This window comes from Opisthocomus hoazin, chromosome 10 (genome assembly GCF_030867145.1).
Source record: "Opisthocomus hoazin isolate bOpiHoa1 chromosome 10, bOpiHoa1.hap1, whole genome shotgun sequence".
NCBI lineage: Eukaryota > Metazoa > Chordata > Aves > Opisthocomiformes > Opisthocomidae > Opisthocomus > Opisthocomus hoazin.
In genome coordinates, this window is record NC_134423.1 from 8,710,584 (window position 1) to 8,782,672 (window position 72,089).

Sequence of the window (72,089 nt, forward strand, 5' to 3'; positions counted from 1 at the left end):
GACATCTCAATTACAAATTTTTATTTTACATTTTTAGCCTAATTTGGTCTCTTTGTGATAAACAAGATGTTTTACATATGCCTAGTAGGAATAATTGATAGTTCATGCTTCTGTGTGTTAAACTTGTTAAAATATTTGCATTTAAAAGCAAAGTTGGACTTCTAGCTCCAGGCTACGTATGTCTTTCCTAAGGAGTCTCAACTAGAAGAAGCATTTTAATTATAATTGTCTTCCAAATCTCAAATTAAGAGAGACAGAACACTGTTAACCCTTCACTTAGATCACTTATCCATGTGAAAACAAATTGTGATTTAAGAAAAAGTTGAATAAATACAGACGTAGCAGATAGGCCAGAGTCACTTGACTCCTCCTGTATTCAATCAGTAAGACTAGACAGACGAGCAAGGGTTACTTATGCTGTCAAGGGCTGGAAGATCAGGCTTCAGGTAATTACAGCATTAGAACACATATACTTTATGAGGAGATCAACTTTACAGTTAAAAGCTTTATACCTTGATCCAGAGAAGCAAATTACTTGGAACTTTGCAGATATAAGACTATGAAAGAAGAGGTCCTGTGCTCAAAACACTTGCTGAACTCCCCATACAAGCATTTTTAATCTTAAAAAAAGATGTATGGAATGCTTCCTGTGTTGGACTTATGGAACTTTACAACATACACACTACAGAAATATGGAATACGGAGACGCACACTGAGTGTTTTTTAAACAAGGCAGCTGTAAGAAAGAATATAACATTTGAAGGCTAAGATTTTCAGAAGGGACTTGTTGCTTTTCCATGTCTCTCTTTGGTGATGTGCAAGTGGAAACATCAAGAGTATTCCTTCTCCAGAGGCTGAGAAGACAGAAGCAATCAGAGTTTTCCTGCTCGAAGGCTCTCCTAAAATACTTTGAGTTCAGTACCACAAAACCATAGTGTAAAATTACTAGTTGCATGTAGGACAGAAGATGACTCTCTCTTTGGGTACAACAGAGGCTGTGAACTGTTGAGAAAGCTGTACAGTGCTGAGCATGACTTGCTATCCCCAGCCTGGTGGCAGCCAGCTCCATTACTCACAGCTGCATTCCATTACAGCAACATTTGCTAAACAGAATCACAGAATCACAGAATGGTAGGGGTTGGAATGGACCTCTGTGGGTCATCTAGTCCAACCCTCCTGCCGAAGCAGGGTCACCTACAGTAGGTTGGAGAGGACCTTGTCCAGGCGGGTCTTGAATATCTCCAGAGAAGGAGACTCCACAACCTCCCTGGGCAGGGTGTTCCAGGGCTCCGTCACCCTCAGAGGGAAGAAGTTCTTCCTCACGTTCAGACAGAACTTCCTGTGCTTCAGTTTGTGCCCGTTGCCCCTTGTCCTGTCACTGGGCACTACTGAAAAGAGCTTGGCCCCATCCTCCTGACACCCACCCTGAAGATATTTGTAAGCATATATTAGGTCCCCTCTCAGCCTTCTCTTCTCCAGACTGAACAAGCCCAGCTCCCTCAGCCTCTCCTCGTAGGGGAGATGCTCCAGTCCCCTCACCATCCTTGTAGCCCTCCGCTGGACTCTCTCCAATAGCTCTTCATATTTCTTGAACTGGGGAGCCCAGAACTGGACACAGTACTCCAGATGAGGCCTCACTAGGGCAGTGTAGAGGGGAAGGAGAACCTCCCTTGTCCTGCTGGCCACACTCTTCTTGATGCACCCCAGAATGCCATTGGCCTTCTTGGCAGCCAGGGCACACTGCTGGCTCATGGTTAACCTCTCGTCCACCAGGACACCCAGCTCCCTCTCCACAGAGCTGCTCTCCAGCAGGTCTGCCCCAAGCCTGTACTGGTGCATGGAGTTGTTCCTCCCCAGGTGCAGGACCCTGCATTTGCCTTTGTTGAACCTCATCAGCTTCCTCTCTGCCCAACTTTCCAGCCTGTCCAGGTCACGCTGAATGGCAGCACAGCCTTCTGGTGTATCTACCACACCTCCCAGTTTGGTGTCATCAGCAAACTTGCTGAGGGTACATTCTAACTCTTCATCCAGGTCATTGATGAAGAAGTTAAACAAGGCTGTGGGCCCAGTACTGACCCTTGAGGGACACCACTAGTTACCAGCCTCCAACTAGACTCAGCACCACTGACGACAACCCTTTGAGTTCTGCCATTCAGCCAAGTTCTCAGTCCAAACCCGGCAGAACTTTGCAGCTGCAGCAGAGCTGACTCTCCCTGTTCCTTCCCACACTTAGGCATTCTCGCAACAAATTTTATGCCAAATCCCAGCTATTTTCATCTCTCCTGTTTCTTGTCTCTTGCTCTAATAACAAGTAAAAAAGGGAGGAAGGCAGGGAAACTGGCTGGGCTATCCCCTCCTCTGAAGGGAACCACCTTGAGAGACAGAACAGAGGTAAGCAGTTGTCACATCTCTTGCAGTTCTGGAGTAGTAGATGCTTTGGTTTCCGGACTGACCATATTCATCTTCATCACTGGCTACATATGAGCTTTTATGTCAATACAGGCAGAGCCTACAACCAGCCTCAGAGTTAGAAAAAGTGCAGCTAAAGCCCAGGAAAGACAGAGACTTTGCGTTTGTGCACTGATGTCATTCTGACCTGTCATTTCTTCTGTGAATGCAGAGGGATTTGCTTTACTAGTTCATACTTTCGTTTCCACCAGAACATTACTGTTTTTACTGTCAGATGGCCAATGAAGCCTGTGGTATTAAAATTAACATAAAGGAAGAGCAGAGTCCAACACAGTTAGTAAATACATCACCTAGATAAAGAAATGAGAATGAAGTAACAGCTCGACAGTAGAAGGGTGTCAATTCCTTACTTTTGTAGCCACAGAAAGACCTCTAAGATTATTTTGGGATAGACTGGGGAAAAAAACAGAGTAGGTTAAATAGTTCGTCATGTTATTCTTTGGTCAAGCAAAAGGATATCAATATATATATATCGGGTACTATATCCAGCTGAGGGACTTGCCTGCAGCATCCTCAGTCTAAAAAAGAAGCTTTAACTAACTGTGAAATACTTAACTGTCCTTGGCAAATATGGGCACCAACATGTTTTGCTGGAATAAGAGACTTTTTATTAATAGATTCCTGCTCCACATACTACACTGAAGATGACAGAACTAAGTGCTTACAGTGAAACAGTAGGGAGGCTTATTAAATCAATACACATCTGTTAGATAATGGGCTCTAAGTCAAGAATGTTATTCTGAAAACCTCTCAGCAAAATGTTGCTTGTTTGGCAGTGTTTTCCTGCAGCTATTCCCTCGTTGAAGGATTCCCTCCAGAGCTGACCATCTATTTTGTAGTGTTCAGTTCCTAACAAGCATATCCAAACATCCCTGCCAAATGGAAAAGATTCTCCAAAAATCTCAGACAACATTCTCCAGTATGCCAGCAAGTGACAGCAAGATGCTGTGAAGTTTAAATCTCTTCATCCCGTAACAGAAGGTTAAGGCTTTAAGAACACTAAGTAAGCTAGTGGGAGCCAAAAAATCCCCCATTATTAGTTGCAATGTGCTAGTAACAATTTGTAACGAGATCTTGAAATATCTGCAAAATTATACACAGATATATATCACTATATAAATAAAAAATATATTAATGTATTAAATACATAATATATTTTATGACACACGTAAAAGACTGTTGGGACACGTAGCCCTTTCTTGTGTAAGAGTGTGATCTTCACGGCTCGGTCAGCAGACACGGTGCTACTCAGCGTTCTACCTCTCCCTTACAAAGTCATTCTAAGTCGATCACTTCTGAGTGTGAGTGCACTGCTATCTTTTGTCTGTCTGTCTTATTATTGTTACAAACTGCATGAGGCAAAAGTTGCCCCTTGCAGTCTCTATGAAATGTTCCACACTGTCATTCAGAGCCCCTGGGCACCACTGTAATAAACATGAATAAAATAAGATTTACCCAGTTAGATACCTTTATCACCTTAAAGTAAATACTCAGCTAAATTCTTAACTAGTGTGTCTATATTCACCCAGAATGTAACAGTAAAGAAACAGAAAAATGAACATATATTTAATAGATGTAATTATAATGAATAGGAGCCTGTGCAAATACATTAAGATGCTCTGAATAAGGGTAGGGAATGCAGAGAGATCAGTTTATGTTTATGAAACTTCACTCACGCATGCTATTTCCATGATTAAAGCACAAATTTGGCTACTTCTATAAAACTTGAATTCACGTTTTACAGACATGCAAATGTTTCTTCTGCAGTGGAAAATATAAACAAGAAATGTACTCAACAAGGCTGTCATCTGCTGACTTACCATGGTAATTCCCGACACAGTGGTTTCAGCGATAGCACTGAGCATGTGCAGAAAGAAATAAAGGATGGCTGATGTTTGCACACTAAACAGTATGAATCATAACATGAAACCAATATTAATCTATCCCTTATAAAATCTTAAGACCTTTTCATTTAATGAATAAGATGCTGCACAACAATATAATCTGTACTTTTCCAAATTAGCCACAAACCAGCTGTTTTCTCCCTAATTACATGATTTTTTTTCTATATTTCTAAATGTTACTGACCTAAAAAAGATTTCATCAAAGGCTGTTAGAATCCTAACCCCTCCAGCAACTATTAAATTGGTCCACTCTGTGTCCTGCGCTGACAAATCATTATACTCCAGAGCTTTACAATCCATGGTAGTATCTCAATTAGAGACAAAGATGAAGCAACAGTGTTCCAGATTCATCCATCCATCTAAATATGACTTTATTCTTAAATAAAATAGGAACTCTATATACAGCAATCCCTAGTCAGTCATTGCTAAGTTCACTGGTAACAGAACAGTGTTCTGCAGTAAGCCAATCAAGTGGTTTCAAATGAACAGTTTAAAGTTACATTAAGTGTACTGCCCAAGTTAAATGACATCGAAAACAGCATAATCTTCCTTCTTTCTTATGTTTTTTTCCAATTTGCATTAAGCAAACTGGATTTGTGCAGAGCTTTTAATTTAGTTTGCCTTGACAAGGACTCTGCTTAATCAGTGAAGACGGGCTCACAGAGGGAACATGTACTGAGATTCAGGGTATCCAGAAAGTAATAGTGAATTGACCGAAAAACGGATCTACTGGATTTTATTAATTTCTTCAGTTATATTAACTCATCATCCTAGCACAGAGACAAGAGTCCAGCTCAGCCTTTCTGTCTTCAAAGCTAAAACTATTCCCAAACATAAGGACCACAGGATTCATTACCTTTGGCACTAAAATACCTATATCATTTGCCAGCTGTTCAAGAAATTTCAAGTGAGCTTGGAAGTCAAATGAGATTTTTTTTCTTCTCATAGGCAAAGGTGAACAAGAATGACCCAAACAATAATAACTACTCTCCTTTCGGTGGATCTTTCAAACTCAAAATGTCAGCATGCTGAAAAGTAGGCTCTCTTGTCAGCAGAAGATACTCCGAAGGAACAGAGCATTGTTTATGCCATTTCTGTAATGCCACTTTTCTAAATGTATAAATCCAGTCTATTAGAGGCCGCAGCCACGAAATGGCAGGAATTACTTCAACCTCAATTAAGAAAAATAAGCAAGCCTATTTGTTCTCAGAACAGCACTTGAGTTGAATCTTTAGTTAAAAAAAAAAAAAAAGCTGTTTCTTGCAGTGGAACCTGTTCCATTTGACCAAGTGATCTCTGTGGAGTTACAATGATCATCTCCAACCTACGACAGATTTTCTAGTATGTGATGTCACTAGTACAGTAACTATTTTTTACCTCGTGCAACAATCTGCAGCATGTTAAATACAGCCATATTTCACTACTAAACCATTTGGCACCTACTAGAAGATTCAGGAAACTATTTGGTGGTCTTTTTTCACTCCTTTTTATTATAGCATGAGAACTTAAGAGTACAAGAACTTCTCCTTTAGGCAACAAAGAGATTCTAATTTGTCTATGTATTTGGGATACTGTAAGCCAATCGATGGAAAGCTATCTTGCAATAACAGCTTTTACACATTGCTTTGACATCATCATCCCCCACTTGACTAGTCTAAAATAATCATGCCTTTAAAGACAAAGTGGTTCCCTGGATGGGTTCCATAGGCAACTAGATCCCATAACTCCCAGAATACTTTAAACTTTTTGAGACGCTCAATATATTTTGCCAGACTTAGATTCTGTTTTAGTGAATTGTGAGATAATGCTGAGGATGTCTTCAAGATTTTACATCTTCCTGAGATCAAATACTTACAATCAAGTCTTTAATTCATCTATTTCTTCTTGGCTTACTAATACATCCATAAAAGCATATCTATTGCAAATTAAATTTGAAGCAGTCAATAGACTGTCACCCCACAGTGAGAATTCACTGCTTATGTTTTACCAGTATCTTCAATTTGACAGTCAAGTTTTTGTTGCAAAGAACTTCATGGATGCAATGCACACTGTAACTTCACTATCAGACAAAGTGCTGAATTAATTACTAACTAATCTGATCTAATTACTGATCTAGTTACTGACAAGCTGCTGATATAGGAAGGTTAGTTAACTGTAGGTTTAGTTATTTCCACTGGTTGGTATCCTTTTGAAATACACCAGACACTGATGGAAAACGTTATCTTTTGATCAGATTCCAGTATCAGAATGCAACTAGTTGCCCACATAATTCATCCACTGGATCACTTCATGCATTTCAAGTCATGATTACTTTTCTTCACCACACACGGACCGCTCTATTGGCTTGTCACACCTAAAAAGGAGCGAATAAAATGTATTTGCCACGGTTGGCAAGGAAGGAAATTTTTTAACTTCGGCAAAGGAGTACTCTAGCTGCTAGGAAAACATTAAACATTAATGACTTTCAAAGTAAAGTACAAGCCAGATAGATACATTAATGCTGACAATTCATCCAGTTTGGGACAGTGTAGCTTGAATGGTTTACCTCCACGTTTATGATTATCTTAAGATGAGGTTGCTGCCTATGATCTTTACTTGTTCTTTTGAAAGGAAAACTATAGCTTTGATACTGGAATTTTTATTTTATTCTGAATAAGTTTTTCTGAGTCAATGTGGTGTCCTATGTATTGCTGAGTCAAATTTCATACCAAATTTTAAGTTATCTTCCTAATAGCTGTGTACAATGAAATGGTACGTTGTATTCCAGTGCTATGTAACAGGAAGTCTTAGAAGACATCTGTTCTTCTTTCGGATATGTTTTTTTGATTGTAAGACAGTTAAGTTATTTTTTTCCACCTGGAGTTCTGAACTAGTTCTTCTAATAGTAACACAGCATTTTGCTGCTATCAGTATGGGAGCAGCGAATATTTACATTGTAGGTGTAAAGTTTTATCATAAACACACTTCTCTGGCATAACAACTCTCATCAACTTCAAAGGCCTTTGGAACAATCACCGACTCTGATGACAAAATTCATTTGAATTACATCACTATCTGTAAGGGAACAGCATGATACCCTCTGTGAAATGAATATTCCTACCGTATCAATCTTTTTCAAATTTACTATCTTAGTATGACCCATGACTTAACTCACCTTTTGTACCGCTTTCTGTTTGATTATAATTTTATCTATTAATCATGTTAATCCAATAGAATCTGCTTTAATCAAATGCAAGTCAATTACCCACTTCGTCAAATTATATTTTTAATGAAAGACATTTTTTAAGATTGAATACCAATTAGGATGTGTTTAGTGAAGGGTGGCTAGCTTTAGAGCATGGGAACACTTGGCTCTCCAGTGAGAAGGTAGTTTTCATATCCACTACCAGGTCAAGTAGTTTGAAGAACACTTCTGAATAGACACTGAACTCCGAACAGACAGTTGCTGCCTACGCACACAGGCACTGTCCCACCTAAAAAAAATCTGCACACCTGCTGTCTGATCACAGAGAGGGATTAGGCTAGGTAGACTTTAAAGGACAGATTATGACTTGCCACATGAGAATTAAAATGAAGAGGAAGGCTACATTGGCCAATGGCTTCCTCAGAAAAGCTTCTCTGATCATAACAGCAAATTTTCTATCCCTTTCATTCCCCTGCAGCTACAACTTGGAAGAGCGACCTCTGTATTTCACGAGTTCACTTCCATCCCCATTTGCCCAACTTCCGTTAAATCCTAAACCAAACTTCAAGGTGTGGAACATTATGCAACAATTAGTCGTGTTTTCTTTTTTTTTACTATATGACCATATAGAGGAAGAATGCCACCTGATCAACACTGCCAATCCAACCTTCTAAATCCAGTGTGTGTAAAGATCTTCATCACCTCTATTTGCTTTCTGTTCCCACCTCTTCGATTCTGATTTGCTTGAGTGTCCTGCAGCCTCTCCCATTCCAGACTTTCTTCCCTGACAGCTCCACGGAATCTTTCTGAGAGCAACTGCTTAATCTGCAGGCAGGTCCACGTACCACGGCTTTCAGCAGTCCAGAATCTGGTCATTCACCCCAGTATCCCTTTCCTTGGTATTTACAGAATACAAAATAGTCTGTCTGCTAAATAAGACACCTGTATTTTAAGTTATATTTAATGTCCTAATGATATCATTATACAAAGGTTCTGCAGGGAAGAATGGACGATTGATGTTAAAAGACAGACACACATAAATGCAGCGTGTGCACACAAGCATTTCACTAGCAGTACCATCACAGATTCAGAGGTTCATTAAAACAAAGACCAAGTAAGACAATGTTCTTTAGATATTTACACTTTCATGCAAAGCCCATCTAGCATAAATGACCTGAATTTGTTCCTTCAGGAAGAAGCATGGTGCACTGCACTTAGCATGTATGTACTTCCTTCAGAGCTGCATAAGAGTCTGCACAAGGTGCACATTTATCAGTATATAACTGAGTTTCTAGCTGAGGAACTGGAAAGAATAAAGGTAAACAGACTTTCCTGAGGACAAAAACCAAACCAATGCCAGGAAGCCTGTCTAATTGGTGAGAAAATCCATCAACTTCAGTAGTCTGAATAGACTGATGCAGAGCTTGTGGCAATTACAGTCTCGGAGGAATTTTCCATTCACACTGACTGGATTAATATTTTCGAGGAGCACAAGTGATGAAAACATCTTGATTTTTTAACAACCCTACAGCCAGTTCCTTTTCCCATGTTCTAACATGGTAAACATGATTCCTTAATAAAAGTTGTCACCGCCCTCTCTTGATGACCTTCATCTCCTTTAGGCAATACTGACTCTGCAGTTCAGAAATAGGACTGTAACTCATCTAAGCGCACCTGGACAACTTGAAGCTATCTGGTTCAGGAGGTAGCTACACTGCATTGAAATGCATAAGGCTCTAGTTTCCACCCAGCACGCTGGACACGTGAAAAATCCCAGTTCTAAAATCTAACTTGTGGAGGTTTGCTTGCTTCCGATACACTAACTTGTCTGAAAAGCTGTATGCAAAGTCAGCAGTCCAACACGCAGGATACCAAAGGCACCATAAAGTTTCACAATGTACTATGCAAAAGAAGATCTGCCTTAGTATTTGCAGATGTTTGTAAAGCTACCTCAGGTACCTGTGCTCATATCTAGTTGAAAGGACAGTAGCATGAAAGTGTATCAAACTAGGCAACTTAAGGATAAAATATCCTGACTTAATTAAAGGTAAGGTATTTAGTTTCTACTATTGTTTTTACTTAGTAATCCATCACAGATTTTCTTCTGAAGGCTAACCAGTTTTCACCTTTTTTTGCCTTTTTTTTTCTTTTTTCATTGGTTTTATTTTCCAGAGGGAGGCATTTGATCAGCTTTACTAGACCTTGAATTAGCCAATGGCCATGATCAAACCTTTTAGGCTTGAAGAAAAATAACATGCTGATTGCAGGAGAACCAGGGTTTGAAGAAAGGAAAGACCATCTTCAGAGTTGTTCCTCCTATAAGCCTCAGTTTTCCTTCTTGGGATGTGTCAACCTGATCCTTGGTCCTGTCTTAAAATATTTTGGTTTTCAGTGCAAACATTTGATAGATGATACAATTATTCTGTTGCCTAAATGCAGGTTGTCACTTAACTAAGGTCATTCAACACAGGGAGCTCGTAAAGGATATTTTATAAGTCCTAAGACAGTAGTGCTTTCTAGGATTAATTTTAAATCTCTCAGCTTCAATATTTATGCTACACAGCTGATCAGAAGGAAGTCTTATTGGAAAGTGGTGCTGCTTATATCCCTTTAATTATACAGAGGACTTGGAAGGCAACAGCTTTTCAAACTTTGAATTTACATAGCAAAGCAGACACTAAGAATGTAAAAGACTTGGTCGAGTATTGTAGAATGCTGAATAAGATAAAGCACAAAATACATTTTGTCTGCAGATATACTACAAACAAAGAGGAATATTTCAAAGAAACTGACCTTTATAAATTAAATTTCATCTATTGCATTATTACTGACAAATACCTTACTAAAGAAGTAATCTTAAATTACATTATCTCCAATCTGAATTTAATTCAAAATGCTATACACATTTGTTGGGTATGGCTTTCCTGTACCAACTTTTCTATACAGTCATTTTTTTAATCATTATGTCAATTTAATTACTATGATTAGAATTAAAACAATGTGGATTTTAAAACTGTTTCAATGTTCTAAATTCTTTTGCATTTAAGAAAAAAACTAATAGTTTTAATTTATTTTTGATTTATTCTAAATAAATATTAAGCAAACGAGACACTTGGGGCTTTTGAGAGAAATTATGGCAGTCATCCAGAGCTCAAATTTACCGACTAAACTGATTGATGGCATGTAACATAGCAAACAATCTATTTTCTAGCTCCTAACAGCTACATAATGTCCTTGTTTCTTATAGCAACTGGATTGCCAATACAATATTGACAAAGCCTCACTAGCCTGGAGCCAAGCTGACCTCATATCACCATTTTTCTTTCTGGACACGTAACATTGCGCTGCACTGTTCTGAGTAGCAGCATGCCCAGACCTGCAGTTTTCAGAAAGGCAAAGCTCTCAGAGTGCCTTAGTAGACCAGACTTGCGCCAGCTGCATAAATAATTAAAAAGTCACCTAAAAATGAGACTGTTTTGTCTCGTTGTTTAGGTACTAGAAAGACTGTGAAAGCCAGGTATTTTCCTCCTATCTATACACACTTTTCTGGATTTGGACTAGATCTGCACAAGATGTTGGTTACCCAAGCACTCTCAGGCACCATTTGCCATCTGTTGGGCGCTGTGGGAGGAACCATAAAACTTCGCAAGCTTTGCAAAATTTCTGAACAAAAATATTTGCTTTCCGAAAGTTCCAAACAATCAAAAAAAATCTTTGTGGCCCATCACTGAATGCCAAATCCTGGCAGGATAAAATAAAGCTATCTTAAACAAACTGCAGAATCTAAACATCTTGAATGTCTTTTGTTGAGGTTACATGAACTCATCCTCTGAAAATGTGCAGACAAAAAGAAATGAAGTAAAAAATGCTGTATATACCATAACTCACTGAATCATGCTATGTTTTGGAGAAAGCTGTTCTGCAGAGAAAAGCCTCATAGAGCTTCCCTTCAAAGGAAGCTGAATCTGTAAATATTCTTCAGCTCAGTATCACAGCAATTTTTGATTATTTTTCAAGCATACACTACACTGCAGTTGTTTAGTCCTTTATCAGAACTACTGACTGTTCAGCCAGATTAACACGCTTTTTGAAGCAGCAACCACTGATTTAACTGAAGATCAGCATGCACTTATAGATTTACATCATAAAAGACATGGAATAGATTTATACAGAAAATAAAAGCTATTACAGTATATAATTGTCCTGGGTTCGGCCAGGACAGGGTTAATTTTCACCGGACTCCAGGAAGGGGCACAGCCGGTCGGGCTGACCCCACCTGGCCAAACAGAGCCCGGTATGCCATACCATGTGCCGTCATGCGGGGTTCCGGTGGGGGGGAGCGGGGCAGCGGGAACTTACTCGCGGCTCGGGAGCGCGCAGCGGCGCTGCGGTCTGGGAGAGAGCGGCTCTGTTCTGCAGGTTTGTTTTGTGTATCCCCCTTATCTGTATCGTTGTTGTTCCTGTTTGCTGTTCTGTTAAACTGCCCTTATCCCGACCCACCAGTTTCTGCCTGTTTCTTTCCATTCTCCTCCGCACCCCGGCGGGGGGAGGGGCGGCCGCGTGGCGCTTTTGTTGCCGGCTGCAGCCAAACCACAACAATAATGAACACAAAAATATTCTCCAGACTGAACTGTCCAATACAGTGACAAAGCAATACACTTGTTTTAATTAGCCACATTAGTGCTGGTAGAAATAGGCACAAATTTTTTGTAGGATTATCATGCACCAAATCCACACCGAATTCCAATTATCTTAATCAGTTGTTCATTTCTTACCAGTATTCCTCAACCCCCAGTCCCACCACCCCAGTTCTTAACAACTTTATTCTTCTTTTCAAAAGCCTTTTTATCCCCACCAGTTACAATGTGTGAAGAGCGTTGGCATCTGTCTGTGCTCCTGCACTTTATTAACAGGTTTGGGAAAAAGCAACTTTGTTAGCTGGTGCTATGAAACTTCTAGCTGTACGTTTTAATCCTTCCGCTCACCTATTACCCTGAATTTTTCACAGGATCCAGTTCTAACTGTGTTCTAATCTATACAGCTCTGGATTTTTCCCACCTCCCCTTTATTCTGGGGATGTGCAGCTGGTTGATATTAGAGGTGATTGGTAAACACGAAAAATGAGAAGTCTACTTACATCTTACCTATTAGTACTGCAGTACTTCAGGTCTCCCCAGATGATTCCTGCTCTCATTTACATGACCTAGTTAGTTTTTCCCTCAACGCTTTCAAACAGAAAGACAACTCTCAATTCAACTGAACAATCTCCACCTCACCCTAGGTTGATTACCCTGGGCTTGCATTAATATCCTAAAGCAGTTTGGCTTCACAAGTAACTGCCATGCAACAAAACCTCACCTACGCTTGCTCCCTTGAGCTGGTCGTTCCTGCCACTACAAATGACATCTGGATGAATTTCTCTGGCACAAAAGGGTATTTCCATCCCTCTTTAACCCTGGTTGAAACTAATTAAACTCCATGATTCTCTTGAGCCCTTGGCGATTTAGCAGAAGAGTTTTGCATTTCCATCCAGCCCTACTGGAGAAGCCAACGCCCGACTAATTTTGTGCATGTGAGTACATGAGCATCTGAGCAGTTCCATTTACATCAGGCAGACTACTTACATGCTTAGGATTAATTGCACATTTAAGGCAGATTTGCCAGTAATTACCATTAATTGCAACTGCCGTGATTTAGGTCCTTCTGTGAGAGTTAGCATAATTGCATATGCCATCTTCTTCATCACTTTTTTCCTTTTTATTTAAGCCAAAGGACCTCCTTGAATTCATAGTTTCCAAAACAGCTAACAAAAACCCTAACGTCTCAAGACACAGCTGTGCTACCACAGTCAAATCTTACGAATTCCAGAGATGTGCTTATGTACTGTTCAGACTGGCGATACTGGTGATGCTTTCTGGGCTCTGTCACCTTGTCATGAAATCAGCAGAATTTACCCATTTCTGAACTACATTAGAGACATACAGTAGCGCTTCGAAGCCTTCTACCTGGAGCAGCTAAAAAAGCAATGCAAGCTGATTTCACAGGTGTATCATTTCAGTCCACATGAAGCAGGTACGGTGTCCAGCAGCTGTTTTAGGGAATTAATAGCTTGGCTGTGGAGTCATGTTACTGTAGAGACCACCGTCTGGCTGCGCTGGCACGTAACAACCGCGACTGTTAGCCCCAGACTAGCAGTATTTTAAGGAAAAATTGTTATTACAGTTGACAGACTTTTGCTGCTACTTCTTTTTCTGATTCTCATGCATTTTCATCACAATGCAACATTAATTTTACAAAAGTTTCAGTCCAACCATAACAGAAAATGACAAATTAAAGCAATCCTGTATTCTTATAATGTATGTTCTATACTAAATTCAGTTTAGGACTGTTAGCAACATGACATTTTCCTTTAATTTCTGCAAAGGGCCATCTTTATCCAGCAAATGTGTGTGGTGGAGGCAGACTGAGGGGGAGGGATAAGAAGAAAATGCAGGGCTAATAGTGATATAAAGAGATTTCAACTTTAAGGAGTCAAGTCAATTTTCATCCTGATTGATCATAATCAAATATAATAATTGCCAGTTAAAATACCACTCCAAGAGGGCTCAGTGCTGTAAGCCAGAATCAGAAAAGCTCAGCTTCAGTCATCATCGCAGCCGATGTTAACAGGGCTACTTTCACAAACTCAGGCTTTGCATGAAATGATCCTAAATCATGAGCAAACAAATACGGAAATGGAGAATTACTTTGTTAGAACAATCTCGCATATTACAGCCTGCCACTTTTCTGATCATCCCATCACCAAGGCACCGTGCATTCTGAGATGTAACAACAAAAAATACTGACGGTTAGTTTTCGGTAAGCCCTTATTCAAAGGTGCTAGCATTTCTTGACTCTTCCCGTGAGCCTGATTTCCTGGCACAAGACAGCCACTTCTAATGTGACAAAATGTTACTGGCTGCACATCAGCTGCTATTCTGGCAGTTTGCATACTGGTATTCAAACTGATCAGAGAAGCAGCTCAAGGAAGGAAGGAGAAAGGAGAAAGTTGCACCTATTTCTTTCAGATTCTTTCCTCCTTTTTTTTGCCAGTAATGAAAAATGTATAGCTGGAAATTCAGAACATTTCAGATCTTCACTTCAGATATCCTGACATAGACTTTATGCAGATTTTGGCATAACCATCAACAAAATTATAGTTATTGATTGCTGCCATTAAAATTAAACTTTTGACCGCTAATCTGTTACACTGAAGCCATGCAAAATGGTTTGTGTTAGTAATGGTTCGTCGGGAAAATGAAAACTCTCTCCAGTGCCTTACCCAAACTAAACAAGTAGAAATTTTTTAGAACAGCAATGAAAATCATCAGTTCAGCACACGCAGTACCTGAATGGTGAAGATATGTTTTTATATTATGACATATTTACATCTATGCAATAAATACTGTCGTAACTAATGTCTGATATTTAGCAATTATCTAAAACATCTTCAGAATCAAAATTTCTAAAATAAATTCCAATCAATAGTTATTTTTTAATTTTCCTAATTTATATTCAACTTGCCATATTATCAAGTAGAATACCTTTAAAAAATAAATCTATTTTTATGTTTTGACAATGAAAAGGCATGTCTTGTTAATGATTATATGAAAATGTAAAAATAATTTGATATTCATTTAAAGCTACATATCCATAATTATATCTATACCTAAGTGTCTCTGTGTATAGCAAAAAGACATAAGAAAATTAGTAGTGTACAGTTTATCTATACACATAATAAAGGCAAAATAAATACAGGGTAGTCATTTTATATTATCCTTTTGATCTATAGGCTACCAGTGGAAGACATAATCTTTTATTTATATTACGTGAGGTAAAATTTTGAAACAGGATTTTCTGTGTCTATCTTCCTGCTCACTTCATAATTAAGCCTGTAGGGCTGCATGGTTTACTTTTTAATGCTGTACTTGTCAATTTCTGTTATCACTAATTTAAAGTTCACAGCTCCATATATCACAAAAATATGAGGGCAAAACAATTTATATAATAAAGCATTCTGAGTCGAAGAGGTCGCTAAGTTTTCCTGTGTGTGTTCTCCTGAAGATTTAATTTCAAGTAGTGCTGATTTACAAAGCCGGAAAGAGAATACAAAGCTCTAGTAACAAGCACTTTCCTCCACACCTCCATATTTTCCCCCCTCCATCTTTCTCCCTTTTTATGTAAATATATATGAATGAGATAAAATTTTTTACTTCTTTAGTATGTTAGCCTTTTAAATTTAGCTCCAAACTTGCTAACACAATCAGTCCCACCAAGACCAACTATGACACTCACTACGAAGAAAAAGCATCTCTTATTTTACACAAAACATTACAAGGTCAGATCAGCGTCTTTCATCTCTTCCCACCTTCACCAGACTGAACAATAGGCAGCAATAATCCTGTGATATCCACAACTAATTTATCCTACAAGAAGACAGGTAGCACTCTGAACCGCACTGCTGCCTGAATAGGTGCAGTAAATAAGCAGCTTAATGGTAGCCTTTCAGGCAGGAGGGCAACATATCACAGCATGGCATTTTTATAATCTTCTTGGCATGCCTACAGCCAAGAGCACATAGCTGAGCGTATGTTCCCTCTTCTGTCGGGCTTCGAATGCATGTAATTGTTAGATTGTGACACATTGTGCCTTTAAGCAAGTTTAACTGTTTTATATCCCCTCTGATCTACAGCTTTGTACATCTGTTAAGTTGCCTCTTAAACTTCAGTCAGCACATCTGTGGATCTGATCTTTCTGAAGCTCATTGCACGGCTTAGGTTTTGCAGTGCTTCTTTGTATCTGTCCAGTGTTTATTTGCAAGGAATACCTTTTGTATTAGTGTTCTTGCTGAGCTGGAGCAAAAGACTTGAGTTAGATCTATACGGGACATCTTCATCTAGCAAAGAATTGAATAAGGACTAGGAACTTATTCCAATAACTTGAATTATAAATTGGTGAAGCAAATACGTCACTCTTGTTTATGTCTTTGAGCAGAGAGAATGTCTTCTCCCCATCCAAATGACATTTTACTCTAGAGGCATAAAGGAGCCAATTACTGAACTTCTCCCACAAAGTCCCCTAGGAATACTGATGAAATAGCCCAAATTATGGATAGATGCACTAATTTACAGATGCACTGACTACCCTCTTAACCTCCCACCGATGCTGGCCACATTTCAGATACTTATTACACGTCAACTAGTCTCTCGGCATTTTGTCCACTGGCACGAAGCAGCCCTGTACCATCCAGCATTCCCCCAAATTATTGCACAGAGCCCGATTCAAGTAGCGCTGGGTAAAGGACTGAGCCAGCAAAGCAGAAACGCCTTTGACTCCTAGAAATACTTGTAGAAGTCCTCCACAAAGAAGTATGTATCAGCCATAATGGCAGCCTGAAGATCTTCGCAGAAAGGCAGAGAATTGTATTTTTCATCAATGTTCTGTTGTGTTACCCTATGCACTGAAAGCCTTCATAGAAATTGCAGGCATATAGGAAGAACATCTGAATGCTCCCTAGTATAGCAGGACTGAATAATGCAGAGACTTTTAAACATGGCATTTAAAGATCCCTGTAAGCATAAACTTAAAGTCAGAAGGGCTTCACTGCTTCTACCATGCAGCCAGCAAAATGCGTAGATGCTACAGTAAACCTTAGGCTACAGTAATCTCTGCACATACTTGTCATCTTGCTTTCTGCATTTTTTTTTCCTTGGGGAGCTTTTCCAAGTGTTGGAGGAAATACTGGAAATAACTGTAGAAGGTTATGAACCCTTAGATTTATTATATCTTCTAGTGAAAGGAATGAACTATTATTTTGTCAGTGAAAAGTTATAAACAGCCCCCATAAATTTCTAACGAAATAGAAGTCTATGTTCAGCCAATAATACCAGTGTATGTGTGAAAGTAGTCATCCTACTCCAGTGGTCAGTACAGCTCAGTCTACCTGGACAGTTATGTAAAGAGAGGTCAAAATCTTGCCTACACTGATATCAATGACAGAATTCCCCATTACCTTTTAAAGAAATTAAATAAGAGAAACTCAGGCATTAAATATCTGCTTTACTGCAGGATAGTTTCTTTTGAGATACTACCCAGATATGGGTAGAGTTTTTAGTTACTCTTTTGCTAAGATGTCAGTAGAGATCACATAAGTATTCACTTTAAAAAAAACCCTCCAGAAAATTACATTAAGCTACAGAAACTGCTTGTTGATTATTGTCACAGTTGGGATTTTATCCATTCTTATAAAAATACCTCCACTTCAAACCTAGAGGCCAAGAACTGAAACAGAAGCCTTCAGGTTTGGCAAGACCAGACGAGACCAAAAGCCGGTCTATGAGGAAGCGTGTGTTTCTTAGAACTATTCTGATGCAACAGTTCATTATCTAAAGGTGGAGGAGGATGCTGGACAGACTGATAAAGGCGAGGCTTCTGCCTAGGTTTCCTCACTAGGATCCCTTCATATGCTGACAAATATGAACATTTGATTTATGAGTGCTGCAGGTTTACTAAGAAATGTCATGACCACCTTTTCCCAACATAGACATTCAGATGCCAAGTTTGTCTGAACAAGCAACTCCTACGTAGTTATAACAGTTTGTTGCCCAGAAAAGTTTCCTCTTTCTTCTCACGTGGCACCTTTCACGCTCTCCCCAAAACAATACCCTATGTTTATACATGATGAATTTTCCAGAACAGTGAGAACAGACTTCTTAGTGCAGGATCATTACCCCTTTGCTTGGCAGAGAAGTAGAAAAGAGCTTGTCTGAGCTGGCAACGATCAAGTTTTACAGTCTAACAAGTTCCACTACTATAATGAAAATCCAAAGACCTGGAAACAATATACAGAGCTTCCCTGACTAATTTTATTATGCAGACACACTTAATAGCTCCTGTTACAATCACATTTATAGCAGGAAAACAGTATTGGATTGTGACTATCACACTAAACCGACATGGATTATCAGTCATTAAAAAGGAACAAAATTAGCAGCAAGCAGTAATATTTTACACTTACCAAATCTACAGCTGGTCAAGGTTCATTACAATACTGTGCAATAAAGTCAGGAAGCATTGGCTCATTCTACAGAACATTTAAATCTCTATTGTATTTGTGTAGGATATAATTTCTGATAGCAATAAAGCCTAATAAAAGTTACACCCCGATGAATAAAGTGTTAATAAATTGACCCAAGACATTTAAGTGGCTAATTATATTTGAGATAAAGGATTCACTTGTTTCTGTAGATTGTTTGAAGCTGTACTCTAACCAGCTAACTAACCAACTATGAAATTATTTTATATAAATATATCTCTGTGATATAAAATATTAATATTTCTAGCTTTTTCAATAGATTAATAATTAATCAGAATTTCCTAACACATTTCCTATTCATCAAAAGACTCATACCTCTCTTTAAAATGTCCAAGCTTTGCATAACTTAAATTCAACTATTCCCTAGATTTTATTTTATTTAAAAGTATTTACAGCAACTATGCTTAGCTTTTCCACGGGCCCTTTCAGTAATAAAAAGCAGTGCTTTATTATAAAATAATAGTACCTTATTACAACACTAATAATGATATTACAGAATGTATGTAAAAAGAGAGACCAAAAAACCACACTGACCAGGTCAGGGTATTCACACAGGATAATCACTGCGATGGGCCTCCCAAGATCCTGGGCCTGCCTGAGTCTAAAAAGCTGCCGTCCTTTAAGACTGAATCAAGAGTTACAGTGGGCAATACCTGCTTCCTTCAAGTCGTTCCTTATAAAAAATATCGTATAAATTCAGGATATTCTCCCCCATCTCCCATCATCACATATGTAAATATTGACATACATCTCAGCCCCACTCCCCAGTCTTTGGGAGGGTTCAGATTCCAGCTCCACAGATGACACCTGCTTCCACAAGCATCCAGAGAGGTGTAGGGATCAACAATGAGCTATATAGTGTTTAGGTCTATCAGAGAGATTTATGAACAGAAGTTAATGAGCAGTACGGACCTGGATGATTCCTGATCTGGTTTATTGCACGACTGCACAAACAAACATGAGGGACAAACACAACCAGAAGCAGCAGGTCCACAGAACAACTTCTTTTCGTAGCATCTATTGCTTAAAGTATTTCCAAAACTACACCATAGAGTTTTGGAAATCTTTAGTGGTTTGCTTCTCCAAACCACATCAGAAACAACAGTTAAAATTGTAACAGGCCTCTGACACCAATGGAATTGCCCAGCAATGTCACTGCTTTTCCGGGTGCCGAGTTCTAGATGCTGGAGAAGTAGTGAATTGTGTATGGAAGAAGACTAGTGGTACAAAAGGAGACAAAATGACAAACAATCAGTCCCTTAAAAAAAAAAAAAGAAAGAAAAAAGAAAACACACAGGAATTACTAAAATTAATACATCAAGTTTTGTTCGGTTGTTTTGTTTTGTTTTGTTTTTAATAGATTGAGGGAAATTTTACATAGGAAAGTGAAACAAAAGCACCTTGAAACAGAAAATGTTTTCCACATTGCCTACTGAAAATTTCGAGCCATTGCTCAGTAATCTACTTTTTGCTAATATGCAGTCTTTTTGTTCCGTCTGGGAGACAGGTCCACAAGAAGTAGAATTCCTTATGAGATAGGAATTTTAATTTTTGAGCAGCTTAGCCTTATTTTGTGTCGGATTTAGAACTGAAATCTACTACTGCTAATCAGATCACCTAGCACAGGAGAGAAGGGGATACATCTCTCCCAAGAGCTTTTTAGTTTCTTCTCTAGACTCACTGAAGGGAGTCTCTTTATCTAGTTGACCCATGCATTTTACAGATCAGATTATCAGAATCTCTGCTTAGCTAGAAGACTACTTTAATTAGGACCATAATGGACACACTGAACTAAGCCACTGCAGTTCGCAACTTTTGCCTATCTCCTGTTACGCTTATCTTCCAGCATAAGCTACAAAATTATAGAATGTTCTGGTTTCTGGAACATTATCAAGCTTGAATAATTTTTTTTATAACTGGTCCCAGGTCAATGCAGCATTTACCAACAGGCAGATGTTTATTACCATCCTGGGACTGCAAGATAGTGCTGAAATCTTCTTTGATTCATTTGTCACAATCTTAGTTTTACAGCAAGAAGTCCAGCACTGATAGAGGAGGAACTTGTGGTTTTAAAAAGGCTGCTCTCTTTTCAACTGCCTATGCTTTTAGTACTTCTCTGTGCTTCCATCAGACAACCATACACCCGTGCACTATAACTGTGTACATACGTGTGTACTTTTTGTAGACACAGTTTTAGCATACCACAAATATCACTGTCATGACTATGCTCTATGTCATTAGATCTGGTCTAATCACAGCCGTTTCCTGAAGTGCCTGCACTGCAAAGCTGCTCTCCAGTGAGCCCCAGTGTCCTGGGCACTGCATCATATCTGCCAAGCAGGGTGGACAGTTCCTCCTTTTCCTCCTATTACTCCAGGCCAGACTAACAATGCTCAGCCCAGAGGGATGGAGAAGAGGCAGCCCTGATGGGTTCCAGCTTCTCTTCTCTTCTTTCAATTCCATAGCCCCTAAGATTGAACCAGCTTAAAGTTGAAAGGCACTCCAAGGCATTTTGAAGAACATTAGGAAAAAAAAATACTAATCACATATTTTCAAATATTATAATTAAGTCTTTGTACTTTGTGTGACAGCATAACTACTAGACATCAAAGGAAATCAAAATATTTGATCAAGTCGTAAAAAAATAACTACATGTGGATTCCTTACTCAGCTGATAAATACTCTAGATGTACTCCAGTGGTATGAAAATCCATCTTTGTGACTCTGTTATACTAATGTTTAGACAGAATACCATCTGTCTGTATACTACATTTTCAAATGCATGGAAAAAATCAGTCTATGTCCTTTCCTGGAAGCATTCATATACTGAAGGAAAATGGCATTAGGTAAACCCACTGAGACCCAACTGGGGCGCTTACCGAGGGAAAATGCTTTCTTCATTGAAAACCTTTAAAAAACCCTACCAAATTCTGTTAGCAGATACATACAATCTTTTCTTAGTGATCAGGATGAAAAATAGCTGATAATATTTACCATTTTAAAAATCTGCATATTTTTAAATAGCTAAATACACAAATCACAGGTGGCTAAAGTTTCATTTGTTACATTGCACTTCTACAAACAACTTTCCCAAAAGCATAAGGCACTCCAAGCCTAAGTCAACTTAACAGCTCATAACGGCAATAGCTGGTGCTCCTAGGTCATATATTTCTTGTGTAACCGAAGGTTTAAGATCCAGTAAAGGCAAACATTCCCGAACTACAGTTACTGCTGCTGAAATGAGACCAACTTTCCTACATTTTCTGCCATTCAATGCAAAAAGTCTGATTCTACGTTGAAGAGCAAATACTTCTCTCGCTAAGGAAATGACACTGTGTGAAACATCCAATTGATATTGCTGCTGTTAAATGGAATTTGAAGTGTCAATAGCTGCAAAACTAGTATTTACTTTTCCCCCTTTGATGTTTTTTCAAAATTCTGTACTAAAATCACAAAAGCCTAAGGGTGTTTGTTCTTATTCAAAATAGCTTCAGTCTCATCAATGCGCTACCTTAGTTCTTTGCATGCTCGATTTCCTTCTTAAAAGATACCTTCATTGTGTGTTTTTGACATGGATTACCAAGCAGGTGTTAGATTTGAAACACAGCACAAAGCAGAGACCAGCAAGGGAGCTCCCTGGTAACATCCTGTCTGCTGTGAACAGCGCCTTGGCAGGCAGAGGAGTGGGTTCCACGCTGGAACCTGCAGGGACATCTCAGATTACTCTTCATCAGTGCTGAACACAAATAGTTGGTTTTAACACAGCTGCCATTACTCTGCTTCCCCTTGACCGTCTGCCTCAGGACCTCAGTATTGCACATCTGTTTTATGGGTATATAAATCCTTAAGAAAAGGAATTTGGGGAGGTCACTAAGAGGGTTTGGGACTTTCTGAGTTACATAAAACTATCCTTTATAGGTAGAGTGGAAAATATTTCCATTTTCCCTCAGGGCATGTAGATATGAAAATTGCACTGTGCCGAGTGCCCCAAAGTACCCAACTCTTATAGGAAGCCGGCAGGGCGGGTAGACATCTGTCTTCTCTACCTTTTGGGAAGTACCTCTAACTTCTCCAGCAGTATTAAACTGTTTGACTTATAAACTGCATTAAAGGCATTCAATATTATCCAGGTTCATCCCACTCACGCATTAAGTATCTCCATTTTCTCATAGGAGACTCTGTAAATAAGTAGCATGAGATCTTACCATAATTTATTTCAAATATAGTGTCTTTCCATCTGTTTCCTTCATCAGTGGTAGAATTCCACAGGTTACTCCACCTACCTAGTTATTCAGCAAAGGTATGCTATAAAGGTTGATTTTTTCCTGTCACTGTGACCTAGCTTAAGACAGCCTAATTCTAGGACTATAAATAGCAGTTAAAACTTACAAACTTAGAAATTCTTGAACTAACTAATTGAAAGTCACCGGGACTGTTCATAACGTTTGCAAAAAACCTGTCATTTCTTTAATATGCCATGAATAGCCATCACACTACAGTGCTAGAGTAAAAAAATGCATGTTCTAGAAGCACAACCCATGAACACCAGGAAGGAAGTGTCCCATGAGAGTTGGAGAAATCACCTCTGGGAAGACAGATCAGTTCAGTCCCTAACAGGCAAAATGCAATAACATTTATTCAAACAAGACTTTGATCTTTTCGGCTGAAGTGTTGTGCAGTTTTCAGCTTTTTTTTCCTGAATACCAAAATATTTTCATTAAAGCCTGCTTCCTTGAACATGGAGGGTACTGAGAAGTCCAGACTATGGAGACCTGTGTGTACTGGAATTTCAAACTATCCATTTGCACTTAAGTCACTTCCTAGCAAAATCCAGGAGTTCTGCACGCTCAATTTATCCTTAGCTTTATTTATTTATTTATCATAGCTAGCTTTTCTCAGCAAGTGTAGTACATATCCATACTGAAAATACAAATTAACAATGAATATTTATGGTTTATGGTTTGTAGTAATTATCTAGGGCTTTTCTTAAGTAACCACAGGGAGGAAAAAAAGGAAAAAGCATCTTCAAAACTATGGCAGCAGTACTACATGAAATGCAGAGACAAGCACAATTAGACATGAGGAAACTGCTCTCGAAAGAAAAGGTGAGCCAGCCTGACCTTTCTTCAAACCTAACCTGCTCACAAGTGTCTGACTACTCTTCACCCTCTTCTGATGCCACCTTGGCAGAAATACTTTGTCTTACTGGAAAGCATCTCATTGCATTCTCTAGTCCAATTTTGCACCTCTAACTGGGCTTGTGTAGCTTTTTCTATTTGTTACTAGTCCATGCCTGTAGACACGCATTCATGACCATTCTGGAAGACAAAGGCAGTTGCATGTGAACATCAAATGGAAGAAAGGGGCTAGCTGCTAGCTTTAAGAAGTGTGCTCAAACAGGCAAGGGTTTTGCATAAATTGCCAAAGAAAAAGCACAGACAGCTCTCAAAACTGAAAGCCAACAAAAGGAAAGAGTACTTCTTCATGTGGAAACGCTGGTCTTCAGTAGAGCAGTCAGCAGGAAGATGGACCATTTTACAGAACCAACATACCGCAGCAAACTGCACCACAAATTTGCACAGTATTCTTAAGCAAAAATCCTCGGTTGTGGCCAGGTTGAATTAGTAACCTCACTGTTGAAAAGAACTGCTTTCCATGGTTTCTTCCAGAAAACTCCTAAAACAATACTGATTAACTGCAGGGAGGGCAGTTTATAGTAACAAAGATCCATGTGTTTCAGTGCTGCACAGCTGTACCATCAGCATCAAGTATGTTCTTCCTAAAAGCAGATATATTACACACAGCGCACTATAATGCTATGATGTACCTTGCTGCATGAACAGTAGTAAAGTCGTAAGACACCTAGAACTACTTCTGGGCCTTGGAACTACAGGATGTTAGGGATTGCCGTTAGGAGTAGTTTGATGCCAGCTGGGTCTGAAGACGTATCCCTTATTTCTAACTTGCTTCAACTCTGGGGAATCATAAACCATAGTTGAGAAACATAGACTAGAAAACAAACAAACAAAAGCAGCAACAAACAGATTAGTGGAAAACAAAAGTAAAGGACTGTGAATCAGAAAAACGCGTAACACCTAAGTGGGCAAATACTGGCATCCTGGTGAGGAATAAAATGAGAGCAGAACAAAAAAGATCATTAATCAAACATGCACCAGGTAGGCGAAAATCTCCTTCAAATTATAATGGATTTGAGTAGAAAATAATTCGAAGACCAAGTAAAGCTTTAAATGGAAAAATGTTTATGCAGATGAGCTATTGCAACATCAAGTTTCCATCAGTTCCACCCATCCCATCTCTCCCATGCTCCATCACATCTTCTTGGGATTCAAACACTACCTTGCACAGATTTCTCACGGATATAATGTAGGTGCACATTATGAGAATACATCAAACTCTAGTGACAGCTTTGAGAGACACTCAAGGTGAGGTCACTGCTGTGAAATGAAAAAAAGTTTGGAAATTATGGTAATAGTTGCAGAGTATTTGGAATAGCAGAATGTCTAGCTGAGAAGGGGTCATTCCACATGGAAAGTTTATGGTTTCTGACACAGCATTCCAGTAAAGAAGTAAAAGCTGACATTTCCTAGGGCACCCACCATATAGCTACTTGCCCTGATACATTCTGGCCTCTGGATGTAACTAACAAAACAAAACTATCTCAAAGCATGCATGAGGATACGGCAGAACACTGCTAGCACTCCTTACCATGCTACTTTTGAAATATTGAAATAATGAGTTGGAAACATGCACGATATTTCATCAGCAAGTTTCCAAGTAAATAACTGTTCAAATCCTTGTTTTCCTCATTACTCTGAACCTCAGTAAAAGGAAGACTGTTGCTCAGTGTCTCCTCGGCATCCTTACTTGCAGTTTTCCTTGAGCCTCTGAGCAGGAATAAGACCGTTCAGAGACAGAGATAGTTTACTGAATTCTCAAGGACAGACTATTCTCTCAAATTAAACAACATTCACTCTCTGTCAAAAGCTCAGCTTCAAACCTGCCAAAGCATGAGGAGAACTTAGACCTTTCTGTGCATGACAGGATAAAACACAAGACTTCTCTGCCTAAAGGAATCCAGATAATGAAATAATCTTTAATCTTTGTCCCTTCAAGGCACTCTCAACACCTGCTATCCTTGATACTGTCATAGGCAAAAAAGTGTGTGAATTCGTCTGAAGGCTGGTAATTATTTCAGCTAATTACTCACTTAGATGTGGGGTGATTACTAATGCTCCTTCAGGTGCAATGCTGGCCAATTTTATTCTAGCTGATCTTCCACAAAGCAGGAGAGTTGCTGTTCCCCCCTTCTCTGTTCTTATGGAAAAATGAGCTCCCATGCTATTTAAAGATCTGCACTGCAGTGAAATAGCCTGGCCAAGTGGTTAAAACCAAATCTTCAGCAATTCATTTTACAGTCAAGCATTAGTGACTTCATTCAACCTTCTTACATGCAGCAATATCTCAGTGTTAGTATCTTTCTGCAGGAGTATGTTTAGCGAACCGCATTCCCGAACCACCCTTCACTCAAGCCAGAATCACCTTTACCTCTATAAATATGAACCGGATCTCTAACTAATGTGTTCTAATTTGACTTTTTTCTTCCTAAATCGCTGGTGGTTGCAAATAACAAATATTCATGATGAACAGACAGCAAATATGTGCTGGAATCAGGCATTTTGGTGCAGCTCTGCTAAGGCACAAAACATGGGAAGTTCAGTTCTGTGAGCACAAAGATGGCAAGACAGTGTCTTTTCTTCATAACTTCAAAACTCTTTCAAATGAAAACTCCTTTCCAGGCCCTTCTTGGGACCACATGCTAAAATCAACTGAGGTTGTTTTCTTGGTCTGATGAGGAGCTCAGACTGTTTCTCCTCTACTACAAGCTATGTCTTCAATAAGTGCTTTACCTCTATCTACCCAGGCAAATACCAAGCAAATATTTCTCAGCCTTCAGCCAGGGTGAAAGCTATGTTTTAGCGTGGAGACTGCTCATTTATCCCAGCTACTAATTTCCAATTCACAGCAGTTCAGACGAGTTGGTGGTTGTTGCGCGGACACCAAACAGAGTTCAGTCCAGCCACAGAAGTATTTATGAAGACTACTACTCATTTCTGAAAGGTGATGTTTGGTACTGGTCTTGAGGGAAAATTTTCCAAGTTCTTAAATTCTGGTGGACACAACATTGAAAACAGACTCTGAAATAAGCCTTCATGTAAGAGCAAGAGCACAAGAGTTTCTTGACTTATTAGACTCTCTGATACTGCAGGAAAATTCACAGATCTATCCAATGCAACCACAGTGAAAAAGGACCCTCTTCCCTCACCTCACTGCCACGGAACAGAGAATCCGCTCTCTCCCCGCTGTCTGTGCCAGATGAGGGCTGTGGAGCCTCCTGCTCTAGAGATATTCCAAACTGGACTGTACAAGGCCACGAGCAACCCTATCAAGCTCTGAAATCAACCCTGTTTCCAAAGGTTCCTCTCGACTTGAATGATTCTGTGGTCGTCTTTGTTTACTGAAGGCATTGGTATCACTGGAGGTGCACCTGCGGTTTTTTGAGGCACGGGTGTGAGTAAGCCAGCCAGTTGAAAGTCACGAGTCTCTTTTTCCAGAGTGTAACTGCTGGGGGCAGGAGCGAGTCGGCGCAAATACCCAAGGCCCAGGCAGGGAAACTACTTGGCAACCAGCTATTACTCAACCAGCACACAGCGAACAATCAACGAAGGACAGGAAGCAGCAATAGTGGTTCTGCTCAGCTTGAATTTCTATTCATGTGTCTATACAAACAGCAGCTCAGGTCCTTCAGCACCACTTTTCTCCACGGTAGGCCAAGCTTTTTAAAATTTATATCTCATAAAGAGAAATAAAGGACTAGTTTATTCCCCATTTCTGAGAGAAATCTCTTAAAGATTTGTCCAAAATAACAATGAAAATATTTTTTACTTGGAAATAGGAGAAAACAGATTATTTTTATTTATTTAATTGTCTTTAGTTTTCTAAATGTTAAATTACATAAAAACACAGTACCATAAATCAGTCATTTTAATGCACAATATATAGCACATTGCTTTGATTTTCCTTTTTAATAGTCACCACTCAGAGACTGCTTCAGGTTCTTAAATAATTGGGAAGACAACTGTAGCCCCTCAGAATCCAGTGGTCATTAGCAGCTAAAGATTCTAAAGAGCTGCACTGCTCCAAGCAGCAGAGTGGTTTTATGCTCTTAAAGAGGCAATTAATACTTCTGTATTGTTTTGTTCTCCTCAGTTTGAGAATTATCTGTGCTTTGGCAGAGGGCATTATTTATGGTCCAGTTTGCTATCAAGTGGGATTCTTTGCTGGCGGATTGATGTCTTTTGACATGTCTTCTACAAAAAGGGATACAATATGGGAAGAGGAAAAGTAGCAAGTAGTCTGTAGGCTCTAGTTCTACTCCCTCTAAAATAAAGAAGCCCCTTGAGAGTCACCAGTTGGTATTAGCATCAGTACTACACTCTCTACACCACCTAGTTTTGCCTGGAAGGTCAGTGTACAAGGGCGGGATTCTTTATACTATGTTTAGGCAATTAATACTACACTTCTATCACCACATGTCTCTTCAGTACACGATTTTAAAAATATCTGCACCCCCAATACTTCAGCTCAAGTTCTGACAACACCACAGGCCTTCCTCCTTTTTTCTGCTTACCTTCTGCATTAGAGATTCACTGCCATATGATCCCCTGGCTATTCTTTCCATAATACTAAACACATTCATCTCACTGCTTCTAATCGTTCTGATCTTGTTTTTTGTCTGTTAGCTGGTCAAAATGGAGTCAGTTGTGGCCACTGCCACTTATCCTTTCCTCAGGAAATACTCTCCAACCTACTACTAGCTACAGTATTCCTAGGGACCCTCGATCTCTTCCTTTAATTGTTATCCTTATTTTGGTCCGTTTTCTGCTCATCTGCCCCCTGAAGAAGTATCTTGAGACATATAAAGGAAAGGCCTATTTATTCCTTTCCAGGAAATTTGCTTTCTCTTTCCTGTTCTCACAACTACAGACATCACAGGCTTTCAGTTCCAGTGCCTTACTCCCCTGTTCCTTGCTTTCAATTTTTATCAATCAGCTGGGAGGATTTTCTGGAGTCCAATCTCCCAGTAAAAAGCCTGCATTTTCTCTGTATCTCACCTTAGAAATTGTCCATTTTATCTTCTTCAGCTATCAAAGATCTGGTTGGTGTCCTCAGTATTCTTGAACCCGGTCTTTCTTTGGATGTTACCTTCCTCTTTTTTGGTGAGAGTATTAATCAGATAGTACGCTTACCAAAAAAGCTTTGTTTAATAATGAGTAACTTACCATGGGGGATAGCTCAAATGTAAGTGTAAATCAAAGTGGGGGCACCTGTTTATGGAACACAAGGTAATACTTTCCTTGTGTAACATGGAGACAAGGCTAAAGTGAGTCCTGTGGGACATCTGGAAGATAGAAACAAGGGTACAATGCTAACCTATAGGATGTTTCAAACAGAGAAACAGTCAGTTCACTGCTCTACGATCAACAGGAGGTCCCAACTGCTTTGTGCTGAAGCACTTCAGCATTGCTGTTCAGCTGGAAATATCCCAGTTTCCAAAACAGCATTCTTCACTGAGTGAATTGAGTGACTGAGTTCTTACTACATCAGTTCTGCGACTGCCCGGTCACAGCTCCTTATCACACAGAAAGGTGTCATGCCAAATATCAACAGGGAATGAGTCAGATGTGGAAAATGCATATGGGTCAGCTAAAGATATTCTATGTATTAAAATCTGGAAAGTGCATATACACAAACACATTTTCCTTAGTTTGCTGAATAAACGTATGAAATTCTGCTTAGGGTTTCTTTTCTGAATAAAAGAAGCCAGTCTTAAAAAAAAAACACACATCAAAAAACTTCTTCTAGATTACTACACAAGATGTCAAATGAAGACTAATATTCAACCTGCTAAATAATTTTAAACCTATAGCACAAAGAATACTACGAGATTTCACAGAACTCCTTTACTGACTTCTAAATTATTACAGTAGCAGAAAACATGAGATCAAGCTGATACATGAAAAATATTTACAGCTTCTGGTATTTGCTTTACCATCAAAGAAATTATATGACATGTATAAAAGTCCTAATATAAAAGTTACAGTCCCACAGTCTCTTGAGATGACCTATAACACGCAGGCGCACAACACTGCTCGTATCAGGTACTACCTGCAATCAGTTGATTTAGATACACAGAAAGTACTACAGCAATATTGCCTGAAAGTCTAAAGACAACTTGAAAATGTAGATGTTCTCCATTTCTTAAGCCTAGTGAAATATGTTCCTTTCCTACCTACAGCGCCGCTCCTCAGAAGCACTCTGCATCCTTTAACATCATTCAAACACACTCCTCAGGATACTACCTTTAGCACTTACGTGAAATTTTACTTTTTCTTTCCAGAACTCTCTCTTGGCTCAGCTTTTCACTGCAAAGTCTTACTCGATTTCAACTGCAGTTCAACAAAGTGGATGGATGAAAGAAATTCAGGGATTTAAATACAAGAACAATTTTCAGCTTCCCGCTTTGGACTCAGAGTTGTTGATTCTGGTCCAATTGGTTTGAGCCTACAACCCAAACTAACATCCCAAGCTATGCACAGGAGGATCTATAGTCCAAAAGGCCCCATTCTGTCAGATAAGGAAAGCCAAATATCATCAGGTGAAAGAAGAGTTTAAGAAAAATAACCTAGAAAAAAAAACCAAACAAACTAGAAATTACCTAGAAAAGAGCTGAAGTGCTCTCTGATACCTGGTCAGGAAGAGTAGCAGATTACAAAACGACATTTGTGGGAAGGAGTCTGTCTATGTATTTTGCTGTGGATAGTGCCCGTAACAGAGCGTCTGCCCTCTCTTCATCCCCTGACCCCTTCAATGACTTTTGCTATACTACTGGCAGTTTCACTGGAAAGCCTAGGACTAAACAGAATAGGGAATCAGTTAACCTCCAGAGACAACCCTGAGACTGTACTTTGACACAAAGCTACACTGAGCATGTTTACTTATGCTGATGGCTGGTGAAACTCAAGGAACTGAAAAGATAACTACTGCCCAGTAGATTCCAGTAAAGCTTCCTTCTGTCCCTTGCAGAACTCCTTTCACCTCTGAAGGACACAGCACTTCTCTCCAAGAAGGGCTGAAGCAGCAAGTAGCATGGCAAGGCATGAACTATGCCACATGCTATTTCATAGCTAAACAGTGGCTTTTATTCCTTTAAGAGGTTCATGGAACTACTGAAGTTTTTTCCCCACAAAACAACCACCTAGTAGTACAAAACAGGTGAAAGGAAAGGTTGCAGCTTCTTTCTAAAATGCACCACTATTTTAAAGGCCAGGTGTGTCTAACCAGGCTTGTCCTCCTAACATGGCAACAGGCACTCTTGGAATCAGGTGAATTTTCAAATGAGTAAAAATGAGGGGTTTTACCCATTTTGGGGCTCATAAAAGGCTCTTAAAATCTTGAAAGCAAAAAGATAGTAACACTTATCTCAAGCAGGCCTTTACTTTGGAAGTTCATCCTAGTAACCCACAGTTAAAGGCAACTGTAAACCACTGACAGCCACAGAGCACTGGAACATGAGGACTGTAAGCAAACATTGTAATCTCTTTGCTCATACAGCAAAGTCACAAGCATACACTTACGATACCACAAAATCGGTTTAAACAAACTGCTTACACTAGTTCTTACAGAGACACAGAGATATGTTGTGATAGTGTTAATATTCCAAAACTGTTTGCACTAACAAGCATAATAAGACGATTTAAGCAGATATTTTCACAAATGCAATGGGGTTTTTTTTACTCAAACTGTCACACTTCCGTAATTCAACTTCAGCTTGCTGAACTTGGGTACCCTTTTTCTTTTCATCTATCAACAGGGTCTTTCAGTCCCTGGATATACCTATTTCTTCACCATCATTCACTTAAATCTCTTTTTCTGACCAGCACGTAAACAAAAATATGGAGCTGCTGATTAACAATGAGACAGTCTACATTATTTGCCACCTGTTATGGAATTACTTGAACATGTAGACAAATCTGAGATCATAATTACACAGCAGCAACAGTAAAAGAGGCAATGGCTGACCTGACTGTATTAATTAGACTAGACAAAAAGTTTAACTAATTTACTAATATCTTGAAACCAAAGTTTGCTGTTAGTGACTGCCAAACTCATAACCCAGAATAAATCTGCCCATTTGAAAACATCTGTGTCTTCTACCTTTGTAAGTCAGAATACTGAAAACCTCATGCACCACAACTTGTTAACATGATGCACTGCTATTACAGATTGAAAATACTTTGACAGCTTTAATGTGTTTTTTTCCAGTGTAATGGCTCGGTGCATAAAAATGAATGTTTTTCTCCAGCGTGATCCCTCAGCTCCTTACTGAAGATTTCACCTCATTTTACGACACATGATGAAGAATCTTCCTTGTTATAATGTGACAATGGCACTACTGAGCACAACAATTTGAGTCTGAATGTGCCACTGCAAGACAGAAAAAATCTGAAGAGGCAATTCCACCCAGAACTATACAGTAAATGCATAAGAAAGAGGAAGAAGAATGATTAAACATGTATTAGCACGGTCGGAAAAACAACGCTCTCCACAAAAGAACCCTTAGTACTTCTGGTAAAAGGGGAACAGCACAGAGATTAGCTGAACGAGAGACAGACAAAGAATTTGAGCGATTATGATGGAGTCTCTTTGAAATACTTGAAATGTAAACGTCTCTGTTCAGACAAAGTCAATTTTAAAACAATCTCGCTATAAAATAAATCACTTCTGAAAAGGTTTTTAAGTCTATTAAAAAAACCCTTTTCCTAATTAACCAGCTGAAGTATTAAATTTAGCCTGTATTAAGTATGAGCCAGATACTTTTATTTCAAGGAAGCTGGCATACAACACATTGAACTACTGCCTTTTTCTTTTTCCCCCTAGTGTGGTTGCTCTGAAAGTTTGGAGTGCATTTTTGTAACCTGTGCTGAAATTATTCATTCCCTCATACTGCCTCACAACACATCACTTCTGCAGCTTGTATGTTTGGTCTCCACTCCTGATCAGAAAAAATCCCAACGACAAAAAAGACAGCAGCTAGTGAGATTTGATTCAGTCCAGACCACACCACTAATAATTAGCATGTCTTCAGGAAGAAGCAGCCGCTTGGAACTTTTGTTTTGGTATGGACTGATCCTGGCTTACAAAGTACCTTTAGAAAGACTGCCCTGAGGAAAATGTAAGTAGAACCATATCTGTATTTGACACATTAAACCCCATATTACTTTTTTTTCCTCATTTCTCATGTCCACTATTTTTCAAAAATAAACACCACATTGAATCTCCTCTGCTAAACACACTACGCCATTTTCTGTACTGCAAAACTGCAGAAGAACCTGTATGTGGCTTCACAAAAGAACGAATCCTGTAGCCTTTATTCATACATTTGACAGGAGCTAACCATCATAATCACACTTGTGCACTGGTTCCGAACATATTTGGTAGAGCCTTAGTACTGTTTGGCAGCCTTCATTTAAGTCTCTGGACTGTCAGAAAGGAATACATTACTGACTGCTGAACCAAGTTAACTATTTCTTCACAGTCTCAAAATTAAATAAAAATTTTTTTAAAGATTCAAAATGTGAAAGACACCTGCTTTAATAACACATTCTAATGACTTTCTCTAAAGATCTAAAATAGAAAATTTTTATAAAAGCACACATTTTAGATCTGATTTGAGGTCACACAGTTAAGACATCACTTGCTTTTTCACAGCATATGGAAAAAGAACTCATATTCATAATGAGGGAATCATTCTATTTTAAACAGAACTCAGTATTCTTCCAGCTTTTGTAAACCTGAAAATCTTCTTGCCACTCCAGATCTGTACTGCAGTTTGCACACAGCCATGCTGAGCACCCCCCTCGGTACAGGGAAGCAGAACCATGCAGATTCCCAGCCCAACTCATTAGCAAGTTCTGCATCGTTTACTTGTATTTTCCACAGAATTAGCTTGCAAAAAGCACAGGAGATTTCAGGAGTGATGAAACACCACAGCTATCCTGGTTCTGCTGCAATGTACGAATGCCCAGCACCCTGGTGTGTCTCACAGGGATGCACAGCCCAAAGAAGGCAATCTGAACTGATCAAGACATTCCTGAGGGAACTCTTCATTAAATCCTAGCCATTTATAACACTAACTCATTACAAGGAATAATTACCATAGCAACCACTGCACACCACGCATTTGCTAGGACAAACAACAGTGTATCTTCTTGGGAGGGGAAGTGGGAGGGAAACAAGTCAAAACAAAAACTTGTAGAGGTTTAGCATGGTCAGTCTCAATTAGACTACGTTTTCCTGTATGTTCTTTTATTTTCATCAAAAGAATGTTTCCTATATTAAGTATACTGTTTCAAACAAGCAGCAAACATTTCAGAATTTAGAAGTACGACAAAGTGTGTCAACATTTCACAAGGCTTTGTACCAAAGCCCTTTGGTGCTTTTACTTCAAATAGCACCTCACATACTCCAATCCATCTGATTTCACTCAGGATGCAAAGGCAAGCTAGGCTGCTAGCTGAAGACTTGAGGAACCTGGCTTTGTTTTTTCTGCTTTTCCTCTCTGTATCACAACTCCTGTAGCTCCCATTTTAACCTAGATGCTCAAAAGACATTTAGATGCCTAAGTCCCTGTACCTTAGAGGGCCAAATCACAGAAAATAAAATGCAATTTCTCATCCATAAAAAATGAAATGGCACTGCCCTAACTATGTCATTACAAACATACTACAGATTATGACATGCTTAGGTGCTCAGACCAGTAGAATCGTAGAACAGCATGATAAAGATTGATGCAGAACTAGGGCCAAAAGCATTGTACTGAAAACAGATTGGGGGAGTTCAGATCTAGACAAGACATCTTCACCAATGTGAAAAACAGAAGTAGATATAAACTGGCAATAGCTCGGTTGCCTTAAGCTACCTTAGCCATCATCACCAAAGACACATTTATGTTCCTATGGAACTCATTGAGAGCTTTTTTTATCACCTTCCAAGGCCTAAATCCGTTTCCACTGGCCAGGATTTCAAAGGGCTGCAAGACCGACAGTGAAAGGCCAAACTCTTGTGAGATATTTAAAGTGTCCAAAGAAACCTAGACAATTCTAGGAAGCCAGTTAAGCTTCCATCTGCTGTTTTCACTGCCTAGTTATCTCGAATTGGTAACAAGGCCCAGGGCTTTTACAGATGGTGCTTATCATCTTGAACTACTCAAATGAAGGTTGCCCAGCCAGTTCTAGCACATTCTTATGCTTGACAATTACGAGCCTTGCCTAGGAAGAAATGTTAGAAAAATAACTGGGAAAGTTCTAGCCTCTGAAGGCCTGGAAGAGTGTATTTCATCAGGAAGTTCTGTAATATCAATTACAGATTTCAAAGAGCAATGAAGCAAAAGGTTCTGCCCCCTTCTGAGCTCCTTCCACTTGTCAAGCTTTCCCTTCCTTTCTTCAGAGAAAAATCACTATTATTTTACTTTACAGCATTAAAAACAGCAAGAAAGTGGAACCCAGGAGGGTGAGAGACTTGGACTTTAAAGGACTATGTAATGAACTATTTCATGGTAGTTAATCACTTTAATTGTGATTCCTTTCCTCAATAAAGGTTTCCCTGTCTGTACTCTCCAAGTGGTCTCCAATCCTTCTCTAGTACAATGCTCAGAAGGGTGGAGGGTGTTCCAGCACTGGAAGATTGGCCTGGGCAAAGGGCAAAAATCCTTTACTCTTCTGGCTGATTTTCTTCTGAATACATTCCAGGATTGCCACCACATTTTAACTCCAGCACCATGCAGAATATGCTTTTGCTAACAGTTATCACAGGATCTTATTGTATCGCTTTTCAGTCACTAGCCTTCCATTTTGTATATTTTGCAAATGTAATATTTTTTTAAAACCCTGGACTTTTTTCATGGCTGTAACTCTCTTTATTTTGGAAAACTAAGCTTGGATAAAAAGATAGAAATATGGATTTGAGACCCACTCCAATGGCTTGGGCAAAGGGGAGAAAGAATGGAGAGAATGTCTTATGAGTTTTGATCCTTCTATCTCACTGAAAAAGGAGATGAGATTCCCAGTTAGATGCTACGTGCACCTACCCAAATTTGATCATAGAGCTCTTCTGTAATGGGCAGGAAGGATACCCGACTGTAGTGGAGGCTCATCGGCCTTGTTCAGCATCTTCCTGACCTACTCTTCTGAAGTGCTTGATTTGTACACAATTGTAACGCATGAGTTTTCAAGCACTTCTCAGTATTAACAAATGATTAACACTATCTATTTGTAAGTCAGTGATAATGTGAGGGGTTGCTGTTTTAAAAACGTGTTTCTTCTAAACTGCCTGTCTTCAGTCCTATTTTGAATTCGACTTTTAGTTTATTATCCCATTGGAATAAGTGCACCAGTTCACAGCATTAAAGAGAGGCCATTGCCCTCCAAATGCTGTAAAATATCTGTTCCCATAGAAATAAACACTGAAACTTACAGCAATGTCTTATGCATCCACAACCCCTTCCTCCCCCACCTTTGCTTCTTGCCAGCTACTAACAATAAATGTAAAAGTAATCCTAGTTTTTATTTGAAGCTATCTCAGCTTTAAAAGAACCTTCCAAAAATGATTGATGCTATGATTTAAACCCATAGGTAACCCCTGAAATCTGCTTTGAATAGCAACAAATGCCTAACAATATCTTGAGCGCTTGTAGCGAAGAAATCTAATCTCTGAACTCCTAAAGGTCAAGATTTACTGCCTGGTAACATGGCTCAAGTGTAAATGCTCTGTAATGCTACACTAGGTGATTGCTTTGCTCTCTACACAATGTCAATTTTGTCCAAGTAGCGGCAGATGTGTCTAGCATTAAGTCAGAATAGTGTCAAGGGCCCTTCTTGAACAGTACTGCTTCTCAGAGAAACTGGTCCTAAAGCCCTAGTCTATTAAGACCATACCCAAAAGACAGACATTTAAAACTTAAAGGAGGCTGGAGAATCAAGGTGCATTAGAGCTCTAATGTTTCACAGACTTGAATGCCCGGGAGAAGAAATTCTCTTGTGTTAAAAATGCACATCCTCAAATCGCCCAAGCCTTCCTAGCTGCTCCATAGCCAGTGCAGCTAAAGTAACTTACACCAGAGAAGTATTTGGCTCTGAATGTTCTTCTCTCCAAACTTCATCCTCCTGAATTTCCTCAATAAGGTGCTGCCATGGTGTTACAGTTCATAGCCTCCTCCCACACAGGGTACCCCTGCATGCCCTGGCTCCTTTACCCAAGCCATTTATGCCCAATACACATGGCAGCTGTGAAATCCTACCCTAAAACTGCTTTATGAAACCATTCATCATTATTCTGACCTCTTCACGCTGCAGAGACGCAATAATCAAAGACTTCATTAAATACTACCTATTTTATTATGATACGTTCTGTGTCCAACAATAAGAAGATAGGCAAAGCACATCCTATTTGCAAATAAATAGCTGTAATCAGTCTGCAGAGCAGATCCAGTGCCCTTTAGTTCTACTTCTGCGAAAGAAGCAACACAAAATGGTTCCAAAATCAACAGTGCAAGTTCCTCACGCACTTTCTCATTTCATACTGCCAACACCTGTAGTTGTGTAACAAAGCAGGCTGAACCCCTTCCCAGCAGAGCTCTTACACATCTGATGATAGCCCTTCCCACACTGGTGTTGCAGAGCAGAGCAGCAACTAGCAAGATACCCAGAAGGCTTCAGGAAACACAAAACAGGCCTACAGTATTTTTTTATGTCTGCGGTGTCTGAGAAATGTTCATGGAGAAGCTTAGGACAGCTCGAAGGCCAGCACTGGCTAGCTAAAACCAAGAACAGCATTTCCCAGGAGTCTGAATTCTAATGAAGACTGAAGTATCCTAGTTAGATGTCAGTGCCTGGGCCTGTAGTTCTTTTCTACTTATTTTTCCCCATAGCTTATTAACTGTATCAGAAGGATTCAACCACGAGTTTCCATTTTACAGCTGCACTGTTTTTATGACAGTAGGTATAAAGTAGACTGCTAATAATAAGCACTTTAAGCCTTTCCCTCTTTCGACTGCTTTGCAGAATAATTTCTCTAGGGATTTATCTAGCACCCACATTATTCTGCTGTACTAGAGCCAGGCTTCTATTGATCACAAGCATTGCCAAAACCTCTCCAGTTTCTCAGCACCAGGAGACAGAGGGCCCTCTATCTCCCATTCTTCTATGGATCATCAAGCACCAAGTCTCCAGGAAGAAACAGAATAACAAAAAATGCATAGAGTCCATTCTGAGGAGGCGGCAAAATAGAAAACCAAGGTTGAAGTCAATTCCTTCACTGCGTTGTACATCCACCATTCTGACGGCCCAGCACAAAGGGCGCTTGCTGACTGCTGTCTACCACAGCCAGATGATCTTAGCACTCCACTGAGTGTTGTGATACAAGCAGAAAAGCAGAATAACCAATGTAACAGGGTAGGTCGCAAAGCAGGAGACCAGCTGAATTTAGAGCAAAGAAGAAATATCTCTGAAATGTCTGAAGGGGTCAAACCATGGGTCAGTCAGTCAAGTGGCCTAGTACACCTCTGTGTCTCTAGCTAAACCAGCATGCTTGGGAAATCAGGTATGCCTGATATAGTATAGTCAGAGCCTACAGACACAAATGACCAAACTGCTCCAAGGAAAGATAACTTTCAACTGCTGGAACACATACCAGTGAACATGGTCTTCCTTGCATTTCAAAACGGGTCAGTGAAGATAAAGAGGAAATGCAGGTATGATTCTCAGATGTTGATGAGGACAAGTTTCCCTTTCATGTCTTGATGCGGACAGATAATTGTACTTGCAAAAGAGATGGTACTAAATGCCTGCACCTGGGTTGAACAGAAATTGGCTGCCAAAATAGAACTTAGCTTGTTGAGTAGGAATTTGAGTGGAATACTCTCTGCTTGTTAAAAAGATTAAGTTGCCCTGCATAACTTGAGCTTTTCATTTTTCCTCCAAGAACATTTGGAAAAGGTTTCCAAAGGATTCATACATGATTAATAAACACTTTGACAGGCGTATAACAACAAGTAGTCCAGCAAATCACTTAGCCTATCTCTTATTTCACTCAGTTGAGAATTCTTTGAACTTCACCATAATACGTAGTTTCTCAGATAGCGCTCCTTTGTGCCACAATTCCTGTCTGCGATGCTTTGTGCTGACTTAGCATACATACATTTCACATCTGTAACGTATGTAAGATATCTAGTAGGCTTTTATACACCCGTTGTATGTGAAATTGAGTGGCATTCCTCAGGGGTCAGTATTGAGACTGGTGCTGTTTAACATCTTTGCTGGTGACAAGGACAGTGGCATTGAGTGCACCCTCGGCAAGTCTGCCGACAACACCAAGCTGTGTGGTGGGGTCGACACACTGGAGAGAAGGGATGCCATCCAGAGGAACCTGGATGGGCTTGAGAGGTGGGCTTGTGCCAACCTCATGAAGTTCAGCAAGGCCAAGTGCAAGGTCCTGCACCTGGGTCGAGGCAATCCCAAGCACAAACACAGGCTGGGTGGAGAATGGATTGAGGGCAGCCCTGAGGAGAAGGACCTGGGGGTGCTGGTTGACCAGAAACTCAACATGACCTGGCAGTGTGCGCTGGCAGCCCAGCAGGCCAACCGTCCCCTGGGCTGCATCCCCAGCAGCGTGGGCACAGGGCGAGGGAGGGGATTCTGCCCCTCTGCCCTGCTCTGCTGAGACCCCCCCAGGAGTCCTGTGTCCAGCTCTGGAGCCCTCAGCGCAGGTCAGACCTGGAGCTGTGGGAGCGGGGCCAGAGGAGGCCCCAGCAATGATCCAAGGGCTGGAACCCCTCTGCTGGGAGGAGAGGATGGGAAAGCTGGGGCTGTTCAGCCTGGAGAAGAGAAGGCTCCGGGGAGACCTTAGAGTGGCCTTCCAGCACCTGAAGGGGCCTGCAAGAGAGCTGGAGTGGGACTTTTTACAAGGGCCTGTAGGGATAGGACCAGGGAGTAATGGCTTTAAACTGAAAGAGGGTACATTTAGATCAGATATAAGAAATTCTTTACTCTGGGGGTGGTGAGGCCCTGGCCCAGGCTGCCCAGAGAAGCTGTGGCTGCCGCCTCCCTGGCAGAGTTCAAGGCCAGGCTGGATGGGGCTTTGAGCACCCTGGGCTGGGGGAAGGTGTCCCTGCCCACAGCAGGGGGGTTGGAACCAGATGATCTATACGGTCCCTTCCAACCCAAAACATTCTGTGATTCTATGAAACTCTGTATTGCAGTGACTGAGGTCTTTACAGAAGCATTGTTTCTGCAAGTTTGATGCTTGTATTTCAGGCTTCCCCAAAAGCAGAAAAAAAATTGTCTCTCAAACTTTTCACAGATGGCAGTAAGCAGCCTTTTGAAAAGGCTCTGACAGAATCAGACTCTGTTTGTGAGCAGAAGTCACACTGGAGTAACTACAAAAGTCAATGTAAAATCCTAATACAAACAACAGAGTTTAAAATTAATTACATTGGCCAAGTTTCTGGCTTTAAATCATATGAGTAATTTCACCAGTGCTACTACAGTAGGCATTCCTGCCAGACCTCACTGTGAGCTTACTCACCTACATCATTTGAAGTAATCCTTTTGAAGTCTTATTTATGGATGCGTGAAAAGCATGATGCCATACAGCCTCATGCTGGGCATGCTGTCATTAAGCTCTGAATGGCAGCAAATGTGATTTAACTTCTATGAACAGCATCATTTGGAATAGGCCCAGGAAAACCTAATATAAAACTAATTTCTAGCAGCATCAGATATGTAAGTATTTACAGAGCTCTTTGTAAACACACTGCAATTAAAAACATTTAATAGAGAGCAAACCCACTTTACCATATGGCAAATCATCTTCAGTTAAGGCAAGAGAGCCTTCAAGTCTGACAAAGGGGGCAAGGGAGACAGACTGTAAATTCCAAAGACCTGACAGAAAAGGAGCCCCCCAAATAGCTTATCTACGTTGCAATTGCGACAATGACATAGAAAAAGTAGCCCCAGGCCTCAAATCTTTACCATGGGATACAAAGACACCTGTAAAAATCCCTGTGCAGGACCAACATACCTTACATGAAAAATAATTGCTTTGAGCAGCAGGAAGTAAGGTGCAACATTATTCCGGAACACCACAGCCTGTTAGTGCTGTCAAGAACCGCATCAGGAGATTAATCTCCATCTATGCAAGGCTTTCTCTCGAGTTAAAATTTCACATGCAAAGTTAGTATGGAGGGTAAAAGCTAACAGTGGAATGGAAAATACATCTGATCCCTGAAGCAAAACTCTTGGAATCCTCCTTCAGGATCCATTTGGTACAAGGAAAAGGGGACGTAGCAGATTTAACCAAACTCATGAAATTGCTCAGAAATACAGATTTTTCCAAACAAAGCATATACTTGTTGTTTGGTTTTTTTTAAACAGAAATTTGATATGGTGGCTTAAAGAAAAGAAATATTCCTCTTCCTTTGTTACCATGTTTTTTGTTGGAGTCCTGCCTGCAGAGCCCTCGAGTGACCCTAACTTTTCAAATCTGGCTTCACAGAAGTTAAATACAGAAGAGGTTTTCAGAAAGAAGGTGAGATACTTATCATTCCCTGAAAACTGCTAATGAACAGAAACATCTAGAATGATAGTAATCCTACGTCCTTAATTCCCACAATACAAGGCAGCTCGTGATCCAGGGCAACTGCACCTCCAGCTGCCCAGTGCTGAAGCAGCTCTCCCTTTGTGCAATGGAAAGCAAACATCTGCTGCACAGGAAGATATTGTCAAGGGTAACACATGATACAGTCAAGCTCTGGAACTCCCTGCAGCAAGAATTCAGATGATGACCTCTGTAAGATTCCAGTATGGACTGACAATGCAGATGGGGAAAGTACTGTAAAATACAACAGAGAGAACAAGAAGAACCACCAGTTTGCTTGGCTGAGGCAAGTCATAATCCAACGAAAGAAGCTGCCTCACTTCACGCAAACGCCAGCCTGCTATTACGAAATTTTTGCATCAGCCAGGAAGCACATCTGAACATACTCTGAGTGAGGCTTGGCATAGCACAGAAAATACCTCCAGCAGCCCAGTTTAGAACCTGCAGTGATCCTGGTGATCAGAGGCATCTGTATAGAGTCCATTTTTTACGTAGTTTTTACAGGATATCAGACACGAGAGTTGTCAAATGGCTCAGAAACACCTCAGTAGTCGTCAGTGAGTTAAATGCTTTCATAACAGGTCAAAGTTGAGTGACATTTTTAAGCTTCAATTTGTCCTAAGTGAACCAATATGCAAAACTAATGAGATCATAAATTTTGCCTCCAGTTAATGTGCTAGGTGGAGGATGGAGAGCAGGGAGAGGCAGGAAGATGAGAGACTGCCCAAACTCATGAACTTGATTGAACTATTTTAATCTGCAACAAAGAACAAGACCCATAAAAGCAGAGACATTATTCACTGGGGCATGATCTTCACACAGAGGATGGCTTCAGCTGCTCTGCCTGCCCAGGATTCAAGACTAACCTTGCCCTTTTAAAGTTACAGAAAGAAACTAAAACACAAGGTTGTTTAACAAGAAAGCCACAATGGGTTTACAATTTTTAAAATTATTTTTAAGGTTTAGTACAATAATGTGCTCCTGTCACAACCCAAGAACTGTAATTTTCTCAATACATCATCTTTTTAAAACCATAGGGATGGTCTAGCAGCAGCTGTAACTGCATGGTCTGACAAGTTACACACATACGCATTGACTGAATTGCTACTCCTACAAACTACAGCAAATATAAAATACAGAAACCGTCATCCTGCATTAAAACAACATAATCGCATATCTTATCTCTGTGAGCAGATACAAGGTATCCAACAGATACAGAGGAAGACTGAAGAAACAGCAGGTAGATATGGGAGAAACCCATTCAGAGAGTAATGCTTCAGCTTACTGCAGTTGTCACACGTACTGCAGCATGACACTGTCTCTCTGCCAAAATTCTTGGGGTTTTTAGTTTTTTAATCCTTACAACTCTCATTTGAGAATAATTTGGTTGGCATTTTCCAACCAGAACACGTTGTTTTGATTATATATACATACACACACCCCAGTCTAACAAAATTAAACCTATGCACACTAAATTGCTTATTTGGGAAAAAACTAGCTACTTCTAAACTTCAAGTTCATTATACTAGCAAACAGTTGTGAAAATCAAAATTATATATAATTAGAATGTTTTTCAAACTAAATTCCTACGTCCTTTTGCAGGAATTTGAGAGTTGCTAATGAACATATTAAATGTATATGGACTCAGAACTGGATAGCAGGAATGTTATTTATCTAAACTTCTGAGCATTGCTGCAGTAAGCCTAAATCTTGTCATGTTTGTGACAAGGCTATATGTCTCTCCAGCATTCACCAGAACTCTGCCTTGTCTTCAGGGCAGAAGCACCAAGCACTGCCACAAGACTCAAAGCCTGACAGCACAGGGAAGAGACTGGCTCTGCACAAGGTATCCTGCAGCTGCGGTGAGACAGGCATATGCAGATTTTTCCTATCTGTCTCATACTTTAGCTTAGAAACTCAACGGCCTGTAGAAACCTGGAGTGTCCAGGTTGGGACTTACTTTACCTGTTTAGGGGTTTCTCCAGATTTACCAGTCAAGGGACAGAATAAATCTAAAGCATGGTGTAATTCTGGTGTTTTTCATATGGTACCTGGGGAGGATGATCAGTCTGTGGGCTCATCAGGACTTCAGATGTGGTGAGACAAACACAAGATGAGCAAATCCCATGCTTGTCTGAAAGCTAATCGAGTTTCCCCCGAATACTACAGTATGGGTTCATGCCCATTAATGTGGAAACAGGCAAGTTTACTGACTGCAGCATCTTCTTTTGGCACTTTTTCCTTAGGGACAGCCAAAGTAACAAGTCACAAGGAAGCTGGAATTCCCAACCAGCCTGAATCGAATACTTAGATCTGTAAGTCTGATCACAAGAATTGCTCTTCTGAATCCCCTTCAGCAGATTTACAAAACCTCCTATGTTTCTTATATTTCCTTAATAATTTCTTTCTTACTTTTCACAGTTCAGGACTGAAAGGGCATCACTCTATCTGCTGCTTCTTTCCCTGTTAGTTAATACTGGTTTGAGTTTCCTTCCACGACAAGGTTTGTGTGCCTCCAACTCATAATAAAGACAGAAAGGGAAAGTCCATTAGCTGGCACGTAACCTCAGAGCAAGGGAAACCAGATCAGTCCCAGATTCTTTCATGAATTCTGGTAAATTGGATACAGCAAGATTCTCAAATCCTAATCTCCAGCCTCTGTGTCTCAGCTCTTCCTTTTCTTTTAAAAACCACATTATTTTCCTTTTTTTTTTTTGGTAGTGGGGTTGGTTTTTCTGAGGATTACATTGAAGAGTGCAAAGTCCTCAGCCTTTAGCAATGTGAGCAAAGTACATAAGAGACAAAGTTAAGGCAATAAGACCTGCCAGGGGTAAAGCTAGAATATATATACCGCTAGTTGATGAATGGTGTTTGTTAGCCTTCACTTCGCCCATCACCCAACACATATGATTTCACATTATTCATGTTGACCCAAATCTTACTTTAAACATACATTTTCCCTCATAATGCCTAAATTCTTACATTGCCCACCTGCAAATCATTTGTTTGCTTTGTGCTCCGCACCACTGGCTATTAAGGATGGAAAGGAGACCAACCTATTCTCTTATATCCTTGGATCTGAATCACAGAAGTGTTGTAATTCCCAGCATGCGATCACAACTGAAATGAGCTTGTTCTTAATTAAACAGAGGTTGAAGCTCATTGTTTAATTAAACAGATGTAAGTGCCTAATCATTCAACTATTCCGAGCATACACTACTTATCATTTAATCTCACCACCCACACGATGAAGGCACAGCACAGCTCTAAGACTGTCTCAATCAAACTATTTGAAATAAGCCAGCCAATGCTTTTAACAGAAGGATTTTTCTGATGACTGGATCGGCAGGTAAAAGAAGAGTGAACATGAATTTATTAAGAGAGCCGTTTCCAGTAAAGTGTATGTGAAATGAGAATCTCTGCATGGAGCAGGAAACGACCTTGCAAGCACACCCATACCTCTTGTTTTTTCTGGCATACAGAGGCCATGCTATGAGAGGCTTTATAACATCAGGTACACCTTTCAAACAACACTCCTGTAATGTGCAGGATACTGTGTAGATCCTCATTTGGGAAAATAGGGTAAATTTTACTTAGAACATTTTAAGAAAGCCTGAGCTGTATGTTCATACGTACAGTCAACAATTCAAACAAAGACCTACAAGATGAACCTACCTGCAATGCTAGACAGACTCTTTCCTACATGTTCAAAGCAAGACGCCCGACGTCAGAGGAGGCAAATACGTTTCTACATGCTCTTTTTGTGTAGCAGTCATAAGATAGCTACTTTCTGGAGCAAAGGAATTTATCTGAAAGGATTTTGCTGCACAAAGTGAAAATAAGACTGATAAGCTAAGCAGTCAGCTTTTTACCCATTGTGACAGATCCAATTGCTTATGAGGAGAGCAAGGGGAAAGAGACCAACAGATTTCTCCAGATTCGTCAAGCCACCTGGAGAAAACAGGATGGATCGCAGCATGGATTAAAAAACATGGACACAGAGAATCTTAATTGTAATATATATCAGTGAAAGAAGCTTAAGACATGGGCAGAGAAGCTGTAGGTGCACTTCTATGTTTGACAGGATAGTCACCACAAAAGGACCCTGCTGACTTTCTGCCTCCAACCACTTGTTTCTATCCCTTGTGCCAAAGGCCACTGTCCTCTTAGACCGCAGTACAGCATACACTGAAGCAGCGTGACAGAAAGCGTAGCCCCTTGTCTCCTTCATCCAGTGATTTCAATGTTAAACCTGCACTGCCAGCTGATATCCCAGCACAAGAGCAATTGTTAGCTGGATCACAAGAAGGTTTAGCTGAAAATAACTCCCTCACCCAAAAATAAAGGTCCCTGGCCTCGCATGCAGAAATACCTATACCAGTAAAGCACAGGGATGGTGTGAAGATGAGGAAGGCGTTGGGGATTAATTTGGCTTCTTGTTTTTATAAGATACATCCATTCAGACTTAAGAATTCACATCAAATGATGGACTCAGTTTTGTCCATTCCACTGCTTGTAAGCTGCAGCTACACAATTAAAAAAAATATTTTTCTTCTTGTTATTATTTTAAACAACAGTTAATTTTAAGTAATTTAGGTAATTTAAAAGGAAAGTGAACAGTCAAGTTAATTTCTGTGATGTGCTTCAGAGGACAGAGAAGATAGCAGCCTGACACCATAGCAGGAACAAGAGGCAAGAGCAGGAGAGCAAGAACTTCTCAGACTAGCTTTACCAGAGGCTTCATAATGCAGAGTTTCCTGTGCTTACCACAGACTAACACATTGATCTGAAGACTCGGGTACTTGCAGCCAGAGAAACTTAAGTTTTTAAAATGAGATAAACATGTGGACTGTGTGCTGTTTTCTTACAGGGGAGGCTGGATCCTACCTTTTCAAGGGAACAGAAGTCATTTGCTTAGCAAGTATCAAGCTAGCAGCCTAATATACAGCCTAGTGGTGCTTAGACAATCCAGTAGCGAGCAAAGCATGCAACCCTACATAGAAGAGAATATGCAAGGATTAATCATACCAGGAAGGAGTGGGTCCTTTATGCCCAGATAAGCAGCCCAGGCTTTAGACCTTACAATGTTTAAAAACTGTCTAAACTTTCACCAATACCCAGCTATGAAGCTGCTGAGTGAAAATGCAAAAGACACACTTGTAGCAATTAGTTTTCTGAAACCACACATGAGGTGGGAAATAAAAATATGGGAACTGTTGTTACAAGGGGGAGAAGCAAAGACATTTGGAAAGTAATTGTTCTAGCTTAGCTTTTCTGCTCCTCATGACAGCAAGGTTACACTTGCTGGCATGAGTCTCTCCACAACAGTCCAAATTATTTTGAATAGGTTTCAGAGTGAATACCACAATGCAATCATATTATTTTTTCACCATATTTATAGCCTTCATAGGGAAAAAATATGTGCCAGTTAAGAATTATTCCACAATGGTAAATTTACAGCGGTTTTGTTGGATTTTTTTGCAAACCTTAAAGTAAAAATAGAAATTTAAAGTTCCTATCAGCCGCTGCTAACAAATTACCTTGTGCTGCTGGTAATGTTGCAAAGTGACAGGATTCCTGTTGTTAAACTTGATGATCAGCAGCATCGCAACAGAACTTGTAACAGCCAGTGAACTTTCCACAAAGACAGTTCGCTTCCCATAGATCTCCATACATAACCTTTACTGGTCTCAGTAGGATCATTACATCCATTAGACTGTGGACTCAGCAGTGCTTTAGCTCTTAAGTTAACACAACTGAGACTTTTTTTTTTTTTTTTTTACTTTCCTATTGGGAAGTAGCATGTGCAATTTTAGTGATTTCTTAGATCATTCCATAAGTAAATCAAATATTCTTTCAAGCCTAGTTATCAAAATTGCATCCTTTGACACTACATCCTCCATCAAACTGCAGTAATCCAGATCAACACATTTTAAACCTCCACTATCTCTCCTAATATCATTCTAGCAGATAGAGTAATTAAATTTGTGCTTTTTTTTTTAAGTCCTACTCAATAAATCTGAATAAATTAACAACGCATTACTAAGGCTGCTACATTAAATTTGCATAGTGCATTTAATGAATATGCAACTGCAAGTGAAAAGGTCTGCTACTGTGAACCTTCCACATTAGCATAACTACTTCCAGCATGTTTCTTAAATAATGCACTCATTTGCACATCACTGACTTGGCTAATTCTGACTTCAGTCAGGGTAGCCTTGTAATTAAGACTCTTGCTTTAATTTTTAATGAAGTTTATGTTACATCAATCCTGACAGTAATGAAGGGACATGGAAACAAAAAGGCTGCTAATAATTAAATTCACAAACCAGTTTGAGGGATAATAATTCCTGAGGAGAAATTACATGACTAATTATTAATTAAATATTCATACTATTGCAGGGCCATCTCCCTTAACTGCTCCTTCTTGTTGGTAATAATGCCGAGATGTAGATGCCTTCCTGCAACCATTCTGATTTTAAGGTCTTTGGTTAATTTTAGTGCACCATTAATCAATATGACACAAAAAATAAAATTGCTTTAACTGGTATCATTTTATTGTTTCTAAATATTACTACAGTTGGTTTAGTTGCGTAGAATTAATCTTGTTAGTCAGTGCCCATTTTATGGGAAACATAAATCCAGTTTATATCCATAAACTTCTAATAGCAGGACAACTTGACCTTTTTTTGTAACATTACTATTTACAGATAATTACACCAAGTCTTTAAAAGGTTGTTTAATAGCTTTGCATTCATCATAGTAAAATGAAAAACATGCAATATTATTTAACTCCAGACTATTCTAAGAAGGTCTCCAAGACCCTAATTTACCCCTGCTGAAAAGTAAGCAATATTAATTTGTGTGTTTTTAAGAAATCTATGAGAGTTTTTCCTCAAATGCATACAAACAGATTGAAAGTGTTTGTGTATGGATCTCTATTTATCTTTTACACAATTTAGATTACATACATAACAAAAATAACAGCACTGCAATGACATCTTTCACAGAAAGAAAGATGTCAGTGTGTGGCTTTCTGTATGACACAGATCTCTGAAATGATAGTTTTCCAGTCTCTCATACACAAATACCATAAATTCACAGAGGAATTAGCCTGATTAATCCTAATTCATGCTGACATTTATATCAGCCAGGATTCTGCCTACTGAAAGAGACATAATAAACCTTTAGGATTACATGTTTATGAAAAGAAGTCCAGTTTGTAAGAAAGTTTAGCAAGAGGAAAGAAATTATTTAAATGAAGCTTATTAGTCACCAAACTCAGTTGCACTATGAATTTGTTCTAAAAATTACATTAGTGCTTTACAGAGAGAACATTTTGCATAGCATAAAATTGATTCTCAAATTATTAAAAAGACATAAAGTATGTCCTTTTATCCCAAAGGGGCATTTGGAAATACTGAACCAGGGCAAACATTTCATTTTTCTAATAATTCAAACCAGTTGATTCATCAAAGTGAAACAAGTCCATCACCATACATGGGGCAATGATTCCCTTTAGCTAGCGCTTGTCACATTACTACAATCTGACAGGTTTGTAGGGCATTATTACTAGGTCTGATTTGTACCGCTCTATCCCTTTTACTAAATCTTAAAAATCTTTTTAACTTTTCTTTTTTCTCTACTCTCTTAAACTAACACCTGAAGGCAATTTAAATATACCACTCCATAATGAAATACCACTTTCATTCTCTTTAGAATTAAGATGTCATTATCAGCCATCTGTTCCTGGTCCTGCTCTCCATTTCTTCCATCAAAGAAATAATTCCAGGCATGAAACACCTCATTGGAGCCACAATCACCTGAAACCGCCGGAGAGCTGCAATACAAGGGTGGGCCTGGCTTGCAGGGGGAACAGCAACTGAAGAAACCTTTTCGGATAACTTGGTGTCACTGTATGCAGCCAGTGAGGAGACATTCTCCTCTCTCTTTCTGCTCTCCTCGCCATTCCTTGAAGTGGTATCTCTTCCCTGCTCTACTTGTGCTCTCTAAACTACAGTATCTGGCATACAGGACAGAAGGCATCTGAAGTGTTCTAAGGTTAAGGATCAAAGTATCAGCTTAAGGGCCAAAGATATAGGGTCCATACTGAAGCATGTCCATGAAGTTCAGCAGATGCTGTACTAGTACTTGATGCTGACAGTCAGAAAAGCACAACTCCAGCTGTGCTACTCTGTTAACACCACCAGCAGTTTTAGACACACACAGGCTGTAGCAACAGCACACAAACTTTGATTCTTAACCGCACTTCCACAAGGTACGCAGAGCTTGTTCTGATCAGGATTTCAAGGAAGCAGGGGGGAGAAAAAGAGGGGGGAACACGGGATCCTATTGCAGGGCACACAGACGACTGTCCAAGTGAGACTCTCCCCTCAGGAGTCAGCCCATGATTGGAAGCCTTAGGCCTCCAATGTTTTGACCAGGAATTTTTCAGGCAGGTGCATGACTGCATATATGGCATGAGCATACACAGCAAAATCGGATGCACCTGACTTACAAATGCACCAGACCTACTAGTCTACTTAGATGATCTGTACCTAGGCAGTAAGATGTGTTATGTCCCCCATTGCAGCAGGCATAACACAGGGCATGAACGAAGCAACACGGGTATGGTGGATCTGATGCAGTGGACACACCAGACCTATGCATACATGCTGGATATCCAGTCCAGGACATTGCAAAACCTAGTCTGAATTATACTGTTGTCCTAGCTGGATATAAAATCATCCAGAAATCCTAAAATAAATGTCCAAATTTCTTAAATTCTACCAGCACAAGACTTCCAGGAAGGAAAACAGAGTTTGTCTGGTAAAATCTGGCCAAAAGCCAGCCCTATTAAATAATACCCACTAGGTTAAGCTAAAAACAAACTTACTGGAAGGTTAAATTAACTTCTTGTTTTCTCTCAGGTGTGTTGGCATTTTACACATATTTTCACTTCCCTTGTTCTACAAGTTACACTGCCACACAACTCCATTAGTTTCCATTCACTGCCTCCCTATCATAGCTAGTGTTCCCTACCTAACGTTTATTTTCAGTTTGGGAAATTTCCTGACAGACCTATATCACTATACCCATTTAATGATTCCCAGTCCCCACTTTTCCATGAAATTACTGACAATGGCTAGCATCACTGTTGCATTTTACTTGTATTTAAATGCAAACATCATTAAAAAAAAATGAACAGAACATTAGAAACTACCTGTCAAAGTCTAAAGTTATGATAAAGGAGAAGGGGTGAGCACACATCAGCTATTGTATCAAAAAGGATGGACCTGAGAGTTATAGACCAGTGTGCCTTGCTCTGCTGCTTAACAAATAAGGCAACTGACAAGCACCAGAAGACAAAGAGCAATGGTGATACCAGTTTTACATTATTTGCTTTGTACAAATCTAACATCCTTCGGCAACAGGATAATCTGTCTTGTGGGTAAAGGCAGTGGATGTCTTCAGTCTTGAATTTGGTAAGGTATATCGTCTCTTACAGATTTCTCATCAGTGAAATAGAAAAAATATCCACCAAAGTGTGAACACAAAAATGGGTAGAAAACCAATCTAGAGAGCAATTACTAGCATTGCAGTGTCAAACTAGAAAGTTGTCAGATTGGGTTCTGCATGGTTCGATCCTGCATTAGTATTAATCAGTACTTTCACTACTGACCTGCAGGACAGAAGACAATATGCCTATAAATCTGTTACCAGGTGGGAAGGATTACGAGTATTCTCCAGGATAAGAACAGAATGCAAAGTAATCTTGCCAGATAAGGAAGATGTAGACTAAATGGAGACAAGCCCAGAGGAAGAAAACCAGAGAGAACATAACATTAGAGCAAGCAACCCCAAAAGCTTCCTTGTGAACAGGACACAAAGAGGGCTAAGGATTGCTTGGTTCCTCTGTTCCTTCTCCTTTCTTCTTCTGCTGCTTCCCTCAGAAAGTGGACCTCTTACTGAGTTGAGGAGAAAGCAAAATTCCGAGAAGCTGCCGTCTTGCATTCCTGAGGCTCAGGTGTAGGCTCCAGTGGCTCAGTCCTCCCTGCGACAGAAAGCATTACTGCACAGGCACAGATAGATCTTTAAATCTAGTCTTGAACTACGCGCTGCAGGTCAGGTTTCCAAGACTTGGAGTCTGGCCTTTCTGCTGAGTTTGCCAACAGAAATAGTGACTGAGATGGTATCGCTGAGATTCACCAGCCCTTCTCCCCCGCCCACGTGTCCCCAGTTCATAAGATAACAAAATTTCTGCAGCATTTAACTGGAAAAAAATTTGAGCCACATCTGAAAAGCTCTAAGCCACGTTTCCTGACAATGCTTATTTTAGTTTGCTTATTTTTGCTTTATTTCCTGAAAATGTTTATATTTAGTCTACCATGGTAAAAGGACCAAGAGATAAACTAAACTCAGTTGCTTGGCACTAGTACACAAAGTATGTCAACAATATAGCTGGGTCCAGGTGAGGCTTTGAATCTACAGTTTGAGTCTGGAAATGCAATTATTCACACTCTAGCAAATGGGGAAAAAACTGCCATTGCTACTTCAGGACTATTGTACAAATTTCAAAGTATATGTTCATTCCCAACAGGAACAAAATACACATGTTTTCAAATATTCTTGTGGGTTTTTTTTTAACAGGTTTGGCTCAAAGTGCTTCGCTTAATTATGTAAAAAGGAACATTTCAACTGCCACTTAATTATCCGGCTTACATTTTGTTTACACGAAAGGAAATATTTTTAAACAAGAAAACTTAAATATTCCATTTTGACAAGGTTTGGGTGTTTGGTTTTGTTTTGTTTTTTTTTTAATTAGAGCTCTTTTTTCCTTCATTAAAAAGAACACACTTTTCGAGAAAACATTTCCACAAAAATGTCTTCGAACACATTGAAAATTTACCAGAAGTTTTTTACTACCCTGCACTAAGATTAGTAATACTTTTTTTCCACACAAAAAATACTGTAACTGAAATCTATTCTTAATTTCATAATCCATTCTTAGTTGCTAAGCCACAATGAGTTCTCCCAGTATGAGAAGATACTGGCCTGATCCTATATGAAAGCAACAGCAAGAATCAAGACAGCAGATATGAATCTCTAAAAACTCTTTGGCAAGCGAATAATTATTTTCTTGTATTTCTTTTAAACAACAATTCAATAAGCATGATAGGCTGAAAATATTTTAGTGGCAGGATGTTTTCAAAATTGGAATATAGTCTCTAACCAGCTGATTTTATGTACAAATCTGCATAGCTTTCATAAAAGACAGAAAATACAGATGCCGACTAGCACTGAAGTGCACAACTGGAGTGTTAACGGTATGAACTGCAGAGTGACAGAGTAAGATAATCATTTTACTGTCAATCTGATGAAAGAAATGGTACAGAAAATCAGCACCTGAACAATGCCACCCAGCTACAATCACTTCAGCAATCAGTCCCTCTAAACACCACCCTTCCATGAACTAATTCCATGTAAAAGAATTTTTCAGCAGCTGCCATGCCATGTGATTCTGCTATCACATCAGTGTTCAGTCCTGCAAGCTGCCATTACTTCCTCGCATAGCAGCATCAGGCACTTTGCTAACCACCAGCAGCTACAGCATTCTGGCCAATCTAGAAGCAAGGGCTCCAAGTCAGTGAGCCCAAGAGTGCCCAGAACAAGAAATTAATTTCAATCTGAGGGACCCTAATACCCTTCCCTTCTAAAGTTTCCCAATTTTGATAGTGCCATTAAAAGCGTAAGAGGATGCGAGGGAACAACCATACTTGAAAACTTGTGAACAGCTTTTTTTAAGAATATATAGACTCAAATTTAACATGCACAAAATAGTCTGAAAAAGTGAGATGGCTTTTTAGCACATGGAGGTCAACATCATTTCATAGCTAACAGATCAGCATGACCTATCAATTCCTAATCCCATGTATACTGCAATGCCTAAATATTGCTTCATTATCCTGGACACGACATCGGCAAAAGCCTACAGAGTTCATCAGACTGAGCACGCCGCCCAATTTGTTTATTTTTTTAATACATGCGAGTAAATCTGGAGATGCTTAGACTACTCTATCAACACACACTGATTAGTCAATGTCTTATCTGCAGGAAGAATATGTAAGCCACCTACCAAAAGGAAAAAATTTAGACAAAAATCTTTGTGCTGATTTTCCTCTGTTGCTCAGCAAAAGTTGGGTGCATACAGTATAGGCACATAGGCTTAATACAGATTTCAAGTTAATCCTCTGTTCTGCTTTTAAGCAGGAATCAGGTGAAATAATACTTCTGAAGCTATGCTGGGGCTTCATTTAGCAGCACCGAGTGAGCCTATCAGAAATAATTTCCTCCATAAGAGTTTCTCAGCCATAAACAACAGGAATTGCAAAGGGACTCTCACAATGCAGGACTGCACTGAACATATCCCCCCATTTTCACTTCAGCTTTAATCACGGCTCATAATCTGCACAAGGAATCGGGAGGAGTATTATGGATAAGGAAAGACTAGCCAGAAATTTGTTTGTTCAACATGTAATAATTATTTTTTTAGATTGTAAATATCAGACAGAACTAGAAACAACAAAGGTTGTTTTGGGGGGTTGGTTTGTTGTTTGGTGGGTTTTTGTTTTGGGTTTTTCCCCCTGAAAATTAAGATTTTATTGAAAAGGAAAGAGAAAAACACCAGCTTCCAGCTAAAAAAAAAGTTTAACCAAAACCTTACTAAAATTTGAGTTTCAAACTTTAAAAAAAAAATTGCTTCTTTTTTAAAGCAGAAAAGAAACAACTTAAGAGGTGCATACCATATACCCGTAGATGAAAACCTGCGTTTCCAATGATGGAAACAGTAATGAATCAGTCAGATCTGCTTGTGTTTCTCCACCCAGGTTTTCAAGTTTACTTGGAATGAACTAGGAATGGAGGACATTTGTTGTCCATTTACTGAGATGTTTCTCTGTGCCTGTGCTGTACTGATTACAGACTCCCTATATGTCATTAGAAGACACCTGTAGCAAACAGCAAGACTGGTTATTTTATTGGCAAGGCAAGCTGAAGGAATCAAAGCTTTGTGTATTCCATAAAGTTAGCTGTATAATTAGTAACGGAATAAAAGGTAAATTAAAGTTGCTCTCTATTTCAGATTGTCTGTGTAGTTTCTCCTGAATAACTCCACAGCACTTTGTTGTCAGGATTCAATAATCAAACACTGGAAATCTGGGCCATTTTGACAGGATGTTTTAATTACTCTACAATTTTTTTTTATTTTTTTTTAAGATTAGGTGAAGCCAAGACTCCACGAACTGTTAAGTTGAAAGACCTAATTACAATGAATGCAGATTTACTCACATAGTCTCTTGCCATTGTTTAAAACCTGCAATTTCAGTAAGCATTCCTGCTATTTAATTTATTTCCAAAAAAAAAAGAAAAAAACAAAAGATCCCAGGGTCAAGTGCAATGAGACCTCTAAATCCACACAAGGAACTCCTGGTTTCCAAGGGGATCTACATTAGTACAGAAACCTGTCTGTAGCCTGCAAGATGCAGAGACTAACAAATGTGTTATTTTATAAATCTAGTTTGATTTTTTCCATCAGTAAAGCAGAATTTTAGCATATTTTATATGAACTTAATCTTGAGGGGGTTTTTTTTATAATTACACTAACAAAGCAATAATGGGAATTTCTTTTACCCTTCAACATCATGAGCTAGTCGTATGAGAACTTTGTATTGCATAATACATGATGGCCTGCTTTACGTGTGATATGCTTTACAAAAATCGTACTCTAATTGTGAAAGACTACTGTTACAAAACATTCTCATCACTGGCATGTTTAATTGAGCTCCTGAGAGGCAGTATCAGTAAGACTTAGGGATAAATAACCAGTAGTCCCATTGGTCTCACCAAGAATCCATTGATGTTTTATAAATCCTAGTCAGTACAAATCTAATTGAGTTACCATGCTGAATTAGCTTACATCTAAATGGCATTCATGTCTACAAATGGAATAATTAGAGTCTAGAAAATGGGATATATCAAGTGCTATCCCAAGTGACAACAGCAATACATTTGTATTCATTCAATCAACTGCTTTAAAAAAGCAAATGTAATACTCGATTTGGGGTTGATGACAAGACAGTGTTATTGAGTCTAGAAATGATAATAGAGAATGTTAACTATTTCTTCATATCTATCTATTTATATTTATTCTAAGAGATTCTTCACTTTGATTCTTTCAGATTTTGCTTTAGGATACACTGTTAAGATACTCCCTGTTTTATATCTAGAGTAATGAAATCAGCTACACTCATTAGCGCTCTTCTTTCCACTACTAGAATTCTAAGATGAACAGCAAACAACTCAATAAATAACAGGGTTTGCAACAGAACTTTCAAAGCTAATAATATTTTTAGCCTCAGTACTGAAGGAGTCTTTTTAGACAAAATAAAGCAATAGGACTGTTCATTTTGTCACCTTGCTTAATTACTTTCCTCTATGTACTAAATTAAATAAGGTACCATTACACTCTTGCCGGAATCCGCTGTCACCCTGTCAGTGATATCTTGCACTACCAACTGAAATTTATCAGATGCCACTAGTTGGCTGGTTCAGGTTTAGTTAAACACCATCTGCTTTTTTCAGGATGAATATAAAACATGGCCATCTCAAACTGTATATAAACCCACTATTAAATTAGGATGAATCTTTGCAATACTGTATAACAGATTCCTTTAATTCAGAAAGTAGTCTAATTTGCATGCATATTTTATTTATTACACCAATTAAGTTTTGCAAATAGTTTGCAATGAGGTCCCTATGACCTAATAATTCACAATTACTCCTGGGATATCCTGCCCACTTTAGCACGTTTTGAATAATACTGCTGTCTCCTTGAGAAAAATAATGCATTTTTTACATGATGGATTTATTAAGAGTGTGCACACCTCTTTCTTAACCAATTTTACTCTAGGCAAGGTTACTGGAACTACTTTGTAGACCTCTGTCGTGTTGGTTAATGAATGCTTTCTTTCAGCTTCCTGTCTTTTCAGATACTTGTCTTCTAAGCTCTTGCGGAAATCCCACGTATACACAGTCTAGATGAGCACTCTGGGTGGTAACACAATATAAATGAATAATAACCATCTGAAACTGCCAGGATGATATTCTGTTTCTGCTATAGCATTAAATAACAGAGCACAGCTGAAAATGGACATTGTGGAGCAAACCTATCACTGTCAAATCTACTCAAGTCTGGTAAACTTGCTTCAGATTTATACCGCAGAATCTAACTTCCAAAACACTGTATCAGAAAAAAATTTATTTGAGAATCACTTGGATCCATTCAAATAATGCAAGTTGCATTGAGTTCTTTTATAAGAACTACCACATAGTTTGCTCTGCGTTAGTCAGCTTTACAAGGAATTTTACACAAGCTTGGAGTATGAAATAAATGCTTTATTTTGGTACAGTGTTCAAGCAAAACTGGCATTTCCTCGTGCTTCACATGCATAGCTTCCTCCCTTAAAGCCTTCAGCTACTGATCTGCATTTCTAAATTTATTTGTCATTCCATTACAAATGAACAAAACTCCCTGTTTACAATAACAAAAATTCCAGGCTTGCAAAGGCAGTTAGGGAAGATGAGATATTTGCTAAAAACAACAACAAAAGAAATCAGACACCGTGTATTTTACATGTGACTTTCACGTACAGACTTGAATGTTTTTGGAGAAGGCAATTCCTATGGGAATAGAAACCTGCTCAAGAAATGAGTGCTCTGCAACAGAATGCAATTTTCTTTTTAAACTATCTGTGCATAATGGTATGAAGCATCTTGGTATTCCTACATCTTTTCCCAGAAAACAAAACTGGACACACTCAGATAAAAACCCTGAAACTGGCACATCGTAGTGACAAATCCACCTTCCTGTGTCCTTCCAGTGCTTTTGCTACCAGGTGTGTTTTCCAACACTGGGCTAAAGCATGGCAGGAGCGCTTGAGGCCCCGGCTTCCCTCTGCCCCCCACCAGAAAGGCCAGCAGCCGCCTGCGCAGCCACCCTGCCCGCCCACGGGTCGGTCAGTCCCTAAGGGGCCCACTGCTGAGAGAGCCTCTCTGCATATTCCCTGTGCTTTGGTTTGATGTGCTCTGCTATTTCACTTTACTGAAGCACAGCACCGAGTAAACACTCTTCTTCCTCAGTGCTAACAGCTGCTAAATGTTTGTGAACACATCTCAGCTCCAGCCTCCACAGGACACAGTCCTTTTGTCAAAGTTCACACACCCCATCCCTTTCACTGCAGGTCATAGTTCTCTCCCTGCAGCCATCTTTGAGGTTTGTCTCTCTTCACTGCTTTCTCATTTTACACTGTCTTTTGATAATGAAATGCCAAGCGCTATACTCCACGCAGAGCCAGATCCTGCCTCCATACAGAGAAACTAGTGCTGGTGCAGTCTGCACACACATTGCCATGTCTGCCCACTTTACACACCAGATCGTGGCCAAAAAGCAACTGAAATCCTTCCTGCTGCTGACTTCGATCCACTAGTTCACACTGAGCCTTTGCAATGGCCCACCAAGTTCCCCATCACTCACCTGTGGCTAACCAGCACCTCTTCCTCAGTCATTCCCATAAGTAAACCTCATTTCAGATTATTTTCCTCAGCTGATTTGATCTGATCCCGTTTTGCCCAGCAAAAGGGATTCATTAGCACTTTCTGCCTGTTCTAACACCCTTAGATCCTTTTCTTGTATGTCTGAAGTTCCTCTTGATAAAATGCACCTAGCAGTATAAAAGATAAAATTAAAACGAGCAATTCCCAAACAGGCAACTATGGAGAAAATGATTATGCTTTAAATTAATCTAAAAGTAGAAAAAAAAAAAACAGTAGCTGTTTCAGAAGAGAATGCTGCAAGAGGCCTACATCATGCCTTTTCTTATAGTGGTACATATGCTTTGTTGAGAGCAAAATGAGGTAGAGTTCTGCATTTTGGTCTAATGAAATTTGGTTTTAAGCAAGTGGGAACTGTACTCGTGTGTGAGAAAATAACCCAAATTAACAAAAAATGTGCAGAATAAAAGTTTGTTATGCAATGTAAATCTCCAGTGGCAGCATTCATTGGAGCAAAGAGGAAACCAAACCCCATGCTGAATGAGGTGTGTAACGAAAGATCTTACAAAACGAGCTTAAAACAAAGCATGTTTACAATATTCATAAGTATAATATGAAATAGCCACAAACTGCATAATATTCCAGCTCTTTGAGGTTTTTCTATTTTAATTCTGTGCAATATCATTAACTCCCTCGCAAGGAGATGTACTTGAAAGAACTCTATAATATAGGTCATTTTTGGTAGACATTTATATTCCATTGTTAATTGGCGGTGCAAGGAGGAATGAAATAGCCTAGGAAGTATACTACAGGGAAGAGCTTGCATTGGCAAACAAAATGAGCAAGTAATCTAGCAGATCTGTTTGCTTTTCTAAAATCCTTCTATGGCACTGCATTTCCAAGTATGAGTGTGAAATGCAACAAATTAGAGTTCGTACAAATCATTTTGTGCCATGCCAACAGTTAAGAGATGTGCAGGGCAAATAAACCAGACCCTCATTTCTTCTGTGCACCAAGCTAACAATCGGAGATGGCAAACACAGATCAATACATCAACACAGAAGATGCTGCAGTGACCACACGAAGCTAGAACACTTTGTTTCATTATGATGGAGATGATAGATTTAACTGGACTACATTTCCCATCGTGCAATGCGTAGGAACTTGATTGACAGTTTGAGTAACTACATTTTCATAAGACAGAATTGTGACTCAGCTACAAGAAAAAATACTGTGTGAAATTGCTTAGTGTTATTTAAAAATACACAGGCTAAATGATTGTTTATCAGTACACAAAATACTGAGTGGAATTTTCCCACAGGAGTAGCAGCCTGAACAGTATCAACAGTGCTTTAAACTGTAATGAATTCCCAGTCTAATTCACTATGAGGTTTCAATTTATACCACATTTAGAGTACTCCAGGTTCAAGTAATCACTGCAGTAATTAGCTTACTTCCAGTCCTCCAAAATAAACCCACTAATTTTTGCAATCAGCCTTCATTTGGTTAATCACCAGTTTAATTGATTTAATTAGTTTGATCTGCAAAATTAGTCAAGTGTAAATACTGTTTTGTAAACAGAGTTTAGCTCCAAGCTGTAATATAGGGAATTCTAATTCAAAGCTGGAGTTAATAACAAAAACCAACACACACATGATTTTGTTGCAGTATCCAGCAGTTCTAAGTCTGCAAGACACAAATTTATACTTTTAATACATAATGCTATTTTATATTAGTGACAAAACTAAGGATATCACCTCTCAAAGTTTTGTTCTTGACTAATGATTTTTACACTGTGACAGCTGACACTAGAACAGTGCTTTTGCTTTCTCTAGGTTAAGAGCAGAATTTTTCCTTTTTAATTTTGCTTTTGGTTTCACAAGATGCTAAAAGGCATGTATTAATGAGTTAGACCACTGGAAAAAAAATATAAGGCGAACTCTGGTTATTGCTAAACAAACATTATTTTAGAAGGCACAGGAATAAAAGAAGCCAAGCTGCAAACCTGGGCAGTAGCATACAAGGAAGAGGGGATGTCTAAACAGAAGTAATGCCCTGAAATTACAAGTTGAACAACACTGGAAATAGCACTGGAATCAAAGATTTGCTATTCTAGCACAGCTCCATCAGTTATTGATACTAATCATCATGAAAGTACATTTGATCCTCTGAAAAATGCTATGTATTTCATGACAAATACCCAAATTCCCCATGTACACGTTAAACTCTTTAAAGATATGCCAGCAGATGCAGAGCAAATGTGCAGAACAAGGCAAGTATCTTCATGGTACGCAGGCTGGCAGTTATCTAGAAGGCCAGAAAAACTGGCAAACAGAAACCAGGCTTCCAGTCAATAGCATTCAGAGAAAGAAATTAACTGGCATTTACCATATAAATGAGAAAGACAGTGAAAGACTAAAAAGAAAAAAAAAAAGAAAATAGAAAAGGAGAAATGGCCAAGACTATATGAAAAACTTCTTTCCAAGGAATGCAACTAGTAAAAGCACAAGTCTAGAATGCAGGTAGGGGATCTTAGCTCTGCTGGGCTCCCTTTGTCATCATGGTGAAGTCATTTTGATTTTCTGAATCTCACTTCATGTTATAAATGTAAATACTGTTTGTTACCAACTTATACAGAGATTGTATCAATTCGTTACAGAGCAGGAGGAAAAAAAAAAAACCATTCTATTGAAAAATAAGACTCTATTAACAAAATATCAAAAGTTCTCAGATTATTTTTCTCCCTAAAAATTATTTATATTTCAAATCAGTTATAATGAATTTTTTGTTCTATTTTAGTTTATTTAAAGCTTTTCCTTTTTTTTGTACCAAGCTTTACCCTGTCTCCCACCTCAATCTTGTCCCTGAATATGAAAGTATGTATACAACTCCTTTTCCTCACATTTTTCCCATCCCCTTTTTCTAGCTGAACCTTTCAAAATTTTTGTAGACTGAAGTAATTTAACCACCACTCACACACTGAAAGATTTCCTTCGTTGTCTGAACAATTATTTCCTGGCAGCAAGACATTTTCCTAACTGCAGAGATACTAAGATTTCAGAGAAGCAAAAGGAAAGAGGGAAGAAGGAAAAAAGTTATAAATCCAACTATCTTTTTTTTCAGTTCTCTTCACTGTAAGAAATGGAAAACACTTGAGAAAAGATATATTTGGGGAAAAAAAATCGAAGTTAAATGAAGTTTCTGTTCACTCTGGTTTGAATTTCTCCCTCACAAAATGCTTCCAACTTCCTGTGAAATATTTTGTTCAAAGTATTTCGTAGAGAAGGTTTTCTGTTTCTTTGATTCGCCACTTGAGGGGGGTGCGGGGAAAAAAGCACACCGTCCCCAAACCAACAGCCTTTCAAGCTTTAGAAAAACACTCGCACGGCTCTGGACAACTCTGGAAGCCAGTCAAGGGAGCTGCAGGGCAAGAGCTGGCACCCAACCACATGCCTACGCTTAGTGCCAGTCTTTATTCCACATATTGCATCGCTGCTCAGCCCACGTTCTGTCACGGAAAGACAGTGAAAACTTGCAAGATATAAACACAGAAGGAACTGCAGCATCTGCACCAGTTCTTTCCTATAATTTTCAAGCCTTATTATTCATATCTTACGATGTATTAATTTGCACATTTGCAGAAACAACTGTGAATTCTGTTTTGTACACGTGGTGTGGTTATCACTAAGGAGGATTGGGGGGATTCGCATTAAACCAAGTCCCAGATGTTTTTGTCCTTGTGATTTGCATTGATCTGTTCTTTGTCAGTTCTAATTATCAATCAAAATAACTGAATTAAGTCAACCGCTCTGCAGAAGACCGATTTATGCACACAATCAAAAGCACAGCTATGGTACAAAGCCTGAAGAGGTTCCCTAATGCTCCATGTAACTCCAGTGATAGGTCTCTTCACGGAAGACACAACCCTACCCCTGCCCCATCTCCTGAGCTAACACAGTCTGTTTAAGTCTCTCCGCAGGACTTTTGTGTGAATAAATAACATTTGCTGGATAAAAATAAAACCTCTAATCACCAAGCCCTTGAAGAGCAGCACCCCGTGGAATAGATTACAATATTTTAGCATGTTCGTTTCATTTGGTGTTTCCACTAGTGCTCTTTTAACAACGATACAAACTGCACATTGGGTTCTCATTACACCACACTGGAGGGAGTAGGATATCTTGTAAATATGCATTAAACTGTGGCTAGATTTTCCTTCCCTACATGCTGTGCCTGAGTCAAGGCACAAACATGTATACTTGAGAGCAGTAGTTGGGGTGTATTCCTGGCATGCTGCCACTCTCAGTGAAATATGTCCTTTTTACAGATGTTTCTTATACTATTGGGAACAAATTGCTCATCCATACACACAGAGACATACACAGACAGACATAAGGTACTACGAAGAAAAAAACTTTGTTTATATAGCCAGGGAAAAAATGGGTTTAAACAAATTCAGTTTGGAGAGTACAAAGTCTGTGCATCTTAATACAATGGACAGCTTCCATTTTCTTAAACACAAGTCAGAGAAAAAAAAGCATGCTGCATTTCATAGGTGGGCTTAGAAATGCAAATCATTAAGTTTAACCAAATGCAAAGCATAATTCAAGCTTATTAACTTTGTTGGTATATACAAGCAACATATAAACTAGTTTCATAAATAAACTGCAATTTGTACTTTTGCGTTCCGTTTCTTTGAAACGGATCTGTCATACAACTATGAACGCTGGGGAGCTCCTGAAGCCAATTCAGGCAGAAACTACAGCATGTTTCAGTCTTCTGGGGAAGTGAAAGGTGTGTCCAGATTGTTCAGAAAGGGGAAGATCTCTTTGATGCATGAGTTGGACAAGAACTTCAGATTGCACAGATGACACGACATCAGAGCCCTGCAGGTAGGACAGCTTATTAGTAGGGACCTTTAAGACTTTTTAAAGGGTTTTATCTTCTGGAAGTTTAGAGGCTGGGAATCTCTATTTAATTTCAGAGACCTAGCTCCACGATCACCAGGGCTGGACCTCTGCACTTGCATGTTGTGAGGATCTCCACCACCACATTGCTGTCAAAGGTGGCAGAATATATGAGAAGACGTTTAGAGCAGATTCATGCTCTTAGTTTTATGCTGTTTGTGGGAAGATGCTGCATAAGCCTGGAGTTGTGTGGATGTATGGTATCTGGTCCAGAATAAACACTGCTAGTACAAAGCTGTATCATCAATATTCTTAACCAATTCAGACAATTAGAATGATCTTAATGTTAGATTATCAACACATATTATGTGGAAGCAAAGTTTTTGCTTCAGTAATTAGAAACTCTAAAAGAGCACTTACTTTATCACTGAACTGTGGCTCCAAGAATCTTATATAACCTGACCACATCTTAACTAACCTGCAATATTTTTTTTAATTTTATTTTTATAGTAAGCTCTGTTAGCTTTGCTCTCATAGGAACAAGAAATCAAGAGACTGAAATACGTTCTGTATTCTTATTTATATGTATGATTCAAATTCATGCTTTGTAAAAGACTGGTGGATTTTGTAATTTGTAAGATTTCTTAGGCAATCAAGAGTAACACTGAAACAACAATGAACGGATAATGATCATACTTGCTATATTCGATTTAATGCATTTGGCTATGGTTAACCTTATTTGTGCTTGTTTCCTTCAACCATACATTAGAAAAGTTTAATTAAAATGAAAAAGTTGTACATATTCCTGCAAACCATGCCACACTATTCGTCAGCAGCTTTTAGACCAGACCATTTCCCATTTCAAAGGAGCAAACAAGACTCAACAGAAGCTTCAAAGCTTATTTGACTTCTAACAATCACATGAGCTTACATTGCACAGCTCTAATCATGAATGCTCCAGGAACTGCTTGAGATTGGTCCATAAATATAATACATATAAACAGAAAAAACAGAGCTACACTTAGTAAGTAATTACTGTTAGAGCCACAGCTAAGATGCCCCCTCCCAACCCCAGATACCAGTTATCCTTTTATTCCCTTTCCGTATAGTCTGTGGCTTGTGATCAGAGGGAATGAGAACAAATTACAGAAAACATACAGCATTATAGGCCGTGTATGCAAAGGAATAAAATACAGTTACTTCGTGCACATTCTGGCAGCTCTCAGAATTTCTAGCAGTGCCAGCAGAATTTCAGTGACTTCAGGCACAACGTGGTCACATACAATTTCTTCAAGACCACTGGAAAAAATAATACAGCCACAGGCATAGGCTGACTCTCAGATATACACCCTAACTTCAATCACATTAATTCCAAAATGAAATTACTCACCCTCTGCCTCTGATCAGGGCCTCAAAGTTCTCACAAAAGAAGTCTCTCCTTGGAAAAGAGGACTGTATCAATACAAACATTTCCTTCTACATGCTAGCTGCTTCCTCCATGAGCCAAGCATATTTTAATCCTAGATCACACACTTTCTGTATGTCAGATAGATGTTTTCTCCAGGGAGGCTAGTAAACTCCTGTTACCACAGCATGCTGACTTCAGAGTGCCTACAGACTTACATACTCTCCCACCAGCTGTATCCAAAAAAGGTGATTACACATTAATACAAACCCCCTTCTGTCCCCTTACCACCATCACTAAACAGAAGACTGTTCCAAGTCACTGCACTGCCTAAGTGGATGGCTCCAGGGTCCAGAAAAGTTTAAATTAAAAATAAAGTTAAAAAATGGGTGGGATGAAAAATAGTGAAGAGAGAAAGACTTATTTATAGGTCTCCTAGAATTTTTTTGAGTGACTGCTAATTAAGACCACCTTACTCTTCTGAATGCCTTTGAGGTCACAACTCCACAGCAGCTTTCACAGATGCTGACAATTACTTGCAAATGCAATCAGCAGCCCTCTGCATGGGCATCCCCTTGAGTACCCTGAGCATCAGGTATCAGTCTTTATTTTTGAGACACCAAGGACACAGCAGGAACCTGCACAGAACTTTTAATTGGCATTTAAACAGGTTTTGAAATAAGTGTACATCACCTCAGTTTTTATGATCTACAGCATCCCTATACTTATACCTTTTTGTCCTGATTTATTCTTCCTATATCACATGTCATCCTTCACTGACCTATTTCTGTGGCTATAAGATTGTCAATTTGCCATAGAGCGCGTGGCTATATTGGTTAACATAACAGCCAGAATGAACAAAGAAATGCTTCTGAGGATACTGTGCGAGGCTTCATATTTCAGACTTTTGCAAAAACACACTGTTTTTAATGATGAATCTATTCCTGAATCTCTCCCCTCAGGATTTTTTAATAACTAATTAATATCACATGACTCTCATCATTTTCAAATGGAAATCGTTATGCTGAGACCAATAAGCCACAAGGAGCAAATACTGATATTTTTAAGATTATTGATGGAATCAAGGCCTGAAAACTGCAAAAGACAGACAGACACTTGTAGGAATAATGTAATCCCAATTAACAGCAACAGGTTTATATATCTGCATCTGAAGACAGCAAATGTCACTTACGAAGGAAACAGTTGACAGAATAAATTTGTAAAAAGTAATGAGAACAAATTAAAATATAAAAGCTACCTGGAGGTTATCATTTTCCCTATTCTGTTCCTCCACCTTCAGCCTGCACCACACAATGCAAGTCAGCTGAGCAGAGGTATAGTTAATAAGACCTCTTCATACAGTTCTGTGCTATCATATGATGTTTATTTATTTGGCTATATTTCAACAACCTTAAGAAATTCTGTTTCCATAAACCCCCAGAATTTACTCCCCTTTTGCGAGTTGCCTTATTCCCCCTCTAAGAATACTAAAATACCACCATTTAATATGGCAACCGATCAAAAGGAAGCTAAAATGCATACAGCATTACTCAAGCTCTCTAACCAGAATTAAGGGATTAATCAACAAGAAAAACTGTAGCAAACTCCATTACAGTCTATATATTGGGACTGAACAGCATTTTAAAAACAACACTGCAGACACTTAAGCAATTGTCATACTTTTACAACTGTCAGCCTCACTCTATTTTCACCGCACAACAGTGGCACCTGCATTGGGCTGCTTAGATTCAGGACAGCCTATCTGACACTTCTTCTCTAAACCGCTCTACAGAACTCAGAAGCCCAAGTCCTGTTTTCAAAAGCAACTTAAGTACCTCAAAGCCTGAGCTGCGTGACTTCGAATGAGGCTCCAGGCACCAACCTGACGGACATGAAGACAGACAGAATAGTTCATGACTGTAAATAAGCACCAAAGTGGTATTTAAGGAAAGCAATTGAGACCCTAATTCCTAGTGAAATCAAAGGCACTGGGCTCTTAAGTGCACCGAAAAACCTTCCTTGAAGCATATCAACATTTTAAAGGCATAGCCACACCTCTAAAAACCTAGATTGAAAACACAGACTTGGAAAAAATTCGCCTGTTTTCAGAAGTGACAATCTGATCTCCCACTTCCTATAAATAACGTGTGCATGTGTTTGTGTGTATACACACATATATACATATATAGTACATTGGTTACACACGAAAGAAACTGTCAGACATTCCATGGATGTTGGCCCTCCCCATTCATCCCTCATCTTCTTGCATTAGAGACCCAGGATAACTCAGCAGATGCTCTCACTCACTTCCTCCAACAGCTGCAGCTTCACACCCCCTGCGAGCCCCGCTGTGGGACCGTGTGGTCAGCCCAGATATGAAAAATACCATTAAACTCATCACAAACCACTTCTGGTCACCCCTGCCCCATTCGTACACACCGCCAGTACACCCTTCATTGTCCCTTGGCTGGGTGGCTCTCCTGTTATTGCTGCTGCTTAACCTTCGGGAGCCTTCCTGGTCACAGAAGTCTCCACAGTCTCTGGAAGTAGTTTTGTCCATTCTAGGCTCTAGCTCCTTAATTTCTCTAGTGAAGCAGCCATGTCAAATAAAGATGTTTTACAAACACTGGTGTTCATTTAATGCTGAGGTACCACAACCACCGAAACACTAAACTCCAGTCAACCTTTCTAATGCCTTTTTTTTTTTTTTTTTTTTTTTGCTTGGCAACATTACACATCCTTGTATAGCTACTGTGAATATTCAAATACTGTAATTGGAAATGATTTACTTTGTTTTGAATTAACTAAAATCCCATTGTTAAGCACAAATACTGCTTCACTAAATCATCAAGCTTTTAATAGGTCCACACGAGCAGGTTACCGAGCGTGTTAGGATTTATAATGCTCCTGGGGAGCTGACCACTGTATTACACTTCCTGCTGCTAGGTAATATGCATGACACATTTCTGGACACTAATTCATTTATTTAATAGTAACAGTATGCAAAAACAGAGTTCAAAATGAGGCTGACAAAGAAGGTATAAAAGTTTTATTAATCCATAGCTAATCAAAGGCCAGAGGAAGGCATATAATGGTGGCATTTACAGACCATATCGAATGTGAATAAATTAAATTTTTGTTTCCTAAAATCTTACTAATAGGATGTATTCAACTTGAAACATTTATATTTTTAATTACAGCAGCAGCCAATTTAGAGCAGGTATCTGGCTGTACTGTACTTAAAACTTTGCATCAAGCATCTCTACAAATCCTCTCATCAGCTATTTTTTTGAATCTGATTTGTTACTCTGTGCACTGTGTCCATGCTCAGAAATAACAACATTATTTACTTTCTCATTTAATTATACAGTGACAGATTACTTGTAGAGGGAAAGGGCACTAAGGGAAAGCATTCTCTTCCTGTGAGAGAAATTCCCCTGAAATGCGCAGCATCACGTGCATCCAATATAACTTTATGGTTCTACCCTTCAAACGTTTCTATACAGGAATAAACGGATAGAACTGCTCATATGGAAAGAGTTCTTTCTCCAGGCAAAAGTTTTAATGGGATCACATCCTCATTTCTAACAAGTTATAAAACACTCAAATTACATTACAAATTTTGTTTGAAAAAAACGAATAGTCACTTACTAATAAACATAAGTAATACCTGACTCAAAAATACAAAGAAAGAAGATTAAAAGGAAAAGGAATACGAAAACTGGAAGCCATACTAATTTTATCTGTGTTTTGAAATACCCTTAGAATTTTAGATTAGACTTCAATCCCGATCTTCCAGAAAGCAAGCCAGAGAGACAATACTCTGATTTAGAAAGGATGGAAAAGAATTAAAAGTCACAATGCTTCTATAAAATCTTTTAGATATCAGGACAAATTTCAATAACATTGTAATTTCTTCCTGTTTCCCCCGCCAACCATCTGGAGTTGGCAAAAGCAGACATTTTGCTGAAAATACAAAATTATCCTCTTCAGTTTACTTAGGAAGCAAATGCACATGTGAAGTTTGTAGTTTCACACCACTGATGAGCCCTTACTCAAAGAACTCCAGCATTTCCAAAACAAGATAGCAATTCTACAGAAATCAAGTTGGCTACTTGCTGCTTAAGTGAAGGCAGATACTTCAGTGTTCTGCTGAATCACAGACTTCAAGTTTTTGCACACACGAAACCTTCTTGCAGAGCTAGAAACACAACTTGCAGTCTATTGACTACCAGCTCTGTACTACCAGCTCTATACTTTAACTATGGCAGAAAGACCTAAAGCTTTCCCAGAGAAGTAACACTCTACAGAATTATGACATTTATTCTTCGCTAGGAGCAGCATGGTACATCTGGCTACCGCAACAGAACAGACACATCATTCAGAGGAGGATCCATCAGCTGGAGCTTAGCACAGCAGTAAGATTCCTGTCCATTTTGCATGGCTTGCTGCTCAGGCAGAAGAGCAAAGATATGAAGAATGCGTCCTACACAGCAGCCACAAAGGGCACAGCTATGGGATGGATTATCAGTCCATCTAGTTAGGGCCAGACTCACAAAGGTGTCTGAATGCCTGAAGCGGTTATTCTCCTGAAACACGTTTGTCAGTCAGTGTCTTGTTCTTTCCTTTCTGATCACATCACTAACTCTTTTCATACTATGCTTCCATCCAGCTCTTTCTTCCTTTGCTCTACTTTACAATTTTTGTTTGTTACCTGTTTTGACTCTTCAAGAGGCCTCCCTCATTATGAGTTTGTAGGGCACCTCATACAGAAAGCCCTGATACTAGTTTGTAATTTCACATTTCAATAACACAAATAAAATGATGCAATGGCTATGGACAGCCACCTCCAACCATACACAATGTAAAATTGAAGCTGAGAAGACACAAAACTCAGAGGCCTAAACTTCTAGCAACCTTTGCTCAGCTCAGCAGGGCTGAGAGACCAAGTAGATTCACAGAGATGACCACATCAGCTGCAAAAGGACTAGCATATTAGACACAGAAATTCTGCCTCACTAGAGGATGGACATATGTTCCTCCCAACCTCTGTCCGTGTCCTCCACTCAGGAGGAGGGAGATGTGCTGGATAGGAACATGCCACACACATGCAACTGAAAGGACGCAAACCTGGAAAATTCAAGGGAAGCTTGAAATGGGCTCTAGGCTTCTTTATTTCCCTTCATAAGCCTCTGCTTTGTAGACCCCAAATAATAGACGCTGTATACCCCAGGTGTAATCTTTTATTGGCTGTTCTTACAGTGCACGTCCAAAAGTGTGAAAGGAATGACTGATGTGTCTGTGATGATGGGTGACAGTCAAGTACCATAACTTAACGAGTAGCAGCCTGGAAATTGACACAGTTAATGATTTCAGACGTTGTACAGGGAGGGGGGGAGGAAAATAATTTACTAAAACAATGGAAAGATTTGTCAACCTCTTGAATTGGCTTTTAAAAATGCTCAAAATATTGTCAAGAATATCAAAGACTATTTCACAATATCAAGAAAATAATGCAGAAATAAGACACATTTAACGCTTATACAAGACCTCATATTTTACTAACTATGGGTAACTAATTAAATTACAGAAGAATATTCTGGAAGCTGGGTTCATGTGACATGCACAGGCTGTTTGAGCCTTGCTCTCGCTGTTTATATTGCTGTAGAAACCTCAAGCAAAAATAGTCTTATATCAGCATAAAAACTGCACCCAATGGAAATTACACAAGTCAGCGTGAGTCATGTGAGCTCTGCACAACCCCTGCTAAGCAGGGGCCTGACAGACTCAAATAAAAGGTTTGCTATACACATCCTTTTTTTTTTTTTTTTAATATATGTGTGTATATAAAGTCACGCCTGAGAAACAGAGACAGTACACTCAGCTTGCATATGCCCACTGTAGCTCACTGGCTGTACTTCCTTCTGTCTCTGCTATTTGCAGCCAAGACAGTTAAAGGCTGGGGATAAGCTCTCGCATAGTTCTGAAGAAACCTGAAGGACTGCAGGATGAGTCCTCAGGAGTTATAGTTGTTGAGCAAAAGCCTTTAGCTCTACATCAGTGTAATGCATTTTGAAGACCTAGGGCAACAGTGTGTGTTTGCATTCTCAGCCTGCGGTGACAGTGAAGTAAGATCTGTCATGGTAGTATAAATCAGTATTTAAGCAAACAAGATCTACCTTGCATTAGTAACAGATAAAAAGCATAGAAAAACTTGTTACCTTGGCTCAACAACTGAACAGTTGCTTATGAAGCTGCAGTAACTCCACTGTGGGTTTAAGTCCCAAAGCAGTAAATCTACACATCTATTTGTGGAGGAGGGGGAGGAAGTAGTGTGAAGGACACTCACAAATTACTGTTGTGTGATAGTGGATGAGAGCTCTAAACAGTACCACACTTCATCTCCTGTAATTTCAAGAGACAGTAACAATAAGTGTCTGATGGGTCTGCTCTCCTGAAGCAAAATCTAAACTGAAGTCAGCTTGGAAGAAATTAATTTTAGACATTGCACTTTATATACTTATCCTCTGAAGACAGGTAAGAAGGACCCGTATCAGAATTGCAGGAACATACTAAATGTTCAGAGAACACCCTAAATTTGTTTGCATGAGTACTGCTGATACACTGGGATACCTCATGTAGTGACCCTTCCACAAGGACAGGCATAATATTGCTGCGTAAAATTAAACTTTTTTCAGTCTGCTTCAGGAGGATAGTAATTCTCTGAATAAAGGTCTGATTTTAGCTTTCATATAAGAAAGGCTAATTTCATTCGCCAACTAAATTATATAATTTAGACCTTAGTGTCTAATATGGATCACTTTGTAAAAATCTTCAGTCTTCTCTTAACTGAGGTATGCTTGCTGCTAACTGAAGTTCTGCCTTTATTTCTTATTTAATTTTGTTCTTTAAAAAAAATTAATCATTATTTGTGCCACCAAGTGAGCATGAGTCTGCCGACAAAGGCTGAAGGCCGGAACAGGTTATTTTAATTTTAATATCCGTTAATGGAGTTAAAGTAAAACCAGAGTAAAATAGCAATCTTACTGTTCACATTATAAATACTACCAACTTGCATTCAGAGCAGCGTGGCTGTGTAAGAGGAACAGCAATCGCTGCAGGCTGTACCAGCAGAACCTGAGCAGTATTCACAATGGATTTGTTCAACATTTATGTGCAACAGCAGTGAATGTTTGAGAGATCAAGTTATCACTGCCTTAAATCCCCAATCATGTTAACATACACTTCATAAACCAACTGGACAAGCAGACAACATGGAAAGCCTAAAGGTTAAGTACACATTATTGACCTCAAGGAAGCTGTGTTCTACAGATCATTAAATATGTTGTGCTCTTCTGTTTCAGCTGGTCACACTGAAAAGTGCCCTGGGAACATTATTAGATGTTCTACCTACATTTGTGTGACATAAAATCAATACCTTTCCCCTAACCTTACTTGTTTAGATTATTCTCAGCTATTAGCTGCTCTTTAAACCACAATGAGTTCAGTCATTTTCATGCGTGTTGTTGTGAATGAGTTGTTAGGTTGCTTAAAGGTATTTGCAAGAAATTATTTTAATAAGAATTTATAAAACGTGATTTAACAAAGTTTGTTGGCAAGGTTCACTCTATTACTTATTAAATGAATGGCATACAAAACCAAAGTAGAATTGAGGCAGAATAGTTTA